Source organism: Miscanthus floridulus, chromosome 7, assembly GCF_019320115.1.
Source record: "Miscanthus floridulus cultivar M001 chromosome 7, ASM1932011v1, whole genome shotgun sequence".
Taxonomy (NCBI): domain Eukaryota; kingdom Viridiplantae; phylum Streptophyta; class Magnoliopsida; order Poales; family Poaceae; genus Miscanthus; species Miscanthus floridulus.
In genome coordinates this window covers 112912090-112982983 of record NC_089586.1, presented here as the reverse complement: position 1 = coordinate 112982983, position 70894 = coordinate 112912090, and the positions used below count along the sequence as shown (strand labels likewise).

Genomic DNA, 70894 nt, shown 5'->3' with positions numbered 1-70894 from the left:
GTGGCGGCTTTTCACCGCCGGAGGGTGTTGCCGCTGATGGCTCGGCGGCGGCGGCTGTTCGAGATGACGCCGAGCGATCCGATCACCGGTATCAAGATGTCCGCCTTCGCCCTTACCGACGAAGAGACCCTGCGTTGGGTGAGGGAAACGGTGGACGTGAAGCCGAAGATTGAGGATTTGATGCCGTTCCCGATGCGCCCGTCGCGGGGGTATGTCTCGCTGGTAAGTTGGAAGTTGCCGAGGCTCTCGCGGCCTTCTTGCTTTTTGCCTTTTCGTCTGTTGTCTTACTTCGTCGTTCCCTTAGGGGATAAGAGATGCGCGAGGCTCTCCGCTGCCCGTACCCGAGGATGCCCGGCGGCGATCCACGAACAGGGCGCGTGCCGAGGAGGAGAAGAGGAAGAAAGATGCCAAGGAGGCGAAGCGCACGAAGAAGATCCTTGCGCGTGAAAAGCTGGACGCCCGCCGCCGGCGTCAGAAGCTCGACGGTCTCCCGTTGGAGCCGTCTCCTTCGTCGTCGGTGTCGGATTCTTCGAGCGACGGCGGCGGGCGCGAGGTGGGGACGGCCTGTTTGGAACACCTCCCCGACATCAGGGAGATGGTGCCCGGGGCACCGGCAAGGAGCCTGACGCCCCTAGGAGGAGGAGGAGGTGTCCCGGGGCCAGTGGCGGTCCGTCCGGTGGCGGTCCGTCCCGGGGACGAGGCCGACACACCCGAGGCGCGGGTGTCGGAGGAGCGCACCGTCGGCCTGACGGGTTCGACGGTGGAGGTGGAGCGGGTGACGGTGGGGGCGACCCCATTGTCTCCGCGAAGGGTCGAGGAGGTGCCGGGGTCCGACGGAGGCCAGCTGGCATTGGTGGACACCGAGGCCGCGCTGCCGCTACCACCGCCACCGTCGCAGAGGAGGCAGGCGGTGTCGAAGCGGCTGCATCCCCGTTCGCGGTAAGCGTCTTCTCTGGTGGAGTCCGTAGTACTTCTTGTTTGCCCCTTGATCGCATGCTGACCTCGGGAGTGTCTTTGTTTCCAGCCAGACGCATCTGGTGGAAGATCCTCCCTTGGTGCCCCGTAAGGCGCTCAAGGTGAACGTTAGCTCCTCCGCCCATCAGGCAGCGGAGGCGCAGGCTGACGCGCAGCGTGGCGCGGCGTCGGGCGAGGCCGTTTCGGAGGAGGTGGCCGCCCAGGAAAAGGGTGCCGAGGCGGCCGCGGAGCGAGTGGAGGAGGAGGAGCCCACGCCTCGCGATGTTGTGGGTCTTGGGGCGACGGAGGCTGGGGCGTCTAGCACTGCCGAGGCCATTGAGAGTGAGGCCGGGGCCCCCAAGACCTCCGAGGTCAGGGCGGTGGACTCCGGGGCCATCGAGGTAGAGATGGCGGAGGCCAGAGCCCCCAGGTCCATCGAGACCGAGGCGATGGAGGTGGAGGCGGAGCAAACTTTGGCGCCGCCCCTGGTTCAGACAATCTCGTCTGATGATTCTTCCCGAGGGAAGGAGGCGGCGGACATCGAGGCGGCCAGTGCCGCGGAGCAGCAAGTCCCAGATCCTGCCGAGGGGAGTTCAGCCCTTGCCCCGCTACGGCCCGAGCCCCGTGGGTGGAACTTCCCGTGTGTTTTCTGGCGGGACCAGGCTGATCCCAAGGGGGAGCCTGTGTTTGCCCTTGAAGACATCGCCGAGGGGGGGCGTTGGGATACCCTCGAGGAGTACCGCCAACTGGCAGTGCGGTCGTTGCAGACAGCGATGACTGTCATGGAAGGGGACTTGCCTGGTGTCACTCGGGTAAGTACTTTCGTGTCTCGTGCCGAGTTGTCCTCGCAGTGTTTGACGTGCGTTTTTTACCTTTTTAGGAGCTCGAGACCCGGTTCCTTGGGAAATCGGTGTTCCTACGGAGGGAGAGGGGTGTCTGAGACCAGCTCCGGCGGCAGAGGGGCCTGCTTGCCGATGCCCAGGGGCTTCTGTCGGCGCGGAGTGCGGAGGTGGAGGACCTCCGCCTTCGTTGTGCTGACCTTCAGGCCGAGCTGGTCATGGCCAAGGGCCAGGCTGCCCCTCTGGTGGCGAAGATTAAGGAACTAGAGGAGAGAGACTCCTTCAGGTCTCGGGCCCAAGAAGCAACGGCCTCTGCAAAGGCCACGGCCGGGCAGCTGGGTGCGGAGCAGAGCGAGCATCAGGCGACGAAAGTCGCCCTGGCAGAGGCTACCAAGGCGGCCGAGGCCTCTCGGGTCGAGGTCTTATCCTAGAAGAATAAGGCCGAAGGTAAGTTCCGTTGGACCGTGTTCCTTGTCCATTTGTTTCGGTTCGCGTTTGACTCCTGCTCCTTCGTTGCGACGTAGATCTGGAGAAAGAGGCTTCCTAGGCGGCTGAGGCCTCCGTCGCAGCGCAAGCAGCGATGGACGTTGAGGTCCGGGAGCACGAGGCGCTGTGCGGCGCCGTTCGTACCGCCTGCGAGACCCTGGACGTCGAGGAGGTCCAATCAGCCAGCTCCCTTAGGAGCCGCCTGATTGCATTGAGCGGCCGCGTCCACGAGAGGCTCCGGGGGGCGTTGCACATGGGTGTCAAGCGTGCCCTGGCCGTCGTCTCCTCGCATTACGCCATCAACCTCGAGGCTGTCAGCGACGGCTACGTGTTGCTAGAAGATGACGAAGAGGCGGATGCGGAGGTCGCGAAGCTGTTGGAGGCGGCCGAGGCACCTGGCACAGCGCTGGCCCGTCTATTTGAAGAAGAGGTGGTCCCTCCCGCGCCGGCCGCCGGTCCTTGAGCTTTGATCTGGGCCAAAAAAGGGGCCATGTAACCGGATTGGGTTAGTTGTCATATCGTGACGTCTTCATGGCCGTCGAGGCCTGTAAAGTATTTGCGTACGTGTGTTTTTTAATCGTTTTCTGTTCTACTTCCGAGCCTGTGCCCTCTGTCTCGATCTTGGGAACCCGCAAAGAAATCCCTCGGGACCTAAGCCATCCTTCGGCGAAGGGTGGTGAGGGAGCTACCGTAGCCCAGAGGCGTAGGCCGTTCTCACGTCTCGACCGGCCCTTTGGCCTCCAGACAAACTTTTGGTCCTTGGGTTTTTCGTGAGGGTCCCGTCGGAGCGCGAGAGAGTTTGGCGTAGAAATTTTTTGAAAGACCATTAACAAACGGTGTTCGAGACTTAGGGGGTTCCCCTCTTTAGCCCCCGAGGGGGGTTCGGCTGTGCAGAGGCAGAGCCGAGTCCCCCTTATAGGGGTATTATGACGTCGAGCCCCTATTGATAGACAAGCTCTCTGCATAGAACTTCCTCGGAGCCTACGCTGTCCTTTGGGTGAAAAGGTGGTGAGGGAGCTGCCGTAGCCCGGAGGCGTGGGTCGTTCTCACGGCTCGGCCAGTCTTTTCGCTTTTGAGACGATCGTGCGGTCCTTAGGTTCTATACAATCGACTTGTCTATCAGGGGGGTTCCACGAAAGATTATAACAACTAAGAACGCTTCTTTATTGTATTTCGAGAAACCATGTAAACAACGTTTGGAAATTTAAGGGTAGAAACGACGTAGCTGTTCTATGTTCCAAGCGTTTGTGAAGATTTCGCCCTTCTCGTTGGCCAACTTGTAGGTCCCGGGCTTCAGCACTTGAGCGATGATGTACGGCCCTTCCCAGGGTGGGGTCCGCTTGTGGCGGCCCTTGTTGCTCTGCCTCCGTCTCAACACCAGGTCGCCCACCTTCAGGTCTCGTCTCTGGACGCGCCAGGCTTGGTAGCGTCGTAGGGCTTGCTGGTACCTGGCTGAGTGTAGCAGCGCGACGTCTCGGGCTTCCTCCAGTTGGTCGAGGGCGTCTTCGCGGGCAGTGCGGTTGCTTTGCTCGTTGTACGCCTGTAGCCTCGGGGAACCGTATTCTAGGTCAGTGGGGAGGATGGCCTCGGCTCCATAGACCAGGAAGAACGGTGTGAACCCCGTGGCTCGGCTCGGGGTATTCCTTAGGCTCCAGATGACTGACGGGAGTTCGGCGAGCCATTTCTTGCCAAACTTCTTCAACCGATTGAATATTCTTGGCTTAAGGCCTTGTAGGATCATGCCGTTGGCACGCTCTACTTGGCCATTCGTCCTTGGGTGCCCTACGGCTGACCAGGCCACCCGGATGTGGTGGTCGTCGTAGAAAGTTAGGAATTTACGACCGGTGAATTGTGTCCCATTGTCAGTGATGATGGTGTTGGGAATCCCGAACCTGTGGATGATATCCGTAAAAAACAGCACCGCTTGCTCGGATTTGATCTGAGCGATCGGACGAGCCTCGATCCATTTGGAGAATTTGTCGATAGCTACCAGCAGATGGGTATAGCCCCCGGGTGCCTTCTGCAGAGGCCCAACCATGTCCAGCCCCCACACAGTGAATGGCCATGTGATGGGGATGGTTTGGAGGGCTTGGGCCGGGAGGTGCGTCTGTCGAGCGTAGTACTGGCATCCCTCGCAGGAGCGTACTAGCCTTGTGGCGTCTGCCACCGCCGTTGGCCAATAGAAACCTTGGCGGAAGGCGTTTCCCACGAGCGCCCGAGGCGCCGCGTGGTGTCCGCAGACCCCTGCGTGCAAGTCCCAAAGTAAGGATTGGCCAGCCTCGGTGGTGATGCATCGTTGGAGAATACCAGATGGGCTACGCCTATACAACTCGCCGTCGCAGAGGACGTAAGTCTTGGTGCGTCACGCGAGCCGTCGGGCTTCAGTTCCATCGGCAGGAAGCTCTCCTCGAACGAGGCGATCAAGAAAAGGGACTCGCCAGTCCGTTCCTTGGTCGGCTTTGGGAGGCCCTGCGTCAATCGCCATGGCCTCGGGCCCGGCGGGCGAGGTCTCGGTGGCAGAGGGGGCCTCGGGCCCTGCGGTGGGCTCGGCTGATGGGCCCTCTTCCGTCGCCGAGGTGTAGTCGACGGACGGCTTGTGGAGGTCTCTGGCGAAGACGTCCGGGGGAACCGAGGTCCGTGCCGATGCCATCTTCGCTAGTTCGTCCGCGGCCTCGTTGAACTTTCGCGCAACGTGGTTGAGTTCGAGACCGTCGAACTTGTTCTCCAGGCGACGTACTATCGCGCAGTACGCCTTCATTTTGGGGTCATGGCAGCTTGAGTCTTTCATCACCTGATCGACGACGAGCTGCGAATCACCCCGTACGTCGAGACGTCGTACTCCAAGTTCAATTGCGATTTGCAGGCCGTTGACGAGGGCCTCGTATTCGGTGACATTGTTGGAGGCGGCGAAGTGAAGCCGGATCATGTAGCGCATGTGCACTCCGAGGGGCGAGACTAGGAGCAGGCCCGCGCCAGCCCCGGTTTTCATCAGAGACCCGTCGAAGTACATGGTCCAGCATTCTGATTGGATCTGAACGGGTGGCAGCTGTGTGTCGGTCCATTCGGCTACAAAGTCGGATAGGACCTGTGATTTGATCGCTTTCCGAGGCGCGAAAGACAAGGTTTCCCCCATGAGTTCGACAGCCCACTTGGCTATTCTACCCGAGGCCTCCCGGTTTTGGATTATCTCTCCCAGAGGAAAAGACGACACCACAGTCACCGGGTGGGACTCGAAGTAGTGATGCAGCTTGCGTCGAGTCAAGACGACGGTGTAAACCAGCTTCTGGATGTGGGGGTAACGCGTCTTAGTCTCGGAGAGCACTTCGCTGATGAAGTAAACGGGTCGTTGAATGGGTAGAGCATGTCCCTTCTCCTGCCTCTCGACCACTATGGCCGCGCTGACCACTTGGGTTGTCGCAGTGGCGTAGAGCAAGAGGTGCTCGCCCTCGGTGGGCGGAACCAGGACGGGGGGGGGGGTGGTGAGCAGTGCTTTGAGCCTGGCGAGGGCTTCCTCGGCCTCGGTAGTCCAAGAAAAGCGCTCGGTCTTTCTCAAGAGGCGGTACAGGGGCAGGCCTTTTTCGCCGAGGCGCGAGATGAAGCGGCTTAGGGCCGCAAGGCATCCCATGACCCTCTGCACCCCTTTGAGGTCCCGGATTGGGCCCATGTTGGTCATGGCCGAGACCTTCTCCGGGTTGGCCTTGATCCCACGTTCCGAGACTATGAATCCCAAGAGCATGCCTCGGGGGACCCCGAAGACACACTTCTCGGGGTTGAGCTTGATGCCCTTCTCTCTGAGACATGTGAAGGCAACCTTCAAGTCGCCGACGAGATCACCGGCCTTCCTGGACTTGACTACGATGTCATCCACGTAGGCCTCAACGGTTCGTCCGATGTGTTCGCCAAAGACTTGGATCATGCACCGTTGGTAAGTAGCCCCTGCGTTTCTGAGGCCGAACGGCATGGTTATGTAGCAGTACATGCCGAATGGAGTGATGAAAGAAGTCGCGAGCTGGTCGGACTCTTTCATCTTGATTTGGTGGTAACCGGAATACGCATCGAGGAAGGACATGGTTTCGCATCCCGCAGTGGAGTCGACGATTTGGTCAATTCGTGGTAGTGGGAATGGGACTTTCGGGCACGCTTTATTTAGACCAGTGTAGTCCACGCACATCCTCCATTTGCCACTTTTCTTCCTGACTAATACAGGGTTAGCCAACCACTCTGGATGGAATACCTCCTTGATGAACCCGGCCGCCATGAGCTTCTGCACTTCTTCGCCGATGGCCCTGCGCTTCTCCTCGTCAAATCGGCGCAGGCGCTGCTTTGCCGGCCTGGAGCCTGCCCGGATATCTAAGGCGTGCTCGGCGACCTCCCTTGGTATGCCCGGCATGTCCGAGGGACTCCATGTGAATATATCGACGTTCGCACGGAGAAAGCCGACGAGCACGGCCTCCTATTTGCTGTCGAGGGTGGCGCCGATCTTCAGTCCTCGGCCGTCGGGGACGGCGGGATCGACGGGGACGAGCTTGGCGGCCTCCGCGGGCTCGAAGGTCCCGGCGCGCCGCTTGGCGTCGGGAACCTCGCTACCAAGCTGGTCGAGATCGGCGATGAGGGTCTCGGCCTCCACGATGGCCTCGGCGTACTCGATGCACTCGACGTCGCAGTCGTATGCATGTTCGTACGTGGACTCGACGGTGATGATGCCGTTGGGGCCTGGCATCTTGAGCTTGAGGTAGGTGTAGTTGGGGATCGCCATGAACTTGGCGTAGCACGGGCGCCCCAAGATGGCGTGGTAAGCCCCCTTGAATTCCACCACCTTGAAGGTGAGGACCTCCTTGCGGTAGTTGGAGGGAGTGCCGAAGCAGACGGGTAAGTCGATGCGCCCAAGGGGTCGCGTGCGCTTTCCTGGCACGATGCCGTGGAAGGGCGCGGAACCGCCTCGGAGCAGTGATCGGTCGAGCTCTAGGAGCTCCAGAGTGTTGACGTAGAGGATGTTGAGGCCGCTGCCTCCGTCCATGAGCACCTTGGTAAGTCGGGTGTTGCCGACGATCGGGTCGACGACAAGCGGGTACTGTCCGGGGTTCGGAATATAATCGGGGTGGTCATCCCGATCAAAGGTGATTGCCTCCTGAGACCAGTCGAGGTACCGGGGGGTGGCCACTTTGACCAAGAAAACCTCCCGGCGTTCCCTCTTTCGCTGGCGCGCCGTGAGGCATGCCGAGGGTCCGCCAAAGATCATGAAAGCGTTGCGTACCTCGGGGAACCCGTCGTCCTTGTCCTCGTTCCGACCGCCGGGGCCCTTCTGCTTGGCGTCATCGTCGGGGAGCCCGAGCCTGGCGTAGTAGCGCCGGAGCATGGTGCACTCCTCGAGGGCATGCTTCACCGGACCTTGATGGTAAGGGCAGGGCTTCTTCAGCATGTCGTCAAATAGCCCGGGGCCGCGGGGGCCGCGAGGATTCCTGCGATCCGTCGTGGCAACATGGACGGCCTCGAGGACTTCCTGCTTCCCTGGGCGACCCTTCTTCTTTTTCTTAGGGAGGTGGGGGGCTGAGGCCTCGGGGGCCTCTTCCCTCCGCTTACCCTTGGAATCGGCATTGGGGAAGATGGCTCCGACAGCCTCTTCCCCTGAGGCGAAGCTGGTGGCGATGTCGAGGAGCGCGGCAGCAGAGCGCGGGACGTTGCGTCCTAACTCTCGGACCAAGTCCCGGCAAGTGGTGCCGGAGAGGAAAGCCTGAACGATCTCCGAGTCGCCGACGCTAGGTAGCTCGGTGCACTGTTTGGAGAAGCGTCGGATGAAGTCTCGGAGAGACTCGTCTGGCTTCTGGCGGCAGCTTTTAAGATCCCAGGAATTCCCAGGGCGCACGTATGTGCCCTGGAAGTTCCCGACGAAGATCCTAACCAAGTCACGCTAGTCGTGGATTTGCGAGGGAGGGAGATGCTCGAGCCAGGCTCGTGCCGAGTCCGACAAGAGCAGAGGGAGATTGCGGATGATGAGCAGGTCATCGTCTGCGCCACCTAGCTGGCAGGCCAGGCGGTAATCGGCGAGCCAGAGTTCCGGGTTGGTCTCGCCGCTGTATTTCGCGAGGTTGGCCGGCTGTCGGAACCGGGCGGGGAAAGGAGCAACACGGATGGCCCTGCTGAAGACCCGAGGTCCTGGCGGCTCAGGGGAAGGACTGCGGTCCTCACCGCTGTCGTAGCGGCCGCCTCGGTGTGGGTGGTAGCCCCGTGCGGCTCCATCGTCGTGGCGCCGTCGCCTGCCAACTACTTCATGGTCGCCCTATGCCTCGCGTTGGTCCCTAAGTCGGTCGCGCACCGAGGGGGCCCTGTTGACCGTCGGCGCGCGAGCGGCCTCGGGACGGACCGAGGCATCCTGGCCCCGGCGAGGTTGCGCTGTGGGTTGCTCCGAGGTGCCTCCGCGCTGGCGGGAGGCGGAACTTTCGGCCTGCTGCACCGCTGCGGTCTCGAGGAGGTCGCGGAGCTCTCCGCGGACCCGTCGTCCCTCGGTGGTGGAGGGCTCGGGCATTGCTCGGACCAGTATCGCAGCTGCAGCGACATTCTGGCTGGCGCGATTAAAGATTGGGGATGGCTCTCCCCCCTCGTCGTCGTTGATGCGGCGATGGACGTCGCGGGCCCTCCCTCGGGCTCCTCCGCCCTCGCCACGCCCTTGCTGCTCCTGTTCGAGAGTGTCCCGAAGCTGTTGCAGAAGGAGTCGGTCTTGTTCGACCTTGGCCCGAAGCTCGCGGAGCTGCTCCAGGTCCGGGCGTCGATGCCCCCCCGCGAACGGGATTCTCGTTTCGTGCTGCCGGGGCCTCGAGACGCGGAGGTGTGGCGTCGCCCGCCCCTACCCAGGGCGGGGAATGGTTGCCTGTCCTCTCGTCCTCTTCGCCCGCCCTTAGCGTCCCGAGCCCGACGTGGAAGCACTCACAAGATGGATCGTAAGTCCCTTCGTCGTCGGAGCCGGAGTAGCCGAGGCAGTAGTCGGTTGCGGCCAAGAATTGGCGCAAAGCCCCAGGGTTGTGGAGTTCGGAGAAATCCGCCCTGGGCCATGCCTCGTCCTCGTCCGAGGAGTCGGAGCGGGTGCTCAGGTCGAGAGTGAAGCGCTGGCGGCGTTCCGAGGGGTGCTCGTGAGTGGCAGCGTAAGCGTAGGCGTAAGAGGCGGCGGCATTTCTTAACCCAAAGGGGTATGGGGACGGTGCCGTCTCCATACTCTGCCCCGCCCGGGTCGGCTCTTCAGGGAGTGGTGGAGCGGAGCTAGACGACTGGGCGTCGCCGCGAGCCACCGGCGATTTTCCTTCGTCCATGCTTAGGCCAGACAGGTCCCCAGCCAGGGACCCCGTACCAACAGCTGGTCGTAGGGCATCGGCGGGGAAGGGCGTGGCGCCCTGGGCTCGCGTAGCGTCGGGGTGGCCTTGCACGCGTCGCGCCTGGCGAGCGTGGCGAGAGCGGCCGCCCGGGCGCCGCCTGCGCCTGGGCTGCTGGGGCGTGACTTCATCATCGGACGGTGGGGCTCGAGGAGTGAGGAGCACCATGTCGTACTCATGCCCTAGAGACATGAACTCTAGGCTCCCGAACCAAACTACGGTGCCGAGACGCAATGGTCGTACGGGGTCTGCCATCTGGAACTTGCTAGGATGACGAAGCTGACACGCAGCGCCCCCTACCTGGCGCACCAACTGTCGGTGCTTTGGAACCAGGGGTCCCTCAACCAACGAGTGAATCTGTGCTGCGTGCCCCTAATCCCGGATGGTAGTGCAAAGAGACACAAGGTTTATACTGGTTCAGGCAATCGAGGCCCTACGTCCAGTCCGAGAGATCGATCTTGTATTCCTTGCACCAGAGTGCTCGTGGTAGGGGGTTACAAGCTAGGTGAGAGAGGGGACTAGCCCCAGGTCTCGGCGTGGGTGGTGCGGGCTGCTTGAGGCGTTGTTCCCAAGCAGCGTAGGAGTGCGTGGTTCTATCGGTGTGTTCCTCTTTCTCCTCCCTAGAAATGGCCCCGGTCCCTCCCTTTTATACTCTAAGGGAGGACCGGGAACGTACATAGGTTGCTACATAGCGCTTCTGCAAATGGGGTGTCGTGTCCGAGCCCTATAGCCGGCCACTGTTGTTGTGGTATGGTCGATGGAGTGGCTCCGTCCTTGTCGTGCAGAAGTGACACGCCGGTCATACTTGATCTTGTGCGTCGTGGGGCTCCAGTACAGCTTGATGCAGGACATGGCGGGCGACGTGCTGGTCACCGTGTAATGACGTCGTAGTGGGCAGCGGCTCTGCGGATGCCGAGGCCGAGCCATCGTGGGGGGCTCGGCGGTCATGGACCCTCAGGCTGCCGAGCCCGTGAACAAACTGCCGAGGCCTCGGGGGAGTTGTTGGCCCTGGATACTGATTCCGAGGCCACAGTAGCCCAGCGCGCGGCTCCCTACGCTACGTTGTCCTCGGAGCAGGAGTTGGCAGCACAGTGAGGCATGGGTGTCAACCATATGCATGGTGGTTAGCACAGTGACGGGTAACCCCTGCCCAGTCCGGGGGACGTGCAGGTCATCGCGTGATGACGTCGTAGGGGGCTGTGGCTCTGTAGGTGCCGAGGCCAAGCCATCGCGGGGGGCTTTGGTGGACATGGGTCCCCAGGCTGTCGAGCCCCTAAGGCAAACTACCGAGGCCTTGGAGGGAATTATTGGTCCTAGGTACTGATTCCGAGGCCACAGTAGCCCAGACGTGGCTCCCCACGCTGCGTTGTCCTCGGAGTAGGAGTTGGCAGCACAGTGAGGCATGGGTGTCAACCATGTGCATGGTGGTTAGCACAGTGACGGGTAACCCCTGCCCAGTCCCGCCTCCTATCCCATCGGCCATTCTGCTGTACTGTGCCGAGCATGCGGTTGTCGTCAGGGGCAGCAGTTGGCTGAGTTGATGCGACACGACGTTTTGTCAGAGGGACGGGAGGAGGAAGAGGCAGCGGAGTGCTGCCGAGCCCGCCTTGCGCGAGACGGAGGGTCGGTGGCCCGGCCGAGGCCTTTGGCGGGGAATCGCTCGAGGTCGGTAGTGAGGGAGCCTCGGGCGAGTCGGAGAATCGGCCGAGGCCCGCGGTGATCGGCCTCGGGCGAGTCGGAGAATCGGCCGAGGCCTCCGGGGCCTCGGGCGAGTCGGAGAATCGGCCGAGGCCAGCAGTGTTTAGCTGGTTTCGATCTCTACGAAGTCTAAGCAGTCGTTTTTTGGGTCTTGCTTAGGGTACCCCTTCTCACGGCACCCGACAAAGAGGCTCGGGGGCTACACCTCGATGGGAGTACTTTTTCTTTAAAAAAAGGGGTACACACCACCCGAAGATCTCACGAAGCGCTACATGATTTTGCTCAAGAAAGCACTCGGACGACGCTTGTTCCTACTCGGCAAGACCTGAAGGAACAAGATGAGGCTTCCAGAGCTCAACCATGAAGTACTCGGGGGCTTGTCGATGCGGGACCCACGGGATACCCCTCAAGGAAGGGAGAAGATCTAGTCTAACTAGGATTCTTTCTATGTAATCTTAGTAGTAGTATTATTCTGTAATTCTACTAGGAACTCTCATCGTAAACCGACTAGGACTCTGGCCTCCTGACTATATAAAGGAGGGCGGAGTTCCTAGAGAAGGGGTTAGAGACAACACTTAACAATCAATCCAACGCAAAGGCTAATGCCGATTGGACGTAGGGCTATTACTCGATCACGGTCGAGGGCCCAAACTAGGATAAATTGACTGTCTCTTGCATTTACCGTCAAGTTCTACATACGCTGAAGCCCGAACAGACTGCCCCGGGTACCCCCGTGGTAGGCAATCGGTGGTAAAATATCGACACCTTCTTTATGCAAAACCAAGTCCAAATTGTCCATTGAGGAAACATTGAATGTTTTTTAGGAAAAGCCATCGTGGCAACTTTATTAATTTCAAACAATAGTTACATCATCGGCTAATTGCGCCAAAATAAAATCTGGAGGATCCCGTTCCCAAAGAATGGACAAGGATCATTCAGTCATAAGCTAAAATATATACTGCTTTAGGTAGCGTTTGGTTGGGAGTTAAGATGGAGTGGGATAGTTCCGTCTCTAATTTATGGGATGGGACGGGATGAGACGACTCTATTTTCTGTTTGGTTCACATGGGACGGGAACGACCCATTTTGTGTTTGGTTGAAAGGATAAATAAGAATGGGATGGATGGTGGATTTGACGCTGTTAGCTACTGTTTAGTGTAAACAAGATTGTACTGTTACATGAGTTCAACAAAACTGGGTTTGGTATTTTAGTTTTTTTCTACTAATTACTATGCATTCTAGAAATTTCATCCTAGTTTTTGCATAAAAGGAAAAATATAACAAAAAAGGAAAACCATTTTTCACCAGGGACCCTGGGGTTCTAAGGAACTAAACTGCAGCCCTAAAGTACTGTGTGGCACTATTCATATGAGTCATAGGTTTTGCATCTAGAACCCTAGAAAACTTCCCAATCCATGTTCACCCTTTTTCCTCAACCTACGAACATTTGCATCTGGAACAGAGGCTGCCAACGGACGGAGCAGAAATAGAGGCCGCATGGGCAACCTCGATTCAGCGGGGGGAGGGGGGGGGGGGGTTGCCGGCGGCGTGGGGAGTGGAGCCATGGCCCAGCGACGGCGGGCCACGCCCCCAGGTGGCTTCGACCTAGGCGGAGGCGACCTGGCCTGCTAGCCATGGTAACAGGAGTCGTCGTCGGAGCTGCTCTGACAACACTGACTTTATCTTCGTCTCCTCGCTCACGTCGTCAATCGGGGATGACCCCATCCCCTCCGTTTGGAGGGACGGGAGACGCGAATATGCATAGAATATAGGAAGGTCCCATTCTCCCTGAACTCTGAACCAAATGGGGAGACCATTCTACCCTTTTCCACCGACCAAACATTACCTTATTTTTTGCGAGACCCAATTACAAATGTAGACGCTCACATACACGAGCCTACGCTCACCCCTATGAACACATGCACGCACATCATACCCCTATGAGCACCTCCGAAGAACCGAGTTGGATTGACAAATCTCGAAATTGAAGAAGTCACTACAGGCGTCTCGCTGTCGACGGGCACGTCGCCTACCAATCAAAGAATCGACGGATACGTCGCCCAACACTGAAAGAATAGCGCCATTAAATCTTGAAATAAATACAGGAAAATGTGAGCACCCATATCAAGTCGGGAACTTAAACTCGGATGGATAAGTTTCACCACAAGAAACCTAATCAACTGAGCAGTTCACAACAGTACCTTATTGTCCTCCCTCAAATAATGATCAAACTTGACATTAAAAAACCCACTATATGAGAAGGTACAATCCCAGTAGATAGCAACACCAATTGAGTTGTCTCCCTCCCTCGTAATCGTCACCACTTCTAAACAGTCTGTCTGATTAAACAACCTATCTGGCCCATTCATAAAAGATCATCTCGCAGAGCATGTGCTTCGGCTGTTGTAGTAACATCAACATTTGGAATGCCACAACTTGTTGCCGCAATGAGCCCGGTTTTAAAATAGAGGAAGCTAAAGACCAGTTTTCAGGGAGCCCGGACTTTTTCTAATTCAGGCCTGATCGTAAATGATAATAGATTATTTACTGTTGACTAATTTAGTATAAGAAAAAAAATACTATCTCAATTTATAATCTTCCATAGTATACGAGCAACGCCCCGTCGCCCACCTGACTACCTGAGGCGTGCGACTTTGGTCCCGGTCTTCCCCTTCCGAAATCTCGTGCTGCGGCCGCCGCTACTATCGCACGCCAGCCAGCCAAGGCTCCAAAGTTCGCAGCGCATTCACCACCAGCTCCACTCCCAACTCCCGCTGATCTCACGCTCACCGCCTCGCCCCACCCGCCCCCCATCTGGCTATAACAGATTCACATCGCCCGCGTGATTGATGATAAAAATCCTACTCCAAATCGGAGTCTAGCCCGTGCCCAAAACCCTAGCGACCGCCGGAGAGCTTGCCCGAACCGAGGCCGCCGGACGGGAAATTAGATCGCGGCTGGCGATGGAGAGCCCCGCGAAGGAAGAGGCCGGCGGGGAGCTGGCGATGGAGATCGAGTCGTCGGTCACGGCGGAGGACTGGCGCGGCGCGCTCTCCCGCGTTGTGCCATCCGTCGTCGTCCTCCGCACCACCGCGCCGCGCGCCTTTGACACCGAGGTCGCGGGCGCCAGCTACGCCACGGGGTTCGTCGTTGACAAGTCCCGCGGCATCATCCTCACTAACCGCCATGTCGTTAAGCCAGGTAGGAACGCCTCCAGCAATCATCACCGGTTCTCACGTATGCGACTTGTGAATGATTTGTGCTGTTGTTGTTGCCGCGATGCTCGCGATGACAGGGCCTGTGGTCGCGGAGGCCATGTTCGTGAACAGGGAAGAGATCCCTGTGTACCCCCTGTACAGAGATCCTGTGAGTGTATATTCATTCCACTTGATTCCATTCTCTGTTTTATTTTCCCCTCCCAGTGCAAATGCCATAATGTTAACCGAAATTTCCCCTCTCTTCTCTCGAAACAGGTACATGATTTTGGTTTTTTTCGCTATGATCCAGGTGCCATTAAGTTTCTTAAATATGATGAGATTCCGCTGGCACCTGAAGCAGCATCAGTCGGGCTAGAAATCCGGGTTGTCGGAAATGACAGCGGGGAAAAGGTTCCCTGAATTCTATCTTAATCTCTGCTGTTATGTACCCCTGTAAAGTATACTGCATAAAATGTCCTTGTTAGACACTACAGACCACACACCACAGCAGTTGTGTGCTTTTTGAATTGTTCTCCATCAAACCTTAGTGCCTTAGTTTTTCCTTTTTTCTGCACCGTGAAACAAATCTTCTGCTTTTGCAATATCCAGAACTTACGGAACTAAGGTTACACCTATCGTACACTCCATCAAAAACCTATTTAGTTAAATCTTAATTGACATAGGGGTGCAAATGGTAGGATACTTTCTGATCAACCGAAGCCTGATAGGGCAAATATGGATTGCGACACCAATTTTCAGACACTATCAATGTCTGAATCCGATTCCAAGAAAATAATATGGGATACCATATGAGATGAGACTCGAGAGGTATCCATCCGAAGTATCAAATATTAGAAGTTGAGGTACTCTATTATGATTTCATTCAAGACTGACAATAAATAGGCATGTTATCACGTATGAATGGGAGTAAAAAATAACACGCTCTTAGTTTTCGCATCTTGGCAATCGCTTTCATTGCGCTCACTCTAATTGCACCCTTATTGTTTAATATATTGTGCTATGTATGCTAGTGTAAATAGAGAGAATAATTTCCATCTGTCTAACCAATTGAAACCTCGGTGTCACTATCTGCTCCGCCTATAAATCTGAGAAAAAAAATGATATGGGTGAAGAAGAAATTGTCCAATACTATCCATGCCCTACTCGTGTAAACTATGGATAGAATATGATGAATATGGGATGAGCTATATCTGTACGCACCTGATCCAATTACACCCCTATTGCTATGTGTTGGCGTTTCAATCAAAGAATTAGGGTATTGGTATATGTACTTAAATTTATCTTACTAGTGCTTTGCAAAGAAGGGCGGGCCTGGTGCAAGCGGAAGAGTCTTACCGCCTATGACCGGATGGTCCCGGGTTCGAGTCGCGGTCTCCTCGCATTGCACAGGCGAGGGTAAGGCTTGCCACTGACACCCTTCCCTAGACTCCGCACAGAGCCGGAGTTCTCTGCACTGGGTACGCCCTTTTTTAGTGCTTTGCAAATTGCAAACAATGACATGGCAGATCATGATTAAATGGTTTCCCTTAATTTCCACTGCAATTAAAAGTTATGTTTGTAATGTTTTCTGACAAAAGTATAATTGCGTGTAACACCACTCAAGGGATTTTTGGTAAAGAGGAATATTCAGTAAGAAATTTTTGTGAACTCTTTTATCAGGAAAAAAAGATATACGTCATGCTCCTGTTTTTCCATGCTGGATTTAGCCATCTGTGATTACATGGTTCTGGAAGTTTGGCATGTGAGCAAAAAGGGCAATGCATGTGCAGATTGACATGTTTAGAAATCAGTTAGATGAATGACATGTAGAGTTGTGAATACGCAATTGCTTTCCATTTTTTTAATGCTAAGACAAGGCCTTTCAACCACGGAGTATGTGTTAGTTGTTATATTGGTTGGCCCCTTCGTTGCTTATAAGTAACGAAATTCGGTTTGTCCGGGTTGGAAAAAAACATTGGTTGGCCCAGAGGACGCTTATTTGACAACTTGGCGTGCAAAAATAAAATCAGCCTGCGCCTACAACTTTGCAAATTAAATATTTGTCATGACAAGCTGAAGAAGTGACTTGGAACAAATAGGTTTAAATTAGAATTCTGACATGTTTTTAATGTAACATGCTGGTTGGATGTGCGCTTCTGATAGCACCATAAAGTTTTGCTTGAATGCATGCTTTAAGGCCTGGATATGGTTCATTCTTTACAAGGATGCGGATGAAGATCTAACCGCTGAAATTTGTCTGATAAATTGTGTTTTGTATTGCAATGTTTTCTTATTTGTGTTTACTGAATGCAGGTTTCAATTTTGGCAGGAACACTTGCTCGACTTGATAGAGAAGCACCATACTACAAGAAGTACACCTTCTTTTCTATCTTTACATGGCCTGCTCCTTCTGATAACTAGTTATTTAATCAGGGCATCCATTTACACACCGTACATACAAAAAGGAAACAACATAGACAAAAATTAACTCTCCCATTTGTAGTTGTGATTGTTTATACAAATTACACTGTAGTTCATCTCTATTTACTACTCTATGAAGTGAAGAGATGTGTTGAGAAAGAATTCAAATATATAATCTTACTCCTGTTATTTTACCATTATTTTTAAATTATCAAACTGGATGCTGTAGGCTAGCTGTTTGAAGCTTAATGACATATTACATTATCTATATTGCTGTTGATATTTCCTTTTTGTTTTAATTTCTTGCCAGGGATGGATATAATGATTTCAATACATTCTATATGCAGGTAACTTTCTTTAGCTACTTGATGTTACATGTATCATTATCTAGTTCATATTGATATGCTGATAATGAGTTTGATCTTCTATTGACTTAATGGAATAGCAAGTTGTTTTTCTTTTCATGTTGCTAGTGCTTGTACATTAATTAGATTATTTGTTTCTTTAGGCTGCATCTGGTACTAAAGGTGGCTCAAGTGGTTCACCTGTTGTTGATTGCCAAGGAAGGGCTGTTGCCCTGAATGCTGGAAGCAAATCTTCCAGTGCCTCTGCCTTCTTCCTTCCATTAGAACGTGTAAGTTTTTTATAAATGGGCATTAGTACATTCCCATGTTATGCTATAGCTTATATTAGAATTCCAAGATTGTTGATTTAAAAATTGGAAGCTTGCAGTGCATAACATTTGAGTCTAACTTTCAAGTTTGATTTGAAATGACATGACACATTGATACTAAGGAAAGAATCAGCTGCTTCTAATTTTACAAGGCTTTACAGAAGCAACCATACTAATCACCAAACTAGACTAACTCATTAGCAAATGTGCAGAGTTTTCATTAGCAATGCATTTTTTTTACTTTACATTGGGTGTTCTTCAAGGAAGATTAGAGTGGGAAGAACGTGTAGGAGTTCACATGTACTAAAATATAAGATCATAAAGATGGGCACACATCGTTACCTTTTAAGATTCATTAATTTTTTTTGTGGTGCTGTTATTTATTTAAAAATATGTATAAACTATTTCCAGGTTGTCAGAGCACTGAATTTGATACATGATAGTTGGGATGCATTTGGTACCAAGCCAGAATCTGTTTATATTCCACGTGGTACACTTCAGGTGAGTATATTATAGAGTGATTCCATTATTTTATCATATGGTGTCATTTTCTGTTATTGTTGTCGTGGAGAGCTTATTAATGAATAAATATTTATGCATTTAACCTTGCAGTACTTCAAATTATTTTTGACATGCTGCAAGTTCTCTTCAATTCTTCATTGTTGTTACTGCTACTTTTCTTTTACTGCTGTTATTTGGCTTCATAGCATCCCTCTTTTTTCTATTGCATTGGAAGGCTACCTTTCAACACAAAGGATTTGAAGAAACTCGGCGTCTTGGCCTCCGGAATGAAACCGAGCAGGTATGTTCTTTCATTGTTTGTGGCTCACTAATTGACTTGGTAATTTGTGATTGTCTATCTTCTATAATAACTTTCTAAGCTTGTTTCTCCCTGGTATGATGGGGATGTTAGGATGTATTTTAAAATGTCGACCTCCATGCTCTAGGCTTAAGAACTACAACTTGCTTTCTGTACAGATGGTGCGAGTAGTTTCTCCAGCAGGCGAGACTGGAATGCTGGTTGTTGATTCAGTGGTAATTTCTGGTGCTTATGATTCTAAGCTTGTTTTTTTTTTTTATCATACCACTTATCGTGGTACTTGTTGTATTATGCTATTCTGTAACTTGCTACTGCTGAAACTGGAAGGCTGTGTCCATGCAGGTACCTGAAGGCCCTGCGCATAAACATTTGGAACCTGGTGATGTTCTAGTATGCATCAATGAGGAGGTGAGAACTGCTTTTAATGGATATATATATTTGAAAACCACCATTTTTGTCTGCTAGTACTTGACATTATATTAATAAAATAACATAAATTCATGCCCAGTTTTCTTAGTGACTAGTTCGAACTGTTGAAGTCAATATAGTGGGCTATGTTCAGTATAACTCTATGCTATTGCTATGTGCCATCGGTTGAGGTAAAAAAATGTTTGCTAATGTGCAGAATGTCTAAAATGTTGCCAATGTTATTGTTATGCTAGCACAATCAGTGCTATATCATTCTACTGGGAATTCTATACTGAGGAAGGTTATTTTTTTAAGTAAATAAAACTATAAAAGACATGCTTTCACTTTTTATGCACATGGGCCATAGTGTTGGGTCTGTACCATGTAAACCTGTATAACGTTCTAAAGAACCAAAGATGCTTGTTAGGATCGGTCAGATTCTACTGAGTTAATTAAATTATAAATTTCCTAGCGTTACTGCTCTAATCATTTGAAACCGGTCTATTGATTTCATCTGTACCAATGTTAAGCATACCATTTTCCGATACTCTGCGATATCGTTGATTTTACAATTTACTGTTGTATCTATCAGCTGTGAGAAGGGCGGGCCTGGTGCAAGCGGTAGAGTTTTACCGCCTGTGACCGGAAGGTCCCGGGTTCGAGTCGCGGTCTCCTCGCATTGCACAGGCGAGGGTAAGGCTTGCCACTGACACCCTTCCCCAGACCCCGCACAGAGCGGGAGCTCTCTGCACTGGGTATGCCCTTTATCTATCAGCTGTGAGTTCTCCTTTACACATACAGGAATAGCTGTGAGTTCTCCTTTACACATACAGGAATATCCTTGATCACTGATTGCCTGTTAACTACCGCCTCTCTTCTTTTTTGTTTGTTGTTTGAGACTTGTGCGTGGGTATTGAAAATGTAGAAACCTTTACTAAACCTATACCTGTTAAGTAGTTTGTTTTGTTAGCTACCCATGCTGGCCAATGAATAGAGGAGTCTAGTCTTGGAAAATTTAGCAAACAAAGTGAAATAGGAGCATGTAGCTATGTCTCTTACTGGAATCCCATTATGACAAACAAACAAAGACACTTTTCACAAGCTAAAATGACAACAAAAATATGTTTTCGTGCCAATTTGATTTTCCATAACACATATAATTTGGACTCAGGGATGGTGTTGTTTAACCATTTTAACTAATTGCAGGTTGTAACTCAGTTTCTTAGATTGGAGACTTTACTTGATGATAGTGTTGGCAGGGAAATTGATTTGCAGATAGAGAGGGGTGGAGTTCCTTTAACAGTAAAGCTGCAGGTATTTGGCAATTTTGACGTATCATATCTTGTCTTTTTTTTATTGTAATATTATCTGTAGCACTCCTATTGCCTGATATAGACTGCCTTTACAACATGTCATGTTTTTGAACCCTTATTAATCTTTAACACCTTGGTCTTTCAGGCTGAGGATTTGCACTCTATAACTCCAAATCATTTCTTGGAAGTTAGTGGTGCTGTCATCCATCCACTGTCATATCAGCAGGTGAAGTTTCATAATATGGAATTGAACTTTCATATCTACTGCCCTTATTAAAAGAACTTGGTAATGTGGACAAGGGAAATTGTTCCCCTTGTTTTGAAATAGTCAGAGATTTTTTGGTTTATAGTTTATACAGTCTGAAATCATCACTATCTAAGTTAATCCAAAAAGTTAAGCAGAAACGTTTTCCAATATTTCTTATCGCTCTAGATGCTTGGAGAGTTGGAGGTGTCTACCAGAGGGAAATCACCGTTTGTTGCCATGTAGGATAGATAAGATCTAACTTTTTTAGTATCATGGCTTGATAAAGCATCAGTCCTGAACTTGTACTCATGCATGTACCGTTAGCTAGTAGATAACGCAACCATTTAAGTGCCTACAGGTGTTTGCTCGCATTACATGAGAGGTCAGAGCGATCTTATGTGGGCGCTTGAGTACAATCTCTCTGAGAATTGATGATGGCACCTTGCATTGGAACTGCCCCTATAAACAGGTTGCACTTGAAGTATGAAAGTCATGAACTCTAGTGCTCTACCCACTAGCCACGATTTCATCTATAAATCCATGTACATTACTAGAGTTGCTCTCACAACTATGGTCCTGTTTGGATGGGTGTATCCAAAATTCCAAACAGGCCCTTTATCTCATGCTACATAATTAAATACGATCAGTTAATGCTTACATCACCTCCTCATGCTTGAACTTAGATTGGCACATCAATGTCTACAGCTTTTGTATTTGTTGAACTTCCAAAATGCTGCTAATCATGCTTACATCTTGTTTCAGGCTAGAAACTTCCGATTCAAATGTGGTCTCGTATATGTTGCTGAAGCAGGGTAAGAGATTTAACTGTAACATAGCCTCTCATGTTCCATTTCCTGAAAGAATGACTACTTGTTTGCTTTCATTCTTGCAAACCTCTCATTTGTAGTATTGTAACAAATCCTTTGGGAAACATCCCTTTTCAATCTGGATCTTTAATACATCGGCTTGTTTCTCAAATGTTTATTCTTAAACTAAAACTGCCCGCCCCCCCCCCCCCCCCCCCCCCCCCACAACACACACACACACCCCTTACTGGCAACTGATCATAATCTTCCTATTGAGGTTTAACAGCACTAAATGCTCTTCTTGTTCTTTGGGTCGTAGCATTAGTTTCACACTCACAATTTCACCTTCAGTTTGTTATTGTATATCTTCTCTAATGCATATGATTGGTACCATAGCAAACTGGTTATTTCTTTGACTTATTTAACACCATGCAATGCAGGTACATGCTCTCTCGGGCATCTGTTCCACGCCATGCCATTATTAAAAAGCTTGCAGGAGAGGATATTGCACATTTAGATGACCTTATTGCAGTTCTTTCAAAATTGTCTAGGGGATCACGAGTGCCTCTAGAATATGTCAAATACACTGACCGTCACCGGAACAAAGTAAGATTTGAGTAGCTGATTTATGACAATAATCAATGCCTTATCTTTTGCACTTCCTAGTACAAATTTGAGTTCGGTTATGGTAAATAAACTAATCATTTTTACTTACGTGATCAGTCTGTACTGGTGACAATCGATCAACATGAATGGTATGCGCCACCTCAGTTATATACTCGAAATGATGCAACTGGCTTGTGGACTGGAAAACCAGCTATATCACCGGAATCTCCATTTTTGGCTCCAGCTCATCATGCTAATCATGTGGACACAAACTCGAACTCTGTTTCATCTTTATCTGAATCTAGTCCTATGGATCTCAAGTGCCAGTATGATTCTGAGAACCTGGCAGACGGATGCATCAAAATGCAAACTGATGATGAGATTGTTGTAGATGGATCTCACTCTAACGAAGATTCTCTTGTTGAGAAAAAAAGGCGACGTGTGGATGAGGAGATAGCTGCTGAGGGAACTTTACCATCTTATGGAGATCTAGAGGATGTAAAAGGTGGTTCTTTGAGGCATCCTTCCAATGCAGAAGGTTCTGAACTTGCTCGAACAATATCAAGTAATGCATCATTGGCAGAACAAGTAATTGAACCAGCCCTTGTAATGTTTGAGGTGAGCAATGTATACATAACACGCATTTTATAGTCAGGCACTGTCATTTAATACTTTTAGGGAGGCTAGGCTAGGGTACTAGATTATGTAATGCTACACGCCTGCACATATAGGCTAGAAGCTGCACAAGCTGTTCTGTGAGTTAAGTTTTGAATGCATGAAAAGCACAAAGGCAAACTTAGGCTAGACAAAACAAGCTTCATGTATTTAGGGCCTTGGATTGTGTGCTGGTAAGCAGCTTGCTGGCCAGGCAGCAATCTCAGCCCAGGCGACCTAAATCAGAGCCTTGCCTGGGAGCAAAACCAAGCCGCCCCTTAACCTTCCGTGGTATGCTGAGGTTTGAGTTATCCAAGATATATCCACGGTATGTTGATACTCTGTGTTGATGTATGGGCATATGAATAGGATTTACCGATTGAGGCTTAAATCTACTCTAACCTTAAGTTGTATTTGTAGCGATCGGTTTAAGCTTACTCACCTAGTTTTTTCCTGACAAGTTCATCCTGAGGTTTCCAGAAGAAGATCAACCCCCAAAATAGGCACTGTACATTTACACTGGTGGGCCATGTTGTTTGTACTTTGGTTGAGGGAAAAGTTTGAGCTTATGGAAAAATGTGCTATTGTCATATTTCAATACGAAATTTTCAATAATGAACTGTGCTTATTTTTTGCTGTATGGATTGGAGCCAAAATAAGAGCTTATTATACTCAGTTCATTATGAATATATTCAGCTCATAATCAAATGAGCTGAATATATATTGATAATGAATGGATGACATCTTCTGATTTCATGGAAGCCATATCTGTATGAAAAAGATTCACCACGAGTAAAAATATCCTATTGTTTTCCTCTGGGTTGACTATTGGACTATTTTCTATATTATCTATTATCTATTTCCTTCACTCCAATTTCCAGTCCATCTGCTCTGGGAGCAATTAATTTTGTACGTACCGTTAATTAATTTTTGAACCACCTTGAACCCTAAGCGACCTGTATTTATTAGTTTCGACTTTTGTGTTTCTTGCCCATAACCATCTGTCTTATCTCTATCTTTTCAGGTGCATGTGCCGCCTGTTTGCATGCTTGATGGAGTTCACTCTCAACATTTCTTTGGAACAGGGGTTATAATATATCATTCTGAACGTCTGGGTCTGGTTGCAGTTGATAGGAATACGGTTGCTGTATCTATCTCTGATATAATGCTTTCATTTGCTGCATATCCCATTGAAATACCTGGAGAGGTATGAGTTTTTTCTGTTCTCACTTATAAAAGCTAAAGCACACAATTTTTCAATTACTTATATATAATTTGCTTTCCAGGTTGTTTTCCTCCATCCTGTTCACAACTTTGCTCTGGTCGCTTATGATCCTTCTGCACTAGGAGCTGGAGCATCTGTTGTCCGGGCTGCTAAGCTTCTACCAGGTTTGTTTCTTTTACAGTGTCTCCATGTATTTCCAATATTATCTGAAGAGAAAGAGGTTTTCGCTTCATTCCACTTTGATTGAGCTTAATCATGTTATACCCTTACACAGAGAGTGGGATAGTCACTGAACTTTTCATTTTGCAATCAGCATGCCTTACTTTATTGTACTAATGAGCTTGATCATATCATACCATTAAAAGAGTACATAGTCACTGAACTATTCATTTCCAGTCGGCATGTCTTTTCCACAATGTGGTCCATTTTACTTTTTTTTTTAAAAGAAACTTTGTTTCTGTGTAGAACCTGCTTTGCGACGAGGAGATTCTGTCTATCTAGTTGGGCTTAGTAGAAGCTTACAGGCAACATCAAGGAAATCAATCATAACTAATCCTTGCACAGCTGTTAATATTGGGTCAGCTGATTGTCCTCGATACCGTGCGATAAATATGGAGGTCATTGAGCTCGATACCGGTACTTCCTAAGGAAATTTCACTCCGATGGATCATGTTCTAATTTTTCGGGTTGACTATATTGGTTTTTTTTTGTTAGATTTTGGTAGCACATTTTCGGGCATATTAACTGATGAGCAAGGAAGAGTTCAAGCATTATGGGCTAGCTTTTCTACCCAGGTTAGTTTGCACTGAGTTCTTTGCTTCGTCTGTTTCTCAAGTAATATTGCTGGCATGCTCCCAGGAACGCACACACAAAAGAATAAAGAAAAGAACAAAACGCCGGCTTATGCGCAAGGTTAGCTGCGTGATATTTCTAACATCAAGTAAATGTGTAATAACAGTAAACTTTGAACTGCTAGTAAAATAATCCAAACTGTTTGTGTTAACTAAACGAGATTGAATTTGTAGTGCACCAGCCACTTGCACTAATAACCTTTTACTATATGGATTTTAGTAGTAATTAACAGCCATTACGAGTCTTAGCCTAACGATACATCTTCTTGAATAGTTAAAGCTGGTCGTTTACTCACTTCTCTGTATGCTTAGTACTATTAACTAACTGGTGTATGACCCACTCTTTTTTTTTCTCCAGCTGAAATATGGTTGCAGCAGCTCAGAGGACCATCAGTTTGTTAGAGGCATACCAATATATGCAATAAGCCAAGTACTTGAGAAGATTATCTCTGGAACTCAAGGACATTTTAGGCTTATCAACGGAATAAAGAGGCCAATGCCATTTGTCAGACTTTTGGAGGTGGAACTTTATCCAACTTTGTTATCCAAGGCAAGAAGTTACGGATTGAGTGATAACTGGGTGCAGGTAATCCGATCTGTTTTTATTTTTATGTTCTAAATATTCTGTATTCTTTGTGATCTGCAAATATGTTTATACTGCTACCTAATATCTTATGAATATTTTAGAAGTTTTTGCTCACAACAACTTTTCGAACTACTCAAGTAGTTATCAAATTTGGGTTATGGCCCCTTGTGCCCTGTGTTACCTGCAAGTACAGAAAATTTTGCTCACAGCAACTGTTGATAATCCACTGTGATTACGCTTTCAGGCCCTTGCGAAGAAGGATCCTGTGCGTAGACAAGTCCTGCGGGTGAAAGGTTGTTTGGCTGGATCGAAAGCAGAAAATCTTCTAGAGCAGGGAGATATGATTCTTGCTATCAACAAGGAGCCAATTACATGCTTCCTTGACATTGAGAAGGCTTGCCAAGAGTTGGACCAATCCATTGGGTCAGATGGAGTGCTTAACATGACAATATTCCGTCAGGTTAGGATGACGTGACAGAAATGAATAAAAGAAATTCAGCAGTATAGATTGTAACTCTTTAAACATTTGAGCAGGGAAAAGAAATCGACCTTATTGTTGGAACTGATGTAAGAGATGGCAATGGTACAACCCGAATGGTTAATTGGTGTGGATGCATTATCCAGGATCCTCATTCAGCAGTGCGTGCACTTGGCTTTTTGCCAGAAGAAGGTCATGGTGTTTATGTTGCTAGGTGAGATTCCCTTACAAAGTTGTGTATGCAATATTAAAAACATCTTTAATCAGTGATGATAAACATTTCTTCAACTTAACATTTCAATCTGCAAGTGTTTATCTACTAAAGAGTTGGATCTGCCAAATTTATTCTGGCCACTGCTTGTATCTGACATTAGAATCAGATGAAAACTGGTTGCTGAATGCTCATCGAGTCCAGCATGTAGGGGCTGTAGTTCTCTCAAGTAACAGATAGCTTAAAGAAGGACGGAGAGAAGAGCTTAAGAATGAATGCCATGTTAGCATACTAAGGGGAGTACCCAGTGCAGAGAGCTCCCGCTCGGGGTCTGGGGAAGGGTGTCAGTGGCAAGCCTTACCCTCGCCTGTGCAATGCGAGGAGACTGCGACTCTACCGCTTGCACCAGGCCCGCCCTTCCAATGTTAGCGTACTAAACGAGTCTATTTATCATTTGGATAGAAAATAGAGGGATGTCATCTGCTTTCTCATTTAGGCGATAGAGCTTGAAAAGCAACCAGAATAATGGATAATATTAGTCCGTTTCCTATTTGTTTGTATACTTCATGTTGTTTGTTTCTGCATGTGTGGTTTGGTGGACATAATCTATTATTTACACGATTGTATAGTTGATTCTGAACGATAACTCATTTCGATATGTCTGGGAATGAGCACTAAGCAACAATGATTTTATGCAGATGGTGTCATGGAAGTCCAGTACATAGATATGGCCTCTATGCTCTCCAGTGGATCATCGAAGTTAATGGGCAACGAACAACGGATCTGGAAACCTTTATACAGGTGGTGAAGGTATGTACTATGCATCAAGTGGCAAATGCACCCTTTGTTATTTTGCAGTCTTTTCTTGCTTGTTTATCACTGTGTTGTATATTAATTGAGCAATTGCTTTACTATGTTGCTACATGATTAATTTGAATTAATGTCTGAACTATTCGTTTGGTTATAGGATCTCGAAGATGGTGAATTTGTTAGGGTGAGGACTGTCCATTTGAATGGAAAGCCTCGCGTACTTACTCTAAAACAGGACCTTCACTACTGGCCGACCTGGGAACTCAGTTTTGAACCAGAAACTGCTACATGGCGGAGGAGAATAATAAAAGCATTGCAATCAACTAAGACGTGATATTTTCATGTTTTGCTGCGACATTTTCATGCTTTCAGAGCATATAGGTAATGAAATTAGAGGTTCATGCGTTGGTTTGGTAAGCTAAATCCTGCATTATGCAGGATTAAGCTACCCTGCACTTTGTAGGGTTAGTTGTGGGCATTAGCATAGGGGATGCTTGAAAGATATGTAGTAAGTACTTAATTGAAAGTATATGGATTCGTTGGCTGTGGTCTCTGGACAATTTGACCACAGGATTTGCCTTTTGTATATCGTCTATTCCTATATTTTGGTAGAAAAAAAGAAATAAATCGTTAGCGTTTCTAGCTGTCATTTCACTACTCTGCATGAAGAATTTGTGTTAGCTATCAACAGCTCCACAGATTTAGTACGTTGTTCTTCATTATACCGCACCCCGCAATCAGCTTGATTGCATACTTGCTGGAATGCTTACTGACAGTTTCGGCAGTTTTGACTCTGCTTCATCGCCTACATCTGTTGTAAGTTCATTACTCTCATTTATCCTGGCAAAAAAGTTCGCTGGTCTTCACATTACCAAGCAACTCAAGCTAAGTTGCACTTTGCTGTGCAAGACAACGAGAAGGAACGCACGTAAACAGACTAACAGCAAGCTTGCATGGCTCACGGTTACGAGCAAGCAGCTGCCATCTTGTTCATTGAGTGCTTACACTCGAAAGTGCTGCTTTCTTTGTCAACAGCTCGTTATGATTTGAGCCCTGGCTATTTCGAATCAACTCAATCAAGTGTTTGGTCGCTGTAATCGAGCTAGTTCGTCTTCCAAACAAGAAAAAGAAAGGAAAAGTGAAATACAACTGTGTGTGACAAATGACGAGTTGCTCACGTGCAGGGTGCGAGAGATGGAGGGAAGGGAGGCTGGAGTGCTGGACTTCGATTACGCCTTGGCGTACCCGCCTGGCCCGCCCACGGAGATCCACTACGTGCGGCCGGTGGCGCGCACGGTGACCTTCGCCAGCAACAACTCCATCTACGTGATCCCACCGTCACCGCCGCCGCAACCGCAACCGCAACCGCAGCAGCAGCAGAGCACACCAGAGCCCGAGCAGCCCCAAACACCGCCCCGACACGAGCCCGAGTAGCACCACGACGATACACCCGAATCCCAACCTCCTCAACCCCAAACCGAGCAACCAGAGCAACCCGAGCCACCCGCGCAAACGCAAGACGCGCAGCCACAGGCTGAGCCGAAGCCGCCAAAGGGCCCGAAACGAGGCAAGAAGAAGCAGCCCGGCCGCGTCCGGTTCGGCCTGGAGCCTCCTCCCCCTCAGCAGCAAGAGGAACAAGCACAGCAGGAGCACGCGCAGGGCCCGGGCAACATCGAGAAAGCGACGGATCAGGCGCCTCACGGCGCGGCGCCCGCGCCCGCACCCACACAGGGGCAGGGGTACCTGCTCCGGTACACGCCGTCGCCGCTGCCGAGGTGGGAGGCGACGCTGCGGCGGCACGAGTACTTCTCCGGGGAGTACCGGAGCTACTACCCGACGCCGGTGCGCGAGGGCATCTACCGCATCGCCACTGACGCCAACAGGCTCACCACCATCTTCAGCGAGGAGAATCCCAACGCCTGCACGATCGTCTGAGAGCGACGGCGAGGAATAAACCGTTCCACTCGTGCAACCACTTATGCCTCTTTCTTTGGTTCTTGGTTGATTGGTGACGGAATCGTTAGCCAAGAATCTGGTTCTTCTTCTAGGTGTTGTAGATAAGAAAAGCAGAAAACTTTCGGTCCGGCCGGAATGATGAGATGTATGTAAACGTTTCTTTGCCTTGGATCGGGGATATTTATATATTTGCCACCCTTACGGTTGGCTCCTACGGACTTGCCACCTTTAGAACGGCAATTATAGATTTGCCACCCAAATCACGATGGTGCTACAGATTTGCCCGTTTTAACATCGTGGCAGTACACCTCAGCTTGCCACGGTGGATTGGCTTAGGAAAAAAACCTCCCTATCCTCCACTCTATTTTTTCTCATCCCGGGCCTATCGCTTCTCGAGTCGTCCCCTTCCCCCGTTCTCCACCCGCGACGGAAAGGGGAGCAGGTCCGCTCGCGGTCGCCCGGAATCCCGCAACTGGCAGAGGAGAAGCCCCGCGCGACCGGCGCCGAGCCCTTCGTCCGTCCCGAATCCTCCTCTCCCGTTCGCCGGTCGCCCGCGCCCTCTCTTCCCCGTTCTTCTCCCGCGCCCCTGCTCTCGGCTGCAGCAGCTGGTACGGCGAGGTGGGCTGCAGGACGGTGGCCGGAAGTTGACCCCGATCTGCACTTCCACAACCCCGAACCCAAGCAGGTTTGACCACGCACTTCCCCCACCCTCCGCCCCTCGCTGGCCCTCTTATTTTGCCTTCGTTTACCGAGCTAGGGTTAGGGTTGAACATTGATTTTTACTGCAATTTTGGTTTGTAGGTGGGTGATGTAGCAGGCGCTGGATCCTGATCTATGACCATGGAACCTGATGGCTGCCCCCCTTGGTGAGTCTCTATTTTCACTGTAGGGCAGACAGTTGGACTGAGTTACATGGGGTACTTGGCTAACAATGCAATGTTTTTATGTTTACATTAATGCCAGGATCGAACCTGGCAATGCATTTAGGCTAGTTGTTAAAATCGTTAAGTACACTGTTGTGCTTGAATATGATGGGCTTGTTGAAATTGTTGACCAAGAACATGAGTTGTGGCTAGATAGGAGTGTTGGGTACAGTCTAGCTCAGTTTCATGATAAAATGGCTACGAAGATTATATGGGGATCAAGCCAGACATTGTCAATTTGGGTTTTGGACAGTGATAGTGGCTCTGAATGGAAAATTAGAAGAGATGAGCAATGGCAGAAAATGATAGAGGAGAAATGGGAGGAAAGGATGGCATATATTACTGTTGAGGTTACTACTAAGGATGGATATGAGACAAACAACAGTGGTATTCCTATGTCTGATGTGACCAATGTTGATGCTTCTTATGCTGGAGCTAATTCAGAAGGAATGGCTGATACCTGTACATCTCCAGCACAGGATGGTGATGAGGCAGTTCCAGTAGACTAGGCTACATTGACTATCATCCAAGAGAAAGCTGAGGATGGTGAGGCAAATGCAATAGCTGATGAGGATGTTGTTTATGAGGCAATGGGGTTCCAGGAAGCTCATGAGAAGGCCAAGGAAGCTGCTAGAGAGGAAATTTCTATCCCTACCATCTCTAAGGAACTTGAAAGAGAGATAGAAGATGCTGCAATTACTGTTGATGACACAGCTCCTACTGAGCCTATGGAAGATTGGGATAAGTAATTTTCGGATATGTCAGTTGGCATACACTATCCCTGTATGGATGACTTTAGGATGGCAGTAAGGCAACATGCCATTGTTAAAGATTTTGAGCTTGGGACAGAGAAGTCTGACAAAAAGAGGTTCAGGGGATTTTGCAAGGCAGCTGGCTGTCCTTGGATTATTAGAGCTAGGACTCAACGTGATAAGAGTGTCAGGGTACATTTCATTTATGTTCATGCATACTTTTTTTTGGTTTGACTTGAGTTGGTTTCTAACATTGTATGTTTTGTTGTGCAGATTCAGATCAACAGTGGTGTCCACAAGTGTCCATCAACTAATAGGGCTGTTACCAACATGGCTTCTATTGGTTGGGTTGCACAAAGAGCTATACCTCTATTGAAGAAAAAACCAAGTATGGGGGCTGCTGCAGTTAAGAAGTTTCTTGATGACAAGTACAAAATTGAGACAAGCTACCAAACTATGTGGTATGGGAGACAGAGAGCAGCAAACAAACTATTTGGTAAGTGGTCTGATTCTTATGATTGGTTGTACAGATTCAAAGCCAAGGTAGAGTTGAGGTCACCTGGCAGTGTTGTAGAGATAGACATAGTCACAGTTGATGGGAAAGTGCACTTCACTAGATTTTTTTGTGCCTTTAAGGCTTGCATAGATGGATTCTTATATGGTTGCAGGCCTTACATTAGTATAGATTCCACACATTTAACTGGAGAGTGGAATGGACAAATGCCTGCAGCTTTAGCATTAGATGGGCATAATTGGATGTTTCCACTAGCATTTGTTTTTTTACACTGAAACCACAGAAAATTGGACATGGTTCATGGAACAGCTAGGTAAAGCAATAGGGCCCCTGCCTAGGTTGGTTGTTTGCACTGATGCATGCAAGGGGCTTGAAGCTGCAGTCAAGCAAGTGTTTCCATGGGCTGAGCAGAGAGAGTGCTTTAGACATTTGATGGAGAACATGAAGAAGTACTACACTGGAGAGGTTTATGCAAAAAATATGTGGACTGCAGCAAGAGCCTGGATTATAGATTTCATCTGCATCCTCCAATTTGCCACCCTTACGGTTGGCTCCTACTAACTTGCCAGCTTTAGAATATGAATTATAGATTTGCCATCTGAATTGCTCTGGTGCTAAAGATTTGCCTATTTTGGACTCGTGGCAGTACAGGTCATCATGCCACGGTGAATCGCCCAGGGAAAAAGACATCCATGCCCCTTAGGCTATTAGGACAGTCAGCTCTAACTAGCCACCGTGCTAAAAAAAAGCCACGTGCTCCAGCTCCAACCAGCCAATCAACGTGCTCTATATATATTTGCTACAGGAGGCAGTCTACAGTAAAAAATCGACATGATATATGCTAATCATGGTCATAAATTTACATACATATATTAGTACATAAATTCGACAACCACTGTACATTAAAAATCAGCATCATCATGGCCACACATGAATTGTACCAAATATATATATGAAATGTACCGTGCACAGCAAGCACATTAGCTAAAAGAGACCACTGATGTCTAAGTTTGGTCATAACAGCCATACATAGAATCATTAAACAGGTTCTAGGCGACACATAGCTAAAGCAATGGCCATTTAACAGTTCTGACCAACAAAAGTACATAAGGTGCCATTTATTAGGTTCTGGCCGACAAATATAGAGCACTAATGCCATTTAACAGGTTCTGGCCACAATGCACACTAGGAATCCACAAAAGTCATTGTTTTTCATCTCCACGGCCTTGGCTTGTCTCATGTTTTCTTGATCTTGGAGGCCAGCTGCTTCCTCCTCGGAGTCATCTTCTTGAGCACGGCCTCCACAACTTGTAGCTCTCCTTCTGGAAGAGGTTCAGCTGCACCCAACAATAATCTCCTGAAAAAAATAGAAAGTGAGGGGTGTTTACAACAGCAAGCAGTGCACTGGATGTTTACAAAAATCCTAGTGATTATACCTCCTAGTGCTTGGACCTGATGGGGTTCCTAGAGGCTGGAGCTGCTAGCTGAACCTCTATAGGCACAAGTTCAACAGGGAGCTCTCTGTTGGCTGCCCTTGCTGCTGCTTCAGCAGCTTCTATAGCTGCTGAAGCTCTGAGTTGAGCTTTTTCTGTCTCTAGCCTTGCCCTCACTGTAGCTTCCCTTGCTGCTGCAAGCCTTGTCCCAGGAGTGGCTTGTTTAGGAGCAGAGATGTCTCCTGTCTTGCTCTTCTTCCTCCCAGGCTTCACACTAGTCTTCTTAGTTCTCTTCCTACAAGCAAAAAAGTGAAATTTTTAGCACATTACAACAACAGCAATAATAAAGAAAAAATGTGTTGCTCCTACCTTTTCTTAGTTCCTGTCAAGCTACACCTCCAGCTACCTTGCCTGTGCCCATGTTCACCACATCCTTTATATAAGGCTTGTCTAGTTGCCTTCCCACTTCTCTCAGCTGATGGTTTGGCCCTGTTTTTCTTTTGCCTGCAGTCAGCCACTCAGCCCACTGTAGACAAGATGGCGGCATACTGGCATATAAGATGTGAGCTCGAGCCCTTCAGATTGTATAAGAAAATGCATGGATGCTAAAGGAAAACGGTCGGTGTCCCACAACCTGAAGTGGTGCGTGCCTAATTGGGAATAGTATTAGCTGATACTACTTCAGATGATCAGATGAACCACGCATAATCCTTTTCTTTTAGCTTTATTAGCAGAGCAAACACGTTTTCTTTGTGTGGAGCGAGTCGGGCACGCACCGACCCATAATAAGGCCTGTTCTACCGTACGTGGTGATCTGAAGAGTAAGCCCACGAAATTGGTTCGGCCGTGCAACCTGGGCCGGGACCGCATTGACCAAAGGGCCTGTTCCCACTCCCACAGGCCATTTTATTATTATGGTTCCGTTCGTTGGTTAAAACTTGGCTGAAAAATACTGTTTCGATTGAATTGTTGTAAGCTATTCTAGATAAAAAAAGAAACCGAACCAGTCGAATATGATGTAAGCCGTACAACACCACAAACGTCTCCAACTCACAGTCACATGAACCCGACGAACAGAATAATGACCGAACTCGAGATGATCCCAGAGACCGGACGGGCGTTTCAGTAGTTCAACCTGCATGGTCAACCGTTACCAAATACTTGACCAGAAGTATTGGCCATAGCGTACATGAGTATAGCAGACTTGACGGACGCGATTGACTTGGAGTAGCTCACATCACATGTGGCCAGCCGAAGCGAAACGTCGGAAAACCCGCAACGCCGATGAACACACGACAGGCCACTAGACAAGCCGCCAGACTTGATCGCGACTCGGTCTGCAACTGTAGACAAAAGCAGTCAGCCACTCAGCCCACCAAACTGTAGACAGGCGCGTGTTTAGTTCAGGTAGGTTGGAGTTTAGGGCTACTGTAGCACTTTCATTTTTATTTGGTAATTAGTGTTCAATCATGGACTAATTAGGCTCAAAACGTTCGTCTCGCAATTTCCCACCAAATTGTGCAATTAGTTTTTTTTTTGTCTATATTTAATGCTTTATACACAGGCCGTAAATATTATAAACACTGTAACACTTTTTGGAAATTTAAGGTGGAACTAAACAAGACGCAATTTGTTCCCTCGCCACTGGCTGGAATTCGGTCAAGTTGCACAGGTGTTGAGTCAACGCCGGCCCGCCCGTCACTCGCCAATCGCCATCGCCATCGCCATCGCCCGTCACTCTACGCCTGTTTGTTTGGCTTATATGCTAATAAGTTATGGCTGAAAATACTATTAATTGATTTGATAAAAAAATATTGTTTATTAGTTAAAAAAGTATGATTTATAAGTAAAATAAGCTCAAACAAACAGCGCGCTAGCCAGTAAACACCTCAAGGACCGTGTGTTCTTCCCCCAACTTTTCCTAATTGCAGCGCGCACTAGTGTCGCGATGATGCGACTAAACTAGACGTGCCTCTGGCCGTAAGGTAGTCAAAGGCACTGCATTAGAGGGAGCACACATCGTTACCCCCCGGTCGCTGTCAAGCAGAGCGCGAGTGCGGCAGCAGACGGCAGGACACGACAAGGTCACGCACCGCGAGCGGATGGACACGCACGCGAGTTCCCGACGAAACATGGCGTCGCGGCCGCACTGATCTGCCGAATTTTTTTTTGGCTTTTTTAGCTCTTTTTTAAAAAAAATCACAAATATGTCCCTATAAATATGATTTCAAAATTTAGATCCTTAGCTCGGCGCCATTGTTGGTGGCATCAAGCTTACACGTCTCGACGTAGACGTGGCGCTGACTTGGCAGGCAGCTTGGCGTCGTAGATCCTAACGCCGAGCTTGGCGCCGTAGATCTTGGCATCAAGCTCGGCGCCGTAGATCTCGGCATCAAGCTTAGCACCGTAGATCTTGGCGCCAAGCTTGGCGTTGTGGTTATTGACGTCAAGCCCTGTCTTACGTATGGGCCCTCCATTCCTTTCTCTCTAACGCTCCCCGACCTAGTGCTGCCGCACCACCGGCGCCGCGCGTAGCCCGGCCGCCCGCCCCCGCTCTCGTCCGTGCCCGCGGCGGCCACCGCGCCCGCCCGCTCCCATGCCCGCCCCGTGCCCGCGGCTGTGGCCGCGCCGCCTCGCCGCGCGGAGCGCCGGCCGTCCTGCGCCGCCCCTCCCGGCACGCGCCGCCTCGTCCGTCCTGGCTCGCCGCGTCCGACGCGCACATAGGCGCTCCCTCCGGTGACCTTGGCCGCGACACGACCCCTGCTCCCAGCACGCATAGGGTTTCACATTTGATGCACAACAATGAACTCATAACATAACAACATACGCTGAGGTTACCTTGGTTTGCTAGCTTTTTCACGCTTTGGCATCCTACGGTTGTATAATACAAATATTAAAAATTGCATGAAACCCTAAGTAGTGACGATTCTTAAGTTAAAAAATCCGACTAATATATACCGAATCGATGCGAAAAACACTAGGAGGGGAGCGAGGATATCTTACCCTCGAAGATCTATGGATCAAATTAAAGTTTCCAAGGTCCAATATGCCGATTCGCGAAGTAGGACGAAGTGGGGAGAGAAAAAACCCGAGAGGGAGGAGAAAGAAGAGGAAGAAGGCTCAAACAGGAAGGTTGCAGGCAGGTTAAAACACCATCTCGGCGTCATAGATATTGGCACTAGGATCTACTGCGCCAGCAGCCTGCCAAGTCACCGCCACGTTTGCATCGAGCTCAAGACCTAGGCACAAGAATCTATGGCGCCGAGACGTGTAAGATCAACGCGACCAACGATTGCGCCGAGTTAAGGGTCTAGATTAAAAAATCATATCTCTAGGAGCATATTTGTGAAAATTTTTATAAAAAAAAGACTAAAAAATAAAAAAGTTGGCACTGATCTGAGACCGACCGATCTGGCAACGGGGTAACACGTCCGCTGCCGCTGCGCCCCGGGCCCGACGCATGCGTCTGCTTGCAGCACTCACTTCCAGGCGTGCCAGTTGATAATGGCCGGGTTCCCGCAAATCTCTCTCTCTCGTCTCGTTGCGCATTTTGGTTTCTTGCACCAGTTTGTACTAATCGCCTTGTCCTACTATCGACAGTAAGATTCTTTCGAATAGGATACAGAGATTCTTATACTTATTTTAATTTCCAACAAGAAGTGACGACTTGTTGGACGAAAACAAACTTGCACCGAATTTAGGGGGTATTTCGTTCGCTTCGTAGTTGTTCCATCAAATATTTAGACATATGCATGAAGTATTAAATATAGACTAATTATAAAACTAAATGCATAGATTGAAACTATTTCGCGAGACGAAATTTTTAAGCCTAATTAGCCATGATTTGACAGCGCGGTGCTACAGTAAACATGTGCTAATAATAGATTAATTAGGCTTAATAAATTCATCTCACGAATTACTGACGGATTCTGCATACGACATCTCCCTACGACACCTTCTAAATCTTAGTCATTAGATCCAGGCACCCACTTAGTTTGGCCATTACACGCGTAGACAAACACATATATTCGGCAGCCAAGAATCTCCAACAGAAGCGTGCTCTCGAGCCTAGTATATTAGGAAAGCCCTCCAATCGCACGTCAACTGGGTTTCGACCGAGCAATCAATTGCTAGCAGTTTGGCCGTCTGGGCTTGTGTCCTTTACGAGCAACTTATAATACATCGTTTCAAACGCAAGTTCATGTACGACGGTCAGTACTGGTCTCCTTTTGCTATACATGCTTACATCATGCTACCTCTGTGCTACCCAAGGATCTAACGTAGGTCTTGGGAGGTGCTAGTTAGGAGTGGACTAGCTCGAGCATTCAATTTTGGGAGCGATGTTAGGCTTAAGTTCGGGATGCTGACGGGCCACCTCACTGATTGATTCCTGTTCATGCAAGATGGTTAGTTTCGTACTGTGGCAGGAAAGACTCGTCATAGTGTTTAATTTCTCTGCACACCAAGATCAAAGTATAGGGAAAAAAAAACAGAGAGGAAAACAACAATAGATTTATAGCCAAAGTTAGGGTGCGTTTAGATCCAAAATTTTTTTGGATTTAGGCTTACTGTAGCATTTCGTTTGTATTTGGTAATTAATGTCTAATTATGGACTAATTAGGTTCAAAAGTTTCGTCTCGCGATTTCTCGACCAACTGTGTAATTAGTTTTTTTTTCGTCTATATTTAGTACTCTATGTATGTGCCGCAAGATTTGATGTGACAGTTACTATACAAAATTTTTTGGCAACTAAACGGGCCTTAGGTCACATGTTCTCAGAGATTATACATATAATATTGGAGAGAGAGAGAGAGAGAGTACCAATCACTGAAGCTGCGTGCATTGCCTCACCCCTCACGTCAGATCGATCAGTAGCTGCAGGATACAACTTTTATCCTTAGTCACCCTTGTGCAGTTGTGCTACTTGCTTTCACGTTCCAGGCGAGGTGGCGCAAGCGCAAGTGCAAGTGCGAACACGGTCCAGGTGAGGTGGTGCGAGTGCAAGTGCGAACAGGATAGACGCCACGTTGCATTGCATGAGTGGAGTTCCGCGAAAAAACCACAGTGCTGCCACCACTTATTACCTTATCACTCACCGCAGCGGTACATCAATAATGGGCAACTGGCTAGCTAGTGCACTTGTCCAGTCCAGTTGCATATACACACTACTAGCTAGCAGCATGTGCACGATCGAGTTCACTTGGCGACACAAATTGCACAGCATGCATGCATATTGGTACACTCAATTTCGGTCCGATTCAATTCGTTGAGTGCATCGGAGGCGATATGTACACTCCTCAAAGATGGTACGTAGGACCGGGTGGTTGATGACTCTCCTTCCTATCCTTTACAGCCAGCCAGCCGAAATGATGGCCAGCAGGCCAGGGCCCTGCTGAAGACGGCGAAAAATGTTGCCATTCACCCTGTTGGTTTCAACCAGCCCAAACCAGCCAGCCAATATTGTTTTCCTCTCACAACAAACCAGCACCAGCCAGTCCAAACCAGCCCAGAAACCGACCAGCGAACTGGCCGAGTGCGCGCGAGCGATAAGCGTCAGTGGAGTGGATCATTCGTTTCTCCACCAGACCACCACACAACGCCGGCAAGGCACGCATGCAACTTTTGGCGCTCCGGGTGGGGAACGCGGAGCATTTTGTGTTGTGCTTGTGCCCCGGCCGGCCGGCTATGCGCCGCACCCGTAGTGGCGACTGGCGAGGCATGCCATCGCGTCGCAGGCGCGCAGGCGCAGCCGCGCGGCGTGGCCGGATCAGAATCTGACGACGCACGCGCTCGCCACGACTTTCCTCCCGGCCCGTCGTCGCGCGCGTCCACAAGCTCATGTCGACATGACAACATGTGGTGGTGGCCACTGAGGAATGAGTAGAATGAACTATCCAAGGCAGCTTCTTCGGTTGGCGGCGCTTAATAATCAGAGTTGGTAGGTGGATCTCGCTTACGAGCACTGATCTAGTGATCTGCGATGGTGCGAGGGGTTTCAGGCGACTAGCTGTCTGGTTAGCTTTGGTTGGCTTACTGGTGACTTGGTGAGTGGTGACGGGACTGGACTGGACTGTTTCTTATCAACTTTGGCTTGCTAATGCTGTGGCCGGAACTCGAGATTCGGTTAACGATCCGCTAGTTGACCGCCCGCACGAGGCACGACCCCTGTTTCGTCGTTCCAATATGCCGTGAATTGTATATTGCCGGTGCTTCCATTTGACCGATTCTGTGGCTGACTCGACTTCTTTCGCATCAGTACACTTCTTTTGGTCGCTTTTTTGAACATCAAATTTTTTTTTGAACATCTTCTTTTGGTCGCTGGACAGGAAGGTACATGTGGTAAGTAGAATCGTCGACATTTTTATACATGTGGTAAGTAGAATACTTACCAGTTACCATCGGGACAGTTACGCGGCTGATAACGCCATACTGCGTCGTTCCCAGACGTAACTGACACGTACTCGGATTCTTCTCGCTCAGCCTGTCAAATTATACCGTACTCTCGCAGTCTTCGGAAGGCAAATCTTTTCGAGACAGATTGACATATATAGCGATACCTTAACCAATGCAACATGGCTCCCTCCATGTTTAGACTAATAATCAGCCACGCTTTCCTTTCGGCCGTCTCCGTCCCAGCTTCCAATTCTGCCAACACCACGGCTCGCCACGCTCCGCCCAACCGCCAACAAGCAGGCTGTTTGGGAGGCCGTAAATGATCGTAGATTATTTATTATTGGCGGGTTTAGTGTGAGAGAAAAACACTATTGCTAGCTAGAAATTTACAATCGCTTACAAGCAAGCGAACAGGCTGAAGACCCGCATCTACCAAAACGAACGGCCACGTATCAGAATTCAGAAAAGCCATCGAAACGGCACAAATTCTGCCATCCACAGGCCTACTAGCCCGTCACCATCGTCCTCTTCAACACTGTAGTTGCGTGCGGTTCCATGCGCATTGCGCAAGCAAATCCACTTCGACGCCAGCCAGCGAGAGCCGCTAGTCGCGCCAGCCACCTGCGGAAGCGATGCCCAGCCCAGAGCCCGCCCTTGGATTACTGGTCCGAGCACTAAAGTTTAGCTCTAAAATTTAGCCTCTAAACTTTAGTTTTGTTGGACTGTTTGAATTTATGGGCTAAATTTTAGTCTTCATCTACGATGACTGATTTACTCTTATTTAATTATTTATACATAGCCAAGCATGCGAGCGACAAGAGGTATAGGACGTCCAGCGCCCACTTTAGAACCTTTTTGGCAGCAAAAGATTTTAATTTCGTTTTTAACCATTTGCTTACTTTTAACCTCATGTTTCGATCTCATGAAAAAAAAAGCTAAAAATGTACGGGGCTCAAGTTTAGCCATGTATAAAAAAAATCAGATTGCTCCTCGGGAGTCGGCTAATTAATCCAACCGTCGCGACTGACCCGCCCTGCCACCCACCCGTTCGGCGCTACAAATACCCACGAAACCCAGCAGCCAGCAGCCAGCAGCCAGCAGCCAGCAGCCCGCAGGGAAAGGCGAGCGAAGCGAAGCGCGCGCCACAAGGACAACAAGCCTGCCTTCCAAGAACAGAGCAAGGAGAGACGGCGAGGAGAGGGCGGGCGAGGCGATGGGGATGAGCCTTGCGCAGGCAGTGGCGGCGCTGGTGGGCACGTGCGCGCGGCGGCTGTCGCGGGCGGCGCGGCGGCTGCACCACCTGCGCCCGCCGCGGGACGGGATCGCGGCGTCCTTCTCGTCCCGCGCCATCGTGCCGTTCCTCGGCGGCGGCTGCGGCGAGGGCGTCAAGAAGGCGCTCTCCTCCTCCTCGTCGAAGTCGAAGAGGAGGAAGGCGGCGGCAAAGGAGGAGGCGGGGGACGCGGTGTGGAGGAAGGAGATCATGATGGGGGAGCGCTGCCAGCCGCTGGACTTCCCCGGAGTCATCTACTACAACGCCGACGGCCGCCGCCTCGCCCAGGCGCCGCCGCCGCGCTCGCCGATGCGCAGCCCGCTCCCGGCCTCCATGAAGCTCGCCGGCACCGCGTACTAGCTAGGGAGTCCCTCTGTTTTCTTTTCTGCTACTAGTGTACATGGTTTTCTTGCCGCTGCTCTGTCTGCTCTTTATCGTTGGTACTAGCTATTAATAATAGGTTTTCCTTGTCCTTTGTCTTGTGTAGTGATTAGTGAGGGCCTCTCCTAAAGTTTCGAGATGCTTAGCATGCTTTTGCCGATATGTTTGAGCTTCGCCCTCATCACATACGCTGTTCTCTTCGACCGCTCAACATGTCTTTTACGCTGTTGTTTTCCCTTGTTTTCTCGTTTTAAAGGTCCTATTTAACATATCAGTCTCGCTACTAATCCAATTCCAATGAAACATCACCTACAGAGTAGTATGTTTTAAGCGCTTCTTTCAACAGACCATCTGATCAACTTTTATTTAAGCTGTTGGATGATAGCCCAAATTTTAATGCAGAGGGCTGCGTTATCCTGAATGGAATCGCAGGACCTCACAAACCAGCCGTTCTTGAGTCAACTTGAGTCTCCTCCTCACCACCATCTTCCTTTTTCGTCCCAAAAGAGAGGAGCTTAACTTAAACGGGAAGAGAGTTGGTTGACAGAACAACTTAACAGGTGGAACTACCAATGCATTCTGAATGTTCATTCGTTGTAGTTCACTAGGCTCAACCGGTCACAAAGCTATCCAACTTTCGCGACCTCAAATTATGAGCACACTGCCACTACATTTCCCCGCCATTCCTTGGTCAGCTAGAAGTTGCCGAGAGCTGCTCCTTCCACTCTAAATCATAAGTCATTCCAAGAATATGAGTTAAAACATCTCAAGTTTAACTAAATTTATATGATAAAATAATAACATTTATGATGTCAACTAAGTATCATTAGATTCCTCGTTAATTATATTTCCATAGTAATACTTATTGATGTCATAAATCTTCATAATTTTCTCTATAATTTTAGTCAAACTTGAGATTTCTTAACTCTCCAAGATTCTTAGAATGTCGTTTAATTTGGAATGGAGGGAGTAATAATATTTCGATTTCAATACGCCAGGTGACATTACCAGGATTCCTATTTGGCAGGGCAGGGCACACACCTCCCATTTTCGTTTTCATCTCTAGATTTGACACGAAAGAAAGTTCAAGGTTTAGTTTTTTAAATAAGTAGTAGTCGCAAAAAAAAATGTAGGATAAATTGATTAAAAATTCCACATCATTAAAGATGAGCAAAGATGGAATATCCATACATGCCTTTCTTTGTGGTAACCAATCTTGCTATCATTAACTCGAGGCACCCAACAAATCATTTCCACTAATATCTATGAGACACGCTAAAACAAGATAAACCACATAAATTGAAATGAAAAATAGAAATACTTGATTATCAATTCAGTAGATTATAATCACCGTTAAGAATAATAGCATAAAAATATTTTCCTACAAATAGTGATGTTTTCCTATTATAAAAAGCACAAAGTAACGCTACAAATATGTATTTAAATTATCTATCTATACCATTATCAAAGATAATCTAAAGTAACCACTTAAATCTGCATCTAAATTACACATCTAGGCCATTATGAAACATAATATAAGGTAAAACCTAAGTCAGCATCCAAATTACCTTGGGGAAGCATTATGCCTTTTATAGTTTTATCCGGCCAGCTTCGACCGATGTTGCGCTACCTATGTACTAACTACATCTCAACTACTGTATTGCCTTGTTGATTATACATGAGTGCACATTTTGCGAGGTTAACACAATCTATATACCTCGATTTCATCTCCATTTGGCTCTTTGACCGCAAGACATGTGATTGGATAAAAAAATACTCTATCAAAACTATCTATTAGGAACATAGTTTTTATATGTAATGTCTACGTAAGTTAATAGATATAGAAACTATCAGGCTTATCAGCTTCGCTGGTTGGTTTCAGCCAGGACTTATCAGCTATGATATAATATTTTTCTCTCATAATAAACCAGCATCAACCGAACTTATCAGCCCAGAATCAACCAGCGAACAGGCTGTAAATGTGTTTTTTGAGCATGGGAACTGCCTTAAATCATTATTGAAGGTGTTCTTAAAAAGAAATTCCACTGTAAGTCCGAACTGGGGTAGGGCTTGGACCTTGGACTGGGACTGTGTGAGTATCGATGTCCATCATGACAAAGGACGTGCACCCCAAGGTCTAGCCCAACCTCCCAAGAACCGCAGGCCAGAAGCTAGCATCAGGCATGCAGCCCAGACAGCGGGCGAGCGGGGCACGAGGGGGTGTTTTGGTCTGACGTGCCTTCTAAAATTCATGTCACGTTAAATATTTAAATAATAATAAGAAATATTAAATATAAATTAATTATAAAACTAATTATATATATAAAAGCTAATTTGTGAGACGAATTTTTTAAGCCTAAATAATCTGTTAGTAGCACATGTTTACTGTAGCACCACGTTATCAAATTATGAACTAATTAGACTTAAAAGATTCGTCTCGCAAATTAATCGTAAATTATGCAATTAGTGTTATAATTAATCTATATTTAATATTCTATATATGTATCAAAATATTAGATATGCCAGGAATTTTAGCGGACTGTAGACCAAACAGGCCGGCCCAGCGCAGGAAGCCAAGAATTCGTAATTTCTGTCATCCATCCACAAGCATAACACCTGCAGGTGTTCCCGTGTGGCCGTGTCCATGCCACCAATCCATGGTCGCCCAGGCCGCCACGGAAAAAACTACGGGTTTTTTATTCACACCGTTACATTTTTTTTATATTAGGAGAAACACCATTATTATTTATCTATTTTAAAATATAACGTTAACAATTTTTGGTCCTCACAAGAACGCCATAAAATACGTACGAAGATGACTTAATCCTGCTGTAGGCGTATATGACAACGTGTATTCTCGTATGGACTCAAATGCCCTCGGCTACAATGTCCATGACAGCCTTCTCCCTATCACTGACGCATGAGCCTCACATGTCATCTTGTTAGTGTCTGTTTAGAATCCAAAAATTTTTTGCGCAGTAATCGTCACATCGAATCTTGCGGCTCATGCATGGAGTACTAAATGTAGACGAAAAAAAAACTAATTACACAGTTGATCGAGAAATCGCGAGACGAAACTTTTGAACCTAATTACTCCATAATTAAACACTAATTACCAAATACAAACGAAATGCTACAGTGAGCCAAAATCTAAATTTTTTTTTGATCTAAACGGGGCCTTACTTCTCTTCCCATCTTCCCTTGCTGAGCAGCAGCAGCCGCCGTCGATCGGAGCACTCGTCGTCGCAACTGCCGCCGCCCAGAACCAGTCCCTGGCGCTGCTCATCGCCGACGAGCACATCTTCTTTCCTCAGCAGCCTCGCCAGCTCGCCGTGCGCCCGCACGCAGCTGCCCGTGCTCGCCGGTCAGGCTGCGGCCGTGGCTTCGCGCTTGTGCTAGCCGCGTGCTGGCTGGATCTGGGCAGCCAGAGCTCGGGCACCTCGCGGGCCCAGGAGGGGGGCCGTCATCCATCACCGTCCAGCGCACCGACGAAGACGACCGATGAAGCAGAGGAGGCTGGGGTCCATGGCGTCGTGCACGCGTCCGCGCGCATGCCAGTGATGGCAGAGGGGCCTGTGGCTCTACGTGGCCGCCCAACTGCTCGGCTCCGCGCTCGTCTTCCTCACCAGCGCCAGCGGCGTGCCCGTGCCCGTGCCCGTGCACGCGCTGGGCCCAACGTCGGCACGCTCCGGGGGCTGCTCGTGTAGGTCGTGCTCACCTTCTCGCGGTCATGGCGGGTGGATCTCCCGCACGGCCACGGCGGGGTAGAGCTCCAGGCGCACGCGTTCGTTGTCGCCATGGCCGTCCGGGGGCGAGGCTGACCACCATCTGCGCGAGGCCGGGCTCCTTGGCGGCGTCTCCGTTGCTGTCGTCCTCGGGGGAGGCGGTGCCCGAGAAGACGGCGATGAGTTCCACCATCTGCAGCACGTGGCAATCCATGAAGTCGAGGGCCATGGAGTTAGGGAAGTTGGGGAAGAAGCTGTCACGGTGATGGGAAGAGGAAGAATAAGATGACATACGGAGTCCACAAGTCAGTGATAGGGAGAGAGGCTGCCGTGGACCCTATCCGAGGACACTTGAGTCCCTACGAGAATGAAGCCATCGTATACACATGTAGCTGGACCCAACGTATTTCGTGGCATAGGAAGAATTATAATGGTATACTTTAAAATAGGTGAACAGTAATAGTGTTTCTTTGAATTTCGAAAATTAGAATGGAATGAATAAAAAAACCCCCAAAACACTCATCAGATTACACCACGCACGCACCAAATCGGATAGGCCGTAACTGAGTGATTATAGTTGCTTAATTAATCCAGCCTCCCCGACCGGCTCGCCTGCGTCGTCCACTCGCTGGGCGCTACAAATACCCGCGAGATGGCGTGCGCAGCCGCACAGAAAAGCCACCGAAGAACGCAAAATCGAGAGAAAGGCACAGCGCTATACAGGTAGAGACAGGGGAGAGGACGATAACAATGGGAATGAGCCTTGCGCAGGCGGTGACGGCGCTGATGGGCACGTGCGCGCGCCGGCTGTCGCGGGCGACGAGGCGGCTGCACCTGCGGCCGCGGCAGGGGCTCTTGGCGTCCTTCTCGTCGTCACGCGCCATCGTGCCGTTCCTCGGCGGCGGTGGTGGAGCCATCAGGAAGAAGGCCAGGTCGTCGAAGAGAAGGAGAGGGGAAGAAGAAGATGAGCTGAGCTTCGAGGCAGAGGACGGGGTGTGGAGGAAGGAGATCATGATGGGGGAGCGGTGCCAGCCGCTGGACTTCTCCGGGGCCATCTACTACGACGCCGAGGGCCGCCGCCTCGAGCAGCCGCCGACCCCGCGCTCGCCGCTTCGCAGCCCGCTGCCGGCGTCCGTCAGGCTCACGGCAAACGCCGAAGGGCACTAGCGGCTGAAAGAGCCCTCAGTTTCGCTGTAAATGTACATGGCTTTCTTGCCCGCTCCTCTCTCTCTCTCTCTAGTTCTCTCTCTCTGCACTTTGGCGTGTGCTGCTGCCATGTAGTAAAAGTTTATGGAAATTTGACTTGCTGTTCTATAGAAGTTGGCGCGGCTCTGATGCAGTACAGTTCTTGCTCTGATCCATCATTGTCATACTTGCTTGTGAACATGTTACTTTATTTTGTACTAGTAATTTTTCTTGTTTGTTCGTTTCGCAATCCTAGTAAAAAATTGCAGCTTTATCCATGACTGCTGCTTTTAGCGAACCAAGGTAGTGTTTAGTTGGCGAAATTTTTGGTGAAATGGTACCATAGCACTTTTGTTGTTATTTGGCAATTAGTGTCCAATCATAGTCTAATTAGGTTTAAAAGATTCGTCTCGTGAATTTCGTCTAAACTGTGTAATTAGTTTTATTTTTTATTTATATTTAATGCTTCATGCATGCGCCCAAAGATTCGATGTGACAGAGAATCTTGAAAATTTTTGTAAAATGGAAGGGAGCTAAACAGGCTCTAAGGAGACTGTACGGTGACAGCTCTGAAAGCGTCATCTATCGCTGTTATAGCTCTCAACAGCTTACGAAGACAATAATACGCTTCATACATGTGCAAACTGGTCGGGTTAACATTTGAGTGACCGAGTGAGCACGCGCGTAGCAACACCCGTTTTGCAAAATGAACTCTGGCAATCTTAATAAGGGAAAAGCAAACACGCGACGGGTCGCGCGACGTCCGCACCTGCACCCCACCGCGTCGGCGTGACGTCCGCACTCGCGCTCCCACCGGAGTCGAAGAAGAACGACCACTGCTAGGGTTCCGGCGAGGAGCTTGTCGGCGTCGGAGACAAGGAATTTGCAGGTGTTAAGGTTCCGGTGAGGTAAGATCTCTATCTTTGACGGGTTTAGAAGGGATTTTTTTGGGGAGGAGGGGGGGGGGGGGGGGGGGGGGGCTGGCCAAACGGTGGGGACGATTGGAGGGCGACGTTAGGGTTCCAGCGACGGAAGCAGCGGCCGGGCTAGGTCGGGACGGAAGTGACGATGGCCATGGCGACGACGGTAGGGGGAGGGGAAGGAGGAGGTCACCGTAGGCGCGGTAGGGTCTCGTCGGGCCACGGCCGCAGCCGCGGAGCTTCGACGAGACCCTACCACGCCGCAGCGAGACGGTGGGCAGCGGCGGGGGCAACAACAAGGGCAGAGGCGGGAGGTGGGTGGCGGGCGGCGACGCTACCGCTGGCCGAGGGCGGCGGGGTGGAGGGGTGCCATCAATGGAGAAGAAGGTGGGGGGGGGGGGGGGGAGCGCCGCGGAGAGACGGGTCGCACGCTTGTCCATAGTGCGACGGGTCGCACACTAGCTGCATCCTTTTAATAAAGTTTGTAAAAATAATAAAAGGGTGCAGTAGAACATATAATTTGTCAAAGAAGGGCCCGAAATTCGAAGAATTTGAAAGATGCGCACCTTATATTCTTTGGGGAGAGCGCAAGACCATTGCGGCTCAGAAGTCGCCCTCTTCTGCAGTTCTGCCCTTATGTGAGTGTAATAACACTACGTCACACACACTAGCCGCCCTACTAACCTCAATACAGTCCAAGTTGACTTAAGTTGCCTCCTCCATCGTAGCCGCCTTGCTTTTGTCCATCACAAAAGCGAGAGTCCTTAACTTAAACGGGACGAATCGGTTGACAGAACAAATTCTCATCAGGTGGAACTACCTCATGCATTCTGAATGTTTGTTGTGACTAATGAGCATGCAGGTTCAAGCAAGCTGTCCAACGTCCAGGACCTGAAATTATTAGCACACTGCGACGACTTTTGCCCCGACACGCTTCAGCTACAATAATACTCCTACTGTAGTAATGATTTCCTGAGAGCAAACCCAAATTATGCGTAGCCAAGTTAGATTCTACTCCAAGAAATTTTTTGAAAAATTGAATTTCCAAGAAAATCCATTGCGCTCTTCATCTCTAATGGAGAGAAACACCAAACCCTCATTATGCTTATGCCTACAGCTGTTCTTTGGAGTAGAGTAGTAGACATTGCGAAAGCTTGAAATGACAGGTAGTTCGATAGGACGCACTGACCAGTGAAGAGTGGCCGTATATCTGGTCATTTTGGCAGCAGGGAAAATGGCCAAGGAGCAAATAATTCGGAAGAAAATGATGGCGCCCCTACCCTACCCAGAAGCATCTCACATGGGATGGGGGACATGGCGCAATCGCCAACCGTCTCACTGTCATGGCAGTCGCCCGGCCCACTACGGCCGCCTGAGCCACGTTCGCTCGAGCCGCGGGAGCAACAAGTCCTGCCGAACATGGCTCATACCTTCTGCTATTAGACGGTCTTCAACAATCACGACCCAAAATAGAAAACTCATTTATTCTTTGAGCAGCGCTATAGATAAATAGTTCAATACCTATTTTTTATCTTCTCCAACAACAAGATAAAAAAGACAACTCTTTCTGTAAATGGGTCTCCAAGAGAGAGTATATTCAGATTTGGGTTATGCCTCTCCTAACACCCAAAATGGGTCTTCCATATATATACTCTGTTGGAGGCTATAAGTATTGTGTTAAAAACTCATTTGGGGTTTGGGTTCCGCAATGGGTCTCTTGTTGGAGACAGCCTTAGTGTAGTTCTAGCGTCCGGCCGTAGTCCCATAAAGAGTATCGTTGTAGCTACGACATGGGTCCCACACATAGTAAAGCAGCCGACGCAGCCTATGCCTTTTGCGGTAATAATTAAAAAAAACAACCTAGCCTTATCCTCTCGACCTCTTCCCATCTGCTCGTGGTCGTCGCGCCTCTGCTCCACCTCCTCCGGTTGGCGTGCAGCGTCGCCCCTCCGCTCCGCCTCCTCCTCCTGTCCTCGTGTGGCGTCGCCCCTCCGCTCTGCCTCCTCCTCCTCCTCCAGTCCGCATGCGGCGTCGGCCCTTCGCTCCGCTTCCTCCAGTCCGCGTTAGGCGGCACGTCGATCTGGATCCGGTCGGCCCATAGGCTCACGAGCGGCCGCCACCTCGGCTCGCCTCCTTCGGCGCGCCACCTCCACCCGCATCCTCCGAGGCGCCTCGTCCCTCGCATCTTCGTCCGTGGCTCAGGAGCTGCCCCAATCTGCGGCTGCTTCCCCTTCCCCGTCAAGCACCGTCGGCCTATCCCCTCCACAGGGCATGGGTGGAGGCTTCCCCTTCCCTGTCTGGACCCGTCGATGCCAGCCTACCCCCTGCGCTAGCACATAGGCGTTGCCTCCGCCTCTCCTGTGATGGTTTGCTGTCACGCGCATTCATTTGAGAACGTTTCAATCAATTTAGGTTTTTACCTTGTTTGGTCGTGCTTATTAGTATAGACATACATACTCCTTTCAATCTGGAATTACTTTATTTGTGAACTCATGTAAGCATTCTTAGAAACAATAATTCATCACACAGATTTTTTTCGTAGGACTTTAGCAAAGATGATTTCTAATTTTGTTAAACCACCAGTGGTCTATATTTAATTTTGAAATTTTTATAGGTTCTTACATTAGCGGGCTCCATGTGCTTCAATCGGGCGTCCAATGGTGGGCGACATGGGGGCACACGGGACTAGTAGGTTCATTCGTCGCTTGTGGATGAGGTGTGCCTTGGGGATCCAATCCGGCTGTGGGATGCGTCCTGCCAGTCGCACACGTGGCCGGGATCGTTGTCGCGGAACGTGGTGGGATTGAGAAAAGCACTGCGTCGCCATAGAAAGCCAGGATTTTGCCCAAGACACACAAGAAGGTGGCGTGGACCGATTTGAGTTGATCCCAGATTCTGATGAAGGAGGTGATAATGGTCCATCCTTAATTGGCGGCGATGATGAGTTCGTGCCTGAGACGGAACCACATGACATTCTTGCGGTGAGCAAAGCTCGTCCTCATTTTGGGTAAGCCATCTTATATTTCCCATCAATTTTGTTTTCATTCTAGTAAAGTCAATGATTTTCAGAAATCCTATGTATTATTTGCAGTACCATGCTTCAAGAATGGCGGCAAATCATATATTGAGAAGATTTGTACCGTTCGCACAAAAGGCCAAGTCCTAGCTTCCCATTGAAATAACATCTACCTTCATCATCGAATCTTGGTCTCCCAACAACAGAAAAAAACATGACTTTATGAATTGCATTCTTGTTGCGCACTGTCTTATGTGGGTCTTCTTCATCGGGATGCATGTAAATCGTTCTGTCCTTCTTTGACCCATTAAACTATTTCTCATCTGTATGGATAATATTTTCCATATTAAGGAACTTGGGATTATTTGGCAAAGCGCTTGGATCTAGCATAGATACACACTAGCGCAACCTATCCTTTTTGTTTGCTTCTTTTAAATAGGGCCTGATTGCACTGGAGTGTCGTCTGAGCAATCCTTCTTTGAACCACCTATGTAGAGTGGTTTTCTTTACACCGAGAGCATTTGCTAATAACCTTATGGTACCTCTTCTGTTTAAGGGAATATCAGCAACCCTTGATAGGTCTACTTCAATTTTTACGACCACAATTCTTAGGTTTTAGTGATTTGACATCTACTGGTATGCCTTGTGCCTTGCATTTTTTTTGCTCTGCCACATACGTTGTACTGTACACAGCTGCACATTGAACTTTGCAGCAACATGTGTTGTGTCTGTCCTTTTTAATTTTTCATTCTTGCTTCTCTGAAGCAAATCTTTATATATGTCTTGCCTTTGTCTTCCCGTCAAATTCTTGGTTGCATTTGATGCTTTGTCTTGGTGTGTTTCCTGAAATTCTTCATCATCTGAGTCTGTCAACTCTTCTTCATCAAATATGATGTTCACAGCATCTGTGTATATGCCAAATTCTTATATGAGATCGTCCATGGCATCTTGTGCATCTTGTAAGCCAATATTGTCATCGCCTACCAAAATAATTTAGATGATGCATGCATTTGTCAGTACATGGATAATGACACTTTGTATCATACAGAACTAATATTGGTAACATGTCTTGGAAATGATGCAAATAATACCTCCATGTAGGTTTTCTTGTTCTTCTTGTGGATCGTTTAAATCAAATGGAAGGCCAGCATCATGTGAGATATCCTCCCCTGTGAATTATCCTGTCCGGTCAGTACAAATTTTTTTCTACTAGAAGCTAAAAATGCATCTATTGTGCACATGTGCTTACATTCATGAACTTGTTGTTGTTCATCAATTTCATTAGGATCAAGACCCCAATGATGCCCTCAATCATTGTCACCTCCATCCACTTCATCAGTCTAACATGCAGCTTGAAAGATGAGGACAGGTAAAAGATCAATTCCATTAACATCACCTACACCCAATACTTGCAATGGATCATGGATATTTTCTTGTTCAGCAGATTGGCCTGTTCAGATCAGGCAACTCCTGTCCTTCCATATTGTCGGTGTTTTCGGACCACCAACGAGTAAATTTGTATTTGCGTGTCTGGCTCGGATGGTGTGCTCAGAGAACATAAGGGTTTATACTAGTTCGGGCGAAATATCCCTACGTCCAGTTCACTGCTGCTCGTGTTATCGGTACTTGGTTTGCAGTAGAGGTTACAAACAGGCGAGAGAGGGAGAGGTTCCCAAGTCTCTGGTGGAAGGAGTGAACGGGTGTTGAGAGCTCGCTTGCCGCTCAGCCGTGTGCTTGTGTCGTGCTCTTATGTCAAGATCCCCCTGATCTCCCCCTCATGGGGTGCCCTGCTTCCCCTTTTATAGGCGAAGGGAAAGCACGAGTTATAGAGGAGGAAAAGGAGAAGAACGAGAGAGAAGAAGGCTTCTAGGGTTGTCGGGTCCTTCTTCTCCTTTATGTGGGTCCCGCTAATCCTGTAGATGTCAACAGGAACGGCTCCATGTCGTGGCCCTGTTCGTCACTAGCGCCACGCGCAGGCGTCATCTACCGGTCATGGTGTTCTACTCCGTCCCGACGAACATCGTGGTGAACTGATGCGCTTGTCAGCGTCCGTACGAGGATTAGGCAGAACGACACTGAAAGGTCCTTGTTTGGTTTTGGTAATTGAGTGACAACCTAGGTAGACTAATTGTGTTTATGTGAGATACACAGGTGATTAGTCCATAAGTACATGTGTGTGAGCAACATATGCCGTGAAGGTGAAAATGGTTTGGAGATGTTGCAAAGCTCACACATGTTATGATGAAGGAGCTTATTGCACATGAGACATGACATTGAGTCATGTGATCAAGGTGGAGAAGATCAAGACAAGACTTGTCTTGATGGACCGGTTACAAGCGTGAAGGGCAAGTCGGAGGCTTTGGAGCGATGGACCGTGTGGCGGTGAAGCTTGAGCAAGACTTGGCGCCGATGGACGAAGGCAACGGTGAAAAGCAAGTGAAGTCAAGATCGATGAACAAATATGATCATGTGATGATATGAAGTGGATCATATCATTGTTGATCATGTTGGTGCATATGTTGCATCGATATTGGAGGAGATGGAATGAAATACGCAAGGCAAAGGTATAACCTAGGGCATTTCATTTCACCGGTCATAGGTGTGTAGAGAAGTTGATGACCGGGTTTAGGATAGATGGCTGTACTATCAAGAGGGGCAAACTTGTTTGCATATCGGTCATCTAGTGCCACTTGAGTGATCTAACTTTGCATCATTGCTAGGATCGAGTGGCGTGGCAAGTTGAGTGGCTAATCCTTTGAAAAATGTTTGTGAAAAGCTAACACACATACACATGGTGGTGTACACTTTGTGGTGTTGGCACATTTGCAAAGGAGAAGAAGTTAGAGTTGTTGTGAATCAACTTAGAGAAGAGAAAAAGGTTTTTTGGTGTACTCCAAACTATAGGATGGTCCTTGTATTGGAATACTGCTTTGATCCATTATTATTTGGATCAAGTATGCATGTGGGATGTGTAGCCCTCTGAGTAAGCTTTCCAAAATGTCCAAGATTTATAGCCGTTTTAGCGCCGAAAGGTCTGTGACCGGACGTTGGGTTCTAGCGTCTGGTCAGCACCTGCGCGTCCGGTCCTAGCGTCCGGTCAGTGCTTTTAGCGTGTCCAGAAGCGACCGAACGCAACCTCTTTGTTAGTGACCGGACGCCGGGTTTCAGCCTCCGGTCATTATGACCTGCGCGTCCAGTCGTCCCGAATCTTGCCCAGTGAAGGGGTAACGGCTAGTTTAGCCCATGGGGCTATAAATAGAAGTGGTGGCTGGCCTTGGGCTGTTCGCTAAGCACCCTCATGCCTATGTGGCTTGTGTAGGAGTGCTTGGATGCCCTCTAATTCACTTGTGCTTGCAAGAGTGCGAATCGATTGCGAGTGAGTGTGATTCTGTGCGTTGCATTGTGAGATTGCATCGAGTGGCACTAGGTGATCGAGTTGCAAGCCGGTGGTGCTTGTTACTCTTGGAGGTTGCCACCTCCTAGATGGCTTGGTGGTGGTCTCCGTCAAAGCCCGCAAGAAGCTTGTGTGGTGCTCCAGAGAAGAGCTTTGTGAGGGGCATTGTGCTCGCCCCGTGGGAGCCACGAAGAGCAACTCTAGTTGAGCGTGTCATTGAGCTACCCTCACTTTCGGGGTAGGTTCTTGTGGTGCCCGACGTGCGGGCTTGGCGGGTGATGCCAATTAGCCGCTGAACCACCAAGTGAGCGGTCGACACAACGGGGATGTAGCATGTTGGCAAGCACGTGAACCTTGGGAGAAAATCACCGTGTCAACCTTGTTCTTCCCGTTGCTTTGCAATCCCCTTACACAAGCTTGTGATTACTTTTATATATATTGTGCTTGTGTAGTTGCTCTTGTAATTAGTTAGCTTGTGTAGCTCACTAGTTACCTTCTTGCTTGTGTAGCATAGAAGTAGCTCCCTTGCGTGGCTAATTTGGTTTGTGTAACCTTGTTAGTCACTTTGCTTAGTTTGTGTAGCTAAGTATTTGTGCTCTCTAATTTGGCACTAGTTGCCTTGTTATTGAGCATTGCTAGCGAGCTTAGTTGCCTTTGTGCTTTTGCTTACTAGCATGTGTAGGAGCTCCCTCATTGCTTGAAATACTAGTGACATAGGTTTGTGTGACCTTGCTCCTAGAATTGGTTAGGTGAGCTCTAGTTAGCCCGGCACCTTTGTTGCTTAATTAGTATCTTTGAAAGGTGCTAGAGAACATAAATAGAGGGGTGTAGTCTTGGCTAGACCAATAGTTTTAATTCTGCACTTATTTCGGTTAGCCGACGTGATTAATTTTAGAAAGGACTATTCACCCCCCTCTAGTCCGCCATCTCGACCTTACAGACACCGGCACACTCGACACTATTCTTGATGTGAATCCCTAAGTATGGCTCATCATGGCCACGGGTTACATCGAGGCGTGCTTACCTCTTCCCTGGCGTCAGAGTTTTGATCTAGGCCCATACGCTTGGACCTAGAGTGGTTGGCGATGGTATGGGTCCCCATCGGACAAGACAGAACCCACATTCTCAAGGTCGGCTGAGACAGAGCGCACAAGCTTGGGCAAGACAAAAACCGTGTCCTTAGGGTCAGGCAAGACAGAGCTCGTGGCCTTGAGGTCGGGCAAGATGGAGCCCGCGGCCTCGAGGTTAGGCAAGATGGAGCCCATGACCTTGGGCGAGACGGAACTAGGCGTCCTTGGGGTCGGGCAAGATGGAGCCTATGACCTTGGGCGAGACAGAAACTGCATTCTTGGGGTCAGGCGAGATGGAGGCCACGGCCTCGATGTCAAGCAAGACGGAGGCCGTGGCCTTGGGCAAGATGGAACCTACATCCTTGGGGTCAGGCGAGACAGAGCCCACGACCTTGGGTGAGATGGAAACTGTATCCTTGGGGTTGGGCGAGATGGAGCCCGCAACCAAGGGGTCAGGCGAGATGGAGCCCACGGCCTCGAGGTCGGGCGAGACCTTTTATTAAGTCTTGAGCCATCCAAGGAAGTTAGCATGGGTGCTAACATCCTTGCTTTGGGTATCCCTAATATCGATACCTGACAATTGCCCCTGAGCCTGCGGAGGGGTAGAATACTCCTTTGGAGGCTTTCTTGGACGGGAGGACTCTGAGGGCCTTGGCCTTCTTTTTGTAGCCCACGGCGTGTCCTGGTAGGAAGACGATTCTTTTTTTGTCGCGATCAGTCTTCTTGGGGGCATGTTAAAAGCTCTAGTTTGGTTTTGGTGAATTGATGAAACCCTAAGTGCTAACCTAGTTTATCAAGTGATCATGAGATAGGTAGCACATTCCAAGTGGTGAAGTAAATGAAGATCATGACATGATGATGATGATGCCATGGTGATGATCAAGTGCTTGGACTTGAAAAGAAGAAAGAGAAAAACAAAAGGCTCAAGACAGAGGTATAAATGGTAGGAGCTATTTTATTTTGGTGATCAAGACACTTAGAGAGTATGATCACATTTAGGTTTGATAGCCGTACTATTAAGAGGGGTGAAACTCATATTGAAATGCGGTTATCAAAGTACCACTAGATGCTCTAACTCATTGCATATGCATTTAGGATCTAGTGGAGTGCTAACACCCTTGAAAATGTTTGTGAAAATATGCTAACACATGTGCACAAGGTGATACACTTGGTGGTTGGCACATTTGAGCAAGGGTTAGGAACTTCACCGGTGCCCTAGACAGAAAAGACAGAGGTCACTGTAAGTGACCGGACGCTGGTCTCGGAAGGACCGGCGCGTCCGATCAGTAGAAGCAATGAAGACGCTGGCGTCGGTCTCTGACCAGACGCTGGGTCACTTTGTGACCGGAGGCTAGAGGGTTGCATCTGGTCCTGCTGATGTGGCAGTGCACAAAGGAGACGCTGAGTAACCGGACCATGGGTGAGTCCGGTCGAGCTTGACCGGACGCGTCCGGTCGTGAAAAATCATTTCTAGATGCTTACTGGAAACGACCGGACGCTGAGGTCCAGCGTTCGGTCACTTTGAGCTGCTGCGTCCGGTCATCACTTGACCATTGAGATCGGGCGATCAACATTTGAAGAGAGGGGACATGTGGCACGCATCGCGTGACCGAAGTGTCCGATCAATATGACCGGAGCGTCTGGTCACCCCGTGTTGTGTCCAGTGATGGGGTACAACGACTCTATTTCGTGGGGGCTTCTATTTAAGCCCCATGGCTGGCTCTAGCTCATACGCTTGGCCATTTGTATTGACATAGCAACCTTGTGAGCTTAGCCAAAGCCCTCCCACTCATCTCCATCATTGATTCATCATCTTTGTGAGATTGGGAGAGAATCCAAGTGCATTGCTTGAGTGTTTGCGTCTAGAGGCACTTGGTGTTCGTGTTTCGCTATGGGATTCACTTGTTACTCTTGGTGATTGCCGCCACCTAGATGGCTTGGAGCAGCGAGGATCATTAAGCGGAGGTTGGTGATTGTCTCCGGCTCCGATCGTGGTGATTGTGAGGGGTTCTTGACATTTCCCCGGTGGAGAGCCAAAAGGTACTCTAGTGGATTGCTCATGGCTTGTGTGATCCTCATCTTGTGTCGGTTGTGTGGCACTCTATCGAGGGTTTGGCGTGTGATGCCAATTAGCGCATGAACCTCCAAGTGAGTGAATCGCCACAATGAGGAGTAGCTTGCCAGCAAGCAAGTGAACCTCGGTAAAAAATCATTGTGTTCATCATTTGATTCTGAGGTGATTGGTCTTCATTGATATTCATTCTTATGATTGATTGGCTCCTTCCTCAATACAGCAGTATAAACAAATTGCTCACTCTCTTTACTTTACCGTAAACTAGTTGTTAAGCTCTTTAGTGTAGCTAGTTGTGAGAGCTTATTAGTTTGGTTAGTGTCGCTCTTTAGTTAGCCTTTGATAGCACATTAACTTAGTGTAGTGTCATAGCTATTATGTGGATAGAAACTATATAAACTAGAATTATGGTAGGTGGCCTACATTTTTAGTAGGCTAGCGCAACACTTGCTTCGCCTCATAATTGTCTAACCGGATTGTTAAGTGTTGTTATAGAATTTTTAATAGGCTATTCACCCTCCGCTCTAGCCATTAGGACCTTTCACATGTAACCATAGGATTTGGGAGGTCAAAAAGATTTTTCTTGATTCTGGTCCCCTAAGATCCGATCGGTCCGCCGTCGTACTGCGACTGCGCGTTCGGTCTCCTTACGAGTCCAACTTCCCTCGAGCTCCCGCGCGCAGTAGGGGTCCGATCGAGGGTCGACTCATCTTTGTGATCATCATCCCTCAAGTATTTTTTTGAAAAAATGGAGGGGCTGAGCCGTGTCATGTTTTTCCTCAATGGATGAAACATGGTGCTCGGTGAGCTGTTAACGGGCTAGTCCGAGTGGGCCCTGACTTCCTGTTCATGGGGGTCCAGCATGGGTCAGCTGGTGACCAGCTCCAGATTCTCAGTGGCCAATCCATATAGTTCTCAGATCCATTCAACCAGTCCCAAGGGCTCGTTGCCCTTCTTCGAGGAAAAACCATGGACTGTGATCCAACTAAGACTCGAACTTGGGCTGAGATACCCACGACGCTTGTGCGCCTAGGTACTGGCCACTAGTGGGCCCATCCCTTTCCACCCCTCACTCTAAGGGTGACTCGGAGTGGCTGTGAACCCGTTGGAGGGCTAGCTTTCGAACTCCTAGGCCTAAATGGGCTGTAGGAGCATTTTCAACTCCGTATCCCTTTTTACTTGTGTCAGTTCTCGCGCTTATCTACACCAACACCGAGCTGGACGACATCGAGAAGGAGGTGGCCCCTTTGGCAAAGGACTTACCTACCGAGATAGAGTATGAGATCATCCCCCCAAGAAATTAGTTAGGTAGACAAGACAGACAGCAAACATGTAATAAGTGGACAAGCTCTTAAATTTTGTTATGGCCAAACAGATATTTAGCTCTTCTCCCCTTTTTGTATAAAAAGATTAATGCGTTCTGACCCTTTCTGTCATTAAGGCTGTAAAGCTCGGGGTGCGGGTGAAAAAACTCTGATCATGCTGGTAAGCAAAAACGTCATAGCCGATGGGGCGTAGGTTTATTATAGTTTGACCAGTTTTACTCTGCGTTCATTTCCACAACCCTTGCTTCTAGATCTTAACGTGAGAAAGGGTTAGGCATAGAGAATGTTTGTCGGGTAGATATACTCTTTAATGTGTTCTGACTCTTTCCGTAGTTAAGGCTTAAAAAGCTCAGGGTGCGGGCAAAAAACTCTAATCACATTGGTGAGCAAAAACGCCGTAGTCGCTGGGGCATAAGTTTCTTGTGGTCTGACCAGTTTTACTCGGTGTTTGTTTCCGCAACCCATGCTTCTAGATCTTAACGTGAAAAAGTGTCAGGCATAGAGAATGTCTATCGGATAGATATACTCTTTAATGCTGAAAGGATCAAGATGCCCAAGAGGGGGGGGGTGAATTGGGCTAATTCTAAAATTCTTTGCAATAATTAAATCCTACACTTAGCCCACTGCACCCCTTGTGCCTAGAATGTGATTCTAATGACCTACCGCACAAAAGTTTAGCACCCTAAGTTCCAATCCTACTCTATCATGGCAATTCTAAGAATGTAAAGACAAGAATTGAATTGCTCAAAAGTAAATGCTCAAGGTAAAGAGAGAAGAAAGAATGCATCGATGTTTTGCCAAGGTATCAGAGAGTTGTCACTCCCCACTAGTCCTTGTTGGAGCACCCACGCAAGGGTGTAGCTCCCCCTTGATCCGCACAAGGATCAAGTGCTCTCTATGGGTTGATTCTTCAACACTCCATCACGATGAATCACTCACAACCGCTCACAAATTGAGTTGGGTCATCCACAAGCTCCGCCGGATGATCACTAAACTCCTAATCACCACCAAGCCGTCTAGGTGATGGCGATCACCTAGAGTAACAAGCATGAACTCTCACTTGACCACAACAAGTCTAATGAGAAGGGTGGATGCACACTTGCTACTCTCCTTGCACTAATGAGGCCTTAATCTTAGATTTTCAAATTTCAATCACCTCACTAGGCTCTTGCTCTCCAAAGCACTCTCAAGGGTGTTTCTCAGCTGATCAAATGGGCAAGAGACCTCCCTTGGATGAATAGAGGAAGTATTTATACCCCCTCATTCAAAACGAACCGTTAGGAGGTTGCGTCAGTATTCTGCGGGGTGATCGGATGCTCCGGTCAGTTCTCCCCGCCATAGAGCCGTTAAGTTGTGACTAGACTCTGACCTACGTCCGATCACAAAAAACTACTCTCTAGACCCTTACTGATGTTGATCGGACACTGGCACCTAGAGTTTGGTCACTTTGCTATTTAGCGTCCGGTCCATAACCAGAACCTGACCAGCGTCCGGTCAGCACTGACCTGGACGCGTCCGATCATGATTCTCCCTCTCTAGAACCTTACTGGAGTTGACCGGACTCTAGCACCCAACGTCCGGTCACATTTCTCTCAGCGTCTGATCATAACTAGGCTGACTTCTCCTTGATCAAATGAACTGAACTGAACTCTACTGCCAGCATCTGGTCACAACTGAACCAGCATTCGATCAACATTTGACCCTCTATTCACTTCCAACTCAAAATCATATGTGAATGAAGTTTGCTCCAATTGATCTTAGGGCTACTTTGGAGCTATCTAGTGTTAGATTTGACAAGTGTGCACCACACCTAACCCACTAGACTCAACTAGGTCAAGCTACTAGTCCATACCCCTCTTAATAGTACGACCAAAGGAAAAACAAAGTCCTAAACTACTCTAAGTGTCTCTTCAACACCAAACGACACTTAGAACTAGTATGTCCTTAACCTTGTCGTCCATCCTTTGGAAACAAAAATGATTTCCATCGTAGGGGCATGACAACCATGATTGCCTAATCAATTGTCATTACCATAACCTAACTTAATTGCCTCTGCAAAACACACGTTAGTCATAGTAATCTCGTATTATCATTAATCACCAAAACCCAACTAGGGGCCTAGATGCTTTCAATCTCTTCCTTTTTGGTGATTGATGACAATACAACCTTGAGTATGTGAAAGAGATGAGGTTTTCAACATGCTTGGTTCATATAAGCTTTTGACAATAAGAACAAAAGAGTTAGGCATGCTTATATGACCCAAGCCAACATGACGTACTCAATAGATATGAAATAAGCATGAGTACAAGAAATAAAGCTCATTTGAATCGGAGTAAAATGTGGAAGCAAACCAAATGATCATAATGAAGTGACATGACATATATAAAGATCAAAGTAGAGAGCACACATGTCACATATCACATAAATATCATGCTCACACTTATATAGTTCAATGCATGAAAGTAAACATGAATGCATAATAATGTATCACACATAAAAAACCAAACATAATAAATAAGCTCCCCCTAGATATATCGCTCCCCTAGATAATCATACTCGATCCCTCTCCCCCTTTGGCATCAAGCACCAAAACCTAAGGGTCGGTCGGCAGGGCTAGAGCAGACGAGTCGGGTGCTGAGGTGCGGTGAGCAATCTAAAACTGGGTAGCATCATCCTCTGATCCTAAGCTCTAAGCAGTCTAACCCTCTATCGCTGGAAGTAAAGCTAAAGCGGTCTAGGTCGGATCTAGGACTGGTGCGGCCTGTGACTCTATAGGTATGACTGAAGTAGGCAGCTCTGATGATGCAACAGATGAAGGGAGCATCTCTATAGTCCCAGTGACTGGAGCAACGGTGGAAGGTCCAGGGACACATAGCTCTGGCGGTGTAGGCTGCCCTGTCAACTCACTAAATATAGCACCAAGGCTCCTAGAAACTGGGGTGTCAGTCACAAGCATTGAGGAGCTTTGAACCGGTGTGAAGCCTGTGATAATAGGTGTGAAGGAAGGACCCTGGGCTAGCACTAGAGAAGAAACCCACTGGGACACCTGCTCTATCGGTGAAGCAAACTGTGTCGCTGGCTATCCCTGACTCTAAAGCCCACTAGGCTATAAAGCTAGAGTCACTGTAGTGGTGATAAGCTGGCCGAGCTGAGGTGTAAGCTGTGGCGGTGCAGACCCAATCGCACTAACAACATGCTGCATGAACCCAAGTAACTACTGCTGGATAAGGAGCTGCTACTACTGCATGGCCTGCTGCTGCTGCTGTATAACCTGCTACTGTCGCTAGAACTTGTTCTGTCTGGCCTGAACCTATGCTAGGGCTACTGTAGTCTCCTGGGCCTGACGTGCCTGATTCTGCCTCATCCACTCAAGTATAGCAAGGAGAGTGGGGTCTGCCTGTGGTGGCTATGGTGGAGCTGAGCTAGAGCCACTAGCCTCACCGTCATATCGTTGAGGAGGCATATGAGGGATAGCCTGGTAGTCATCATCTGAACTATCACTAGGGTCACTCTCGACCATACCCTCCTGCTGAGCATCTAGCTGCTCCTCCTCTATCGCTGCAATGCCCCTAATGATCTCTTCCTGCTGGGCTACAGTCTCTGGCACCTCTAGGTGATGGCGCGGCTGGCTAGGTGTCCTCACTACACTGTGATGGAGCATTTGAGTCATGTTGTATGGTGGAAACTCTATAGTAGCTCCTGTGTACTCAACCATAGTCGCTGGGGACTTCACTATAATTGCCTTGTGAATAAAAAATGTAATCCAATGAGCATAAGGCAGCTGATGATGGCCTCTAAATCCCTATGCAAGAGTGTCCTCCATCTCTGATAGAATAATATCCTAGATATCAAACACTATCTGCTGGATCAAGGAGTTCACTAACCATAGCAGAATGCGAGTCAATCCCTCGTAATAGCTCATCCTCGGAAGCAGGGTACTCCTCATGATAGCATCAAGTAGCCTCACTGTAGGAGTAAGATCTCTCAGTGTCCTGCTTGACCCCTCGCCAAAAGGCTCTATGAAGCAGGGTCAGACCAAGTCTGTAGGAGGCACAAGACCACCGTGAGGGTGTCTAATAGGCTCTGTCTGACCATAGCAAACCTCATATAGACGAATGGGTGCCTCTAAAATCCTAAGGATCTCTCTAACCCTATAGCTCATCAGCATGTAGTCACGGCCTCTAAATGCAAAGTGAATGAATATGTGGCCCAGGTCAATCCAAAGTGAAGCATAATCATGGATCCATGATGGTACATATCTGTCAGTCTGTCCAAGTAAGTATGTCAGCCCTGGTAGATAAGATAGGTGAGGGTGGATTTGCTTTCCTACTGCTGCAATAACTGACTCAATGCAGCAAACTCGCTGAGATCTGAAAGCCACCCCACTGTTAAGATATGTATTGTAGAAGTCCTCATGCAGTGGTGTATAGAATCCCTCTGAAGCATGCTCATCCCTCCTCGGCGGGAACCAGTCCTTGAACTACACAAACCTAAGCTGCTGCACCTGCTTGGTTGTGGCTGCCCTTAAGTCTAGGTGAGTCACTAGAGGCAGACCCTATAGTCTATGAGACAGATGAGAACCCCTCCACTGTGTCTCTAGCCTCGGTGTCACCTGAGCACGAGTACAACTAGAGCATCGTAATTGTGGCTGAGGTGCCTGCTCTGTCTCCTCGGCCTGCTCTGCCTCCTGAGTCTGCTCTGTCTGCTGGGTGCCCTCTGACTACTCTACTGGTTGTGTCTATTGCTATGGCTCCCCCTAAGGCTAACTCTCCTTTAAAGTGACCCGCCGTCCTTCAAGCATGACAATCCTAGCTGGACTACCATGACGACGCTCAACCTGCTCGACGACAGCCCTCTGAGTTGGTGAAAGCTGGTCTGCTATGCAAACACCACTCTAGGCTCCTCCTCTCTCTACACGCTCTACGGCAGCTACAACTGCTACTGCTCTCTAAGTATCAGCATCTACATACTTTTGCTTCTTTGTCGTTAGTTTCTTTGCCTTGCCTTTCACCTCAGTAGATAGGTGAGGCGGAGGCCTCGGATCCTCATCACCTAGACCACCTATGGTGTTCTTGACACATGCCATTGCTGGAGCTAAAAAGAACAATAGCCACAGACAAGAATCAACTGCCAACTGTCACTTTAGAGGCTTGGCCTCGATCCATACTCGCGAGCTTGGCCCTGAGTTAATTGACACCTACCAAAGTGACCTCAAAAACACTAACTCGCTGCACGATGGAATAGATTGGATATATGAATAATTACAATATACATCTAGAGATACGAAACCCTAAGAAGCAAGCAGTAGATACGAAATTAGAATTGAGGGCTTGCTACCTGACGAACCGGCGAACCAAAGAGAAGAGGAATGAATCACGGGGAACCACTAGGAATCACCTAGGGTTAGGGTTTGGCAAGGCAATGCGACGCTGGATGGGTAGCTAGGGCTCTGGCCATGGAGATGCATGCACTGAGGTGCAGGAGACAATAGGCACATGTGCACGGTGCTTGTAGGCAGCTCAGGCACAGTCAGGCGGCGTCGCGATGGTGCTTGGCGGTGCTGCTGTAGTGCGGGCACGACGGCGTGGGGTACGGGCATAGGTAGGTGGCATGAGAGGCGGCACGACAGACGGTGCGGATAGAGCATGGCAGCTGCGGTGGTGGCACGGTGTGGATGTGGCAAGGAAGACGTGGCAAGGGTGCGATGCAGCGGCTAGGGCATGAGAGCATGGCGTGGGCGAGGATTTGTCGGCTAGGGAACCGACGAAGTTGGCGCGGTGGATGCGGGCTTAGGTCAACCGTGGCACGATTATATGGTGGCCCCCAACATGACGGATAAGGAAAGGAGAAAGAGTCCTGGAACCACACGATTTCTGCTGATCGGACGCTTCGGTGGCAACGACCGGACGCTGCCACCTGGAGTCTGGTCGACAATAGAGAGGTGTAAAACCTCCCAAATCATGATCGGACGAGTCCGGTTAACCCTAACCGGACACAACTAGAGTCCTGTCCACCCTATGTTCATCTTCTTCGATCGACCAAACGTAGGACCACCGTCTGACCGGGCATAGGGAGAACACTGTTTTAGCGTTCGGTCACTCCTTTGTGCTTCTGTTCACCTCCTACGAACTAATCAGACGCTGGAATCTAGAGTTCAGTGCAGCGTCCGGTCACTCTTTTTAGCAAATCTTCAATGTTCCTTCGCGCTGCCTGTTCCCAATCAAGTCCCAACTTCAATAAGACCCAAATAAACACCAATTGGGACTGATGTGAGTGACCTCTCTCAAACCCTCAAAATTTTCAAAGTATTTTGCCTTAGGCTATAATTATTTTTAAGAAAATAGGCAATAAAAGGGTGATTGAAGAGAAATGACAAAATAACACTCATGCATATGCAATGCAATACTTGAAGTTAATTCTGGTTGCTTGTCAAGTTTGATCCAAGGTTAAGCTTCTTCACACGCTTTTCGGTGGTTATCTTAACCATGTTAGACAAGCCCATTACCAAGAAGTAAACATGTTGTATATTACAATGTAATGTAAGGGACAATACAAGCTTATTTCCTAGTGAAGTTACTAAAATCAAGCACATTGAGCTCATTCCTCAACCGACAAAATGTAGCCTCATCTAGCGGTTTAGTGAAGATATCCGCCAATTGATCCTCGGTCCTTACACCTTCTAGTGAAAAATCATTTTTGGCAACATGATCTCTAAGAAAGTGATGGCGAATATCTATGTGCTTGGTGCGAGAGTGTTGAACCAAATTATTAGCAAGCTTTACCGCACTCTCATTGTCACACAAAAGAGGTACCTTTTCTAGAACTACATCATAGTCTAGCAAAATTTGCTTCATGTAAAGTATTTGTGTACAACAAGCACCCACGGCAATGTATTCCGCTTTGGCGTTGGACAAAGCCACACTATTTTGCTTCTTGGAGGACCAAGACACAAGTGATCTACCAAGCAAATGGCACCCTTCGGATGTGCTTTTCCTATCAACTTTGCAACCGGCATAATCCGAATCGGAATAACCAACTAATTCAAATCTAGCTCCTTTGGGATACCAAAGGCCAATGCTTGGTGTGTGCTTAAGGTACCTAAGGATTCTTTTAACGGCAATTAAATGAGCTTCCTTAGGATTAGCTTGAAATGTAGCACACATACACACACTAAACATGATGTTGGGCCTAAATGCGGTTAAATATAACAAGTTACCAATCATAGAGCGGTAGAGAGTTTGATCAACCGTTTTACCTCCCTCATCTAGTTCGAGATATCCATTTGATGGCATTGGTGTCTTGATTGGCTTACATTCATCCATATTGAACCTCTTGAGAAGATCCTTGGTATACTTTTCTTGAGAGATGAAAATCCCTTCTCTCATTTGCTTGACTTGAAAACCAAGAAAGAATATAAGCTCTCCAATCATTGACATCTCGAACTCCTTCGACATCAATTCACCAAACTCTTTGCAATAATCTTCATTTGATGATCCAAAGATGATATCATCAACATATACTTGACAAATGAATATTTCTCCATCAAGCTTCTTGGTGAATAGTGTGGTGTCGACCTTCCCAATGGTGAAGTCCTTCTCAATGAGGAAATCCCGAAGACGCTCATACCAAGCTCTTAGGGCTTGCTTAAGCCCATATAGCGCCTTGGACAACCTATAAACATGATTAAGATATCTAGGGTCTTCAAACCCGGGAGATTGATCAACATAGACTAGTTCATTTATAAAACCATTTAAAAATGCACTTTTAACATCCATTTGATATAGTTTCATTTCATGATGGGATGCATATGCAAGGAGGATACAAATGGCTTCAAGTCTTGCAAACCGGTGCAAAGGTCTCTCCAAAATCCAACCCTTCAACTCTTCATGTTGTGGAACACCCTTCAACTCTTCACTACAACGCCTTGATCATCTTTCTTGTTGCGGAACACTCACTTTGTTCCAATGACTCTTGCACCTTGTGGTCGCTCTTCAAGAGTCCAAACTTCATTGCGAGTGAAGTTGTTCAACTCTTCATGCATGACATTTATCCAATCCGAATCTTGAAGAGCTTCTTCTACATTCTTAGGTTTAACACAAGAGACAAAAGAGTGATGTTCAATAAATGAAGCAAGTTTTTGAGATTGAGTCATTACACCCTTTGAAGGACTCCCTATGATGAGATCTTATAGATGAGCTTGTAGTAGAGGTGAATTTCTTCTATAACCCACTTGAGGGGGAGGTTGTGGAGCATCAACATCTTGAGCTTGTGCCACCATTTGATCATGAGAGACATGAGTATCTTTATTTTCTACTCTCCCATCTTTATCACCATCTTGTGACACATTTGATGAAGAAGGTGGATCAATCACTTGTACATCATCTTCATCATCTTTAGGCTTGATGTCTCCAACCAAAATGTTCTTCATGGCCTCCCTCAATGGTTCATCACCTACATCATCAAGATTCTCATGTGCTCCTTGGGAGCCGTTAGTTTCATCAAATTCCACATCATATGTTTCTTCAACCAAGCCAGTGGCATGATTAAATACTTGATATGCTTTGGACTTTGATGAGTAACCAACAAGAAAGCCAATATCACAACGTCTTTGAAACTTCCCTAGGTGTGGCCGCTTATTGTAGATGTAGCATTTGCAACCAAACACCTAGAAGAATGAGACGTCCGGCTTCTTCCAATTGAGCAACTCATAAGGGGTCTTGCCAAGAAACTTTTGAAGGAATAGATGGTTGGATGCATAGCATGCGGTGTTGATAGCTTTCGCCCATAGAGCTTCAGGGGTGTTGTACTCATCAAGCATTGTTCTTGCAATTATAATGAGTGTCCAGTTCTTTCTTTTAACTACACCATTTTGTGAAGGAGTGTGTGTTGCAGAGACCTCATACTTGATTCCAACTTCATCACAATAGGCTTCAATGTTTGTGTTGTCAAACTCTTTTCCATTATCACTTCTTATCTTCTTGAGCTTCACTTTAAACTCATTTTGTGCTCTCTTGGCAAACTTCTTGAAGCATGATGCAACCTCGGTCTTGTCATGAAGGAAGAACACCCATGTATATCTTGAGTAGTCATCAATAATTACAAGACAATAAAGATTTGCTCCCAAACTCTTATAAGTTATTGGTCCAAATAAGTCCATGTGAAGGAGCTCTAGCACTCTTGTTGTTGACATGAAACCTTTTGTAGGATGAGTGTTTGCAACTTGCTTGCCGGCTTGACATGCACTACAAAGCTTGTCCTTCTCAAATTTCACATCCTTCGACCCTCTCACCAATTATTCTTCATAAGCTTCTTGAATGAGCTCATCCCAACATGAGCAAGTCTTCTATGCCATAGCCACCCAAGTGATGTTTTGGTGAATAGGCATATCTTCAAGTTAGTATCTTCGAAGGTGAAATCCACTAGATATAGGTTGTTGTATCTAAATCCCTTGAATATAACTTGATCATTATCTTTCTTAGATACAACCACTTTCTTCTCGATAAACAAGCATTGGAAGCCAAGATCACACAATTGTCCAACAGGATAGCAAGTTGAAGCTCAATGAAGCAATATATAGGACATTTGAGATTGAATGATCATTTGATATTGCCACTTTGCCCAACCTTTTGACTTTGCCCTTTGAATTATCACCAAATGTAATTCTTTCTTGGCCATCAACTTCTTCATCTAGTGAGGTGAACATACGAGGATCACCGGTCATATGTTGAGTGCAACCACTATCAATTACCCAATGACTTCCACCGGTCTTGTAGTTCACCTACACACAAGAGATCAAGCTTGTTTAGGGACCCAAACTTGTTGAGGGCCCTTCACTTTCTCAACAAGTGACTTTGCAACCCAAATTTCATTAGGCCTATTCTTGTTGGGAGGTCCTAAGAACATGACTTTCATTTTACCACTAGAATCCTTTCTAAGCATGTAATGAGCATTAAAGCAAAAAGGTCTAGCATGCTTGTGTAAGGGTTGTGGTGGAGGAGTTTGACACTCATACGCAAAGTGACCTTCTTGTCCACACTCAAAACACCTCTTTGGCTTTGGCTTTGACTTGTGTTGTTGTTGGTGTTGAGCTTGAGCCTTCTTCTCTTGATGTGCCAAGTATCCAATTCCACTTCTATCCATCTTCATGACGGTGTTCATTAGTAGCTCACTTTGAAGATGTTGACCTCTTGTGAATTTGCTCGACCCGGTCTTGAGATGTTCTTTTTCTAACTTGAGTTTCTTGTTCTCTTCTTTTAGCTCACCATGATTTTTCTCCTCCTTGAGCCTCTTGTTCTCTTCTTTAAGCTTCTCATTCTTAGGAGCTAGATCACTATCATGGTCAAGGTTCTCTATCACAATGGTGTTGGTGGTTGAGAGCTTCTCAAGATCTTTCTTTAGCTTCTCATTCTCATTCTTGATCTTAACATACTCATCATAGTTATCAGACTTAACCACTTGCTTGCCTTTGCTACCTAGAACCTTGCTCAATGCTCTCAATAATCAAATCATCACATGATGTAGCTATATTAATCTTAACAACATGGTTAGTAGCATCATGTGGCTCATTGGATAAAAACTCATGAGAGATAACAAGATTATCATGATTGATCTTGAGATTTATATATTCTTCTTTTAGCATTTTGTAGCTAGTGATGAGCTCATTATGTATCCCCTCAAGTTTATCATGTTTATCTTTAAGCTCTTTCTTAGAAGATTTGAGCTCCTTGAGTTTGGATGACATAGCATCATTTGCTTCTCTAAGCTCAACACTAGCCTTTTCCGCTATGTCACATTTAGCTAAAAGAGAATCATTCTTAAGTTCTAGATTTTCATTCTTAGCTCTTGACTTTCTAATGATCTTAGTGTATTGATTTAGCAATTTAACAAGACCATCATATGAAGGTGATTCTAATTCTTCATGATCACTATCACTATCACTATCATCATTGCAAGCATGTTCATCACCACTACTTTCATCATCATTTGATACCTTTCATTCACCCTTGGCCATAAGGCATAGGTGTGTAGATGATGGAGGTGGTGTCGGTGAAGATGATGAAGAATCAATCACAATAGCGGCCACCTTCTCATTTTCACTATCATCAGTCGGATGAGCGACTTGATGAATCAATATCCGTGAGCCAATCACCGACGATGTATGCCTTGCCATTCTTCTTCTTCTTGTAGGAAATCCTTCTTCTTGCCATCCGTCTTGTATGGCTTATTTTTCTTCTTCTCATCATTATCTTCATCACTTGAGTCATCTTTCTTGCCCATTGTACTTCTTCTTGTACTTGTCTTTCTTGGGCTTGGGGACATTGATGAGCTAGATGACCAAGTTCTCCACAATTGTAGCAATCCATCTATGAGATTGGCTTCCTTCTATTGCTAGTGAAGAACTTCTTTTTCTTGCCATCAAACTTGACACCATTCTTGTTGAGCTTCTTTAGCATCTTGGTGGTTCTTCTCACCATGATAGCAAGACTTTCATCATCAATTTCATCATCACTTGAGCTCTCATATTCAACTTCTTGCTTTGTCCCTTCTCTTGGCTAGCCTTGAATGCTAAGTCTTTGTCTTTCTTCTTGGTAGAGGAAGAGCCATCTTGTGGTGTGATGTGCATATACATCTCATGAGCAGTTGATCTTTCCTAAGATTTGAGTTGGTGTAGCGGTGGAAAGATCACCTTAATGAAGCACGGTCACAATGTGTCCATATTTGTCAATGGGGAGGACACTCAAGATCTTTCTTACAATCATCAGGATGGTTGTATTTGTGTAAGTCCAAGCCCATTGACTTCCTCTACAAGAACATTTAAGCATGAGTACATTTCATTTGCACTTTCTTTAGGAAGCATCTCGAAAGAATTAAGCTTTTTCATGACAAGATGATAGCGTTCCTCACTGCTCACTCTTAGTTCCCTCATGGAGTGCACAAATGTCCGACTATAGTGCATGGGCGTCCTTGTGGTTCCTCACATAGTTAAACACATCTTTGCAAAGCCCTCTAAAGATGGTGTTTCTAGCCTTTGCATTCCATTTTTCAGTAATTCACTTCATCGCCTTAAAGATGTGCGGGATCCCTAGGTTTTGGGAAGTCCTTGAAGAGGTGGCCCTAAGAAGTCCAACATCTAGAGCTTCTAAGTACGCCTCTATGCAGATTTTCCAATAAGGAAAATCATCTCCCTCAAAGATAGGAGGAGGTCCATCCCATGGGGACATCTTTCTCTAGGCGGTTAAGCCTAAATACATGAGCACGAGGCTTTGATACCAACTTAAAGGATCAAGATGCCCAAGAGGGGGATGAATTGGGCTAATTCTAAAATTCTTTGCAATAATTAAACCCTACACTTAGCCCACTTTACCCCTTGTGCCTAGAATGTGATTCTAATGATCTACTGCACAAAAGTTTAGCACCCTAAGTTCTAATCCTACTCTAGCATGGCAATTCTAAGAATGTAAAGATAAGAATTGAATTGCTCAAAAGTAAATGCTCAAGGTAAAGAGAGAAGAAAGAACGTGGTGATGTTTTGCCGAGGTATCGGAGAGTCGCCACTCCCCACTAGTCCTCATTGGAGCACCTGCACAAGGGTATAGCCCCCCCTTGATCCGTGCAAGGATCAAGTGCTCTCTATGGGTTGATTCTTCGATACTCCATCGTGGTGAATCACCCACAACCGCTTACAACTTGAGTTGGGTCATCCACAAGCTCCGCCGAATGATCACCAAACTTCCAATCACCACCAAGCCGTCTAGGTGATGGCGATCACCAAGAGTAACAAGCATAAACTCTCACTTGACCACAATAAGCCTAATGAGAAGGATAGATGCACACTTGCTACTCTCCTTGCACAAATGAGGCCTTAATATTAGATTCTCAAATCTTAATCACCTCACTAGGCTCTTGCTCTCCAAAGCACTCTCAAGGGTGTTTCTCAGTTGATCAAATGGGCAAGAGATCTTCCTTGGATGAATAGAGGAAGTATTTATACCCCCTCATTCAAAATGAACCGTTAGGAGGTTATGTTAGCATTCTACGGGGTGACCGGATGCTCTGATCAAGGTGACCGAACGCTCCTGTTCAGTTCTCCCCACCATAGAGTCGTTAAGTTGTGACCGGACTCTGACTTGCATCGGGTCAGCACTGATCGGACGCGTCCGATCACGAAAACTGCTCTCTAGACCCTTACTGATGTTGACCGGACGCTAGCACCTAGAGTTCGGTCACTTTGCTATTCAGCGTCCGGTTCGTAACCAGAACCTGACCAGCGTCCGGTCAACACTGACCGAACACGTCCGATCAGGATTCTCCCTCTCTGGAACCTTATTGGAGTTGATCAGACTCTGGCACCCAGCATCCAATCACATTTCTCTCAGCGTCTGGTCGTAACCAGACGACTTCTCCTTGATCAAATGAACTGACCGGACTCTACTGCCAGCATCCGGTCACAACCGAACCAGCGTCCAATCAACATTTGACCCTCCATTCACTTCACACTCAAAATCATATGTGAATCAAGTTTGCTCCAATTGATCTTAGGGCTACTTTGGAGCTACCTAGTGCTAGATTTGATAAGTGTGCACCACACCTAACCCACTAGACTCACCTAGATCAAGCTACTAGTCCATACACCCTTAATAGAATGGCCAAAGGAAAAACAAAGTCCTAAACTACTCTAAGTGTCTCTTCAACACCAAACGATACTTAGAACTAGTCCGTCCTTAACCTTGTCGTCCATCCTTTGAAAACCAAAACGATTTCCATCGTAGGGGCATGACAACCATGATTGCCCAATCAATTGCCATTACCGTGACCTAACTTAATTGCCTCTACAAAACACACATTAGTCATAGTAATCTTGTATTGTCATTAATTACCAAAACCCAACTAGGGGCCTAGATGCTTTCAAATGTGTTTCGACT

The 70894-nt window shown here is 47.9% G+C and overlaps 3 protein-coding genes, 1 long non-coding RNA gene and 2 pseudogenes across 4 annotated transcripts; all 6 read left to right on the top strand.

The window, feature by feature from the left end:
* The first annotated feature begins 13979 nt into the window (after nt 1-13979).
* On the top strand, nt 13980-27293 carry LOC136467606 (protease Do-like 7). The gene is made up of 24 exons (XM_066466370.1): nt 13980-14539; nt 14634-14704; nt 14812-14946; nt 16849-16907; nt 17267-17303; nt 17465-17590; nt 18041-18130; nt 18366-18431; nt 18608-18664; nt 18792-18857; nt 20064-20171; nt 20316-20396; nt 21180-21229; nt 21664-21829; nt 21947-22447; nt 23508-23690; nt 23770-23872; nt 24174-24344; nt 24423-24502; nt 24918-25145; nt 25390-25605; nt 25680-25837; nt 26533-26644; nt 26802-27293. Exons 1-24 carry the CDS (start codon nt 14302-14304, stop codon nt 26976-26978), a joined length of 3279 nt encoding a protein of 1092 aa, XP_066322467.1. The 5' UTR covers nt 13980-14301; the 3' UTR covers nt 26979-27293.
* A 142-nt stretch (nt 27294-27435) lies between these two features.
* Nucleotides 27436-28766, top strand: LOC136467607 (uncharacterized; annotated as a pseudogene).
* Nucleotides 28767-29173: 407 nt separating this feature from the next.
* On the top strand, nt 29174-30765 carry LOC136464314 (uncharacterized). Its single transcript, XR_010761172.1, has 3 exons — nt 29174-29285; nt 29402-29466; nt 30549-30765. It is a non-coding gene; the product is annotated as an uncharacterized lncRNA (long non-coding RNA).
* LOC136462261 (uncharacterized) lies at nt 29826-30509 on the top strand (annotated as a pseudogene).
* Nucleotides 30766-39706: 8941 nt separating the features above from the next.
* On the top strand, nt 39707-40360 carry LOC136464313 (uncharacterized). Its single transcript, XM_066463277.1, has one exon. The coding sequence runs from the start codon at nt 39829-39831 to the stop codon at nt 40243-40245; it is 417 nt and encodes a 138-aa protein (XP_066319374.1). The 5' UTR covers nt 39707-39828; the 3' UTR covers nt 40246-40360.
* A 2947-nt stretch (nt 40361-43307) lies between these two features.
* On the top strand, nt 43308-45362 carry LOC136464312 (uncharacterized). The gene has a single exon (XM_066463276.1). The coding sequence runs from the start codon at nt 44742-44744 to the stop codon at nt 45156-45158; it is 417 nt and encodes a 138-aa protein (XP_066319373.1). The 5' UTR covers nt 43308-44741; the 3' UTR covers nt 45159-45362.
* The last annotated feature ends 25532 nt before the right edge of the window (nt 45363-70894 follow it).

Coding starts and splice junctions, on each gene's coding strand:
- LOC136464312 (XM_066463276.1), top strand. CDS start 44,742: ATGGGAATGAGCCTTGCGCAGGCGGTGACGGCGCTGATGGGCACGTGC.
- LOC136467606 (XM_066466370.1), top strand. CDS start 14,302: ATGGAGAGCCCCGCGAAGGAAGAGGCCGGCGGGGAGCTGGCGATGGAG. Junction 22,448..23,507: donor CAGCCCTTGTAATGTTTGAG/GTGAGCAATGTA, acceptor CTATCTTTTCAG/GTGCATGTGCCGCCTGTTTG. Junction 24,345..24,422: donor GGTCATTGAGCTCGATACCG/GTACTTCCTAAG, acceptor TTTTTTTGTTAG/ATTTTGGTAGCACATTTTCG.
- LOC136464313 (XM_066463277.1), top strand. CDS start 39,829: ATGGGGATGAGCCTTGCGCAGGCAGTGGCGGCGCTGGTGGGCACGTGC.